A 72089-nucleotide genomic window follows, 5' to 3' on the forward strand; every position below is an offset into this window, starting at 1 on the left:
GGAGTGGACAGCGAACCCAGCGGAGAGACGGGAGCTGCGGCAGAATGAAAAGAAGAGAGATGGGCTCCTCAGCCCAGCAGAGAGGTGGTCTCAGCTCCAGAAAGGCACCCGCCACAGAGAGAGAATGGAGTGAGTATGTCCAGTTATAAAGACTTCATGGACAGAGATCAGAATCAAAAAGATAAGCTCAGCTTCAGCAGCCTGGAACATCAGATTGAAAATGGACAGAGAAAAGGTTACCATGAATTAGAAATCATAGAAGCAGTAATCAGAGCTGTGAGCCCAGGGCTTAAGATGAGGAGTTATCTGGAGAGAAAAACAGACATGACACTCTACACACTAAGGCATATCTTGAGGACACATTATGCAGAGAAGGATGCTACTGAACTGTATCACAAGTTGACTAAAGCAACACAAGAGCCGGGAGAGTCTGCCTTGGACTTCCTAGTCCGAGTCGTTGACCTGAGACAGAAAGTGTTATCAGCCTCAGCTCGTGCCCAATCAGGACTGAAATATGGAACAGAGTTAGTCAAGAGCCAATGCCTGCAGGCCATTGTTACAGGATTAACAAATTATAATGTCAGGGCAGAGATGAGAGTGCATCTCCAGAATATTAACACCAGTGATGAACTGTTGCTTGAGAAAATGCAAATTGCCCAGGGCAATGAAAGCGAACGCATGCAAAAGGCCAGGATTTCCCATAAGTTCACACCCACACGAGTGAACGCAGTACAGAGTGAGGATAATGGGGATAGCGGATAGGAATGTGCAGAGGCAGAGCCCTCACAGACCACAGTCCGAAAACAAAATAAATATAATCCTCTCCTGAGTAAAATTGATGCGAGCAATGAAGCAATCAAAGAACTGACCTGTCAGGTTGCCTCATTAGTACAGTCAGTGCAGGGCCAGGGTGACAGTTCAGTTAGGAATCGCTCCAACAGAAAACCAAGTCCAACCAACAGGGAGAAAAGAAAATGCAAAAGTTGTTATGAGACTGGTCAACAGACTTGTCATCATTGCTACAAATGTGGCAGTGATAGCCATTGGGCAGTAGGATGTAGGATCAGGGGCAACGCACATCCATCGGGAAAAGCCTGGGGGGTCACAACCATGGAACGGGGATTGACCTCAGATACATCTAGTTCCATCCAGTGTTGCAGTGCAAATGTAGAGAGAATCTCAGAGTTGAAGTTATGTTCATTGTGTCATAAATCTGCCTATTGTTCCAAAGTGTGCCAACAGGATCATTGGAAAAAGCACCAACCTACATGTAAGACTGCCCTCAAGACTGACCACAACTCCCCTTGTCCCATGACACAGAGATAGTGGGGGCCAACTACCCCAGCTACCACAGGACATTGTAATATAGCACAGCTCATTGGTAAAAAATGTCAAGTGTGGTGTTATATGGAGGGTGTAAAGACTCTAGCACTATGGGACACAGGGGCTCAGGTATCCATCATAAGTGAGGATTCGAGGAAACGTAATTTGCCACGCACACAAATTAGACCACTGGCAGAAATCATGGGCAACACAGAGAAACTGGATCTGAGGGCAGCCAATGGCACTGAAATTCCCTTTCTGGGTTGGATGGACATTTGCTTTAGTTGGCTTGATTTCAAAGCTGAGGTCATTGCAGGAAAACACTTGAGGGTTCCGATATTAATCACAAATGAAAGACTGGAGAAACCAATCATTGGGTTTATGGTAATTGAAGAAATAGTTCAAACAAAAAGTAACAAGGAGCCCTGATGTATACAGTAAAGATGCTTAGAAGTGCACTTAAGCTAGGACAGGGAAAGGCAAAGACTACTCAATCTGCTTCAGCACTCAGAGTACATGGAGGGATGCTTGCTTACAGCAGGCAGACGTGACGTTGTCATTCCAGGTGGACAAACAAAATTGATTCATCCCTGTATCCCAAGAGGGGCTCCCTTCAATTATGGAATTGTGTTATTTGAACCGGACGTGAGACTGATCTGGTGCCTGGACCTACAAAGTCAGGTCGTGAAAACATCAAAACGGCCATCTCGAAAAGTTGACATTGCAGTAGTGAATACTACCGAACATGACATTACCTTACCAAGACAAACAGTTGATAGGGACATTACAAAGAGTGTCACCCGGTTCCTGTGCCCAGTGGAGAAAAGGTTACTGTACCACAGACTCATGACAGATCCCCACCGGAGCCTGGCCCTGACAACGGTCAAATAGAGTGGTGGGACACACCTGTAGAGGTCAGCACTTGAGCCAAGAGCAACAATAATTAGTCAAACGGATGCTCAGAGAGGAACCAGCTGTTTTCACCAAAGATGACATGGACATAGGGTGTATTGAAAATCTCAGAATGGAGATAAAATTGACGGATAACATACCAGTGGCAAAGAGATACAACGGTGTGCCACGCCCCTTGTATGCTGAGGTGAAAAGCCACCTTCAGGGGCTCCTGAACAAAAACTTCATCAGGAAGTCAACTTCATCATACGCATCACCTTTGGTCTGCGTATGGAAAAAGGATTGGAGTTTAAGACTTTGTGTTGATTACAGGGTATTGAACAAGAAGACTGTTCTGGACAGGCATCCCACACCCCGTATACAGGAAATACTTGATGGTTTGGGAGGAAACTCATGGTTTACAGTTTTAGATCAAGGAAAGGCATACCACCAAGGCTTTGTGGGAGAGGAGTCCAGAAAATACACTGCCTTCAGCACCCCTTGGGCCTTATATGAATGGAGTAGAATTCCCTTTGGCTTATCAAACAGTCCCTCTGCCTTCCAACGAAGCATGGAGGAAAGTTTAGAGGGGATAAGAGATGGAATCTGTATACCATATTTGGATGACGTTCTTATTTTTAGTCAGTCATTTGAAGAACATGTGGAAGATGTCCATCAGGTACTCAGGCAGCAAAAGAAATGGGGTGTTAAACTCAGGGCTGATAAGTGTCACCTATTCAAGAATGAGGTCCGTTATTTTCGGAAAAATTATTTCTGCTGAGGGTTACAGAATGGATGTTAAAGAAATTGTAGCAGTGCAAGAACTGGTAAACAGGCCACCAACAAACGTGAGAGAGCTGAGGAAACTACTGGGGTTTCTAGGGTACTATAGGGGTTATGTACAGAACTTCTCACAACATGCTAAATGTCTCTATGACTTCAGTGAAGTCGGAGACCCCAGCATCCGGGAAGCGAAGGACCATGGTAGCTATGCAGTCAGGACAGGCTCTGCCCCACCATAAAGTTATATGGGAGGATGCTCACCAGAGAGCATTAGAACACTTGGTGAGTGTGTTGACTAATCCACCTGTGCTTGCTTACCCAGATTTCAAGGACCCTTTGCATGTTGATGTCTCCGAAGAGGGATTGGGAGGGGTGTTATACCAACGACAAAGTTGCAAACTGAGAGTCATTGGATATGGCTCCCGCACCCTGACTCAAGCAGAGAGAAACTATCACCTTCACTCAGGGAAACTGGAATTCTTGGCCCTCAAACGGGTAGTGTCTGAGCGGTTACGAGATGACCTATTTTATGCTCCCTCTGTGACAGTGTACAGTGATAATAACCCCTTGACATATGTACTAACTACAGCTAGACTGAATGCCACCGGTCATCGCTGGGTGGCAGAGCTGTCTGACTTTAATCTCACACTGAAGCATCATCCTGGAAAGGTAAACCCTGACGCAGACTTTCTGTCACGCTCTCCTTTGCATGCTGAACATTACATGGAAGAATGCACAGAGAAACACTCACTTGAAATGGTAAAAGCAACACTCAATAATGTTCAGACACAACAGAATGACTGTGTAATGTGGATATCCACGGTCACACTAAGGCCATCAGTGCAAGATGAGCTGTCATGGTGGGGGGGAACAGTTACAGACCGACTGTCTCCACACGATATCATGCAGGCTCAGTTAAAGGATGCAGCTGTATGGAGAATCTTGGAACTGAAAAGTCAAAGGACTAAGCCTAAACCAACAGAATGTCAACAAGAGTCATACAAAGTCAAACAGTTACTGCAAGAGTGGAACAGGTTCCATGTCTCACCAGATGGATTATTACAAAGGACAACAGCAAAAAGGACACAAGTTGTGGTTCCAAGTCAGTATAGAACACTGATTTACAAGTACTTACACACTGAAATGGCCCATCTAGGAACATAAAAAGTGTTGAACTTAGCACGAGAACGCTTTTATTGGCCGCGCATGCAATATGACATTGAACACTTTATCACCAAAGTGTGTAAGTGTAACGGATGTGAAATGGCTAGCTAGTTAGCGGCGGTGGTGCGCGCTAGCAGCCTTTCAGTCGGTTACGTCACTTGCTCTGAAACATAGAAGTAGTGGTTCCCCTTGCTCTGCAAGGGCCGCGGCCTTTGTGGAGCGATGGGTAACGACGCCTCGTGGGTGACTGTTGTTGATGTGTGCAGAGGGTCCCTGGTTCGAGCCCGGGTATGGGTGAGGGGACGGACTAAAGTTATACTGTTACATTGATGCTGTTGGGAGTGGGGTATAGGCAGGTTATTTTGGGGAGACAATAGGAGGGGTGTATGTGTATGGGGTATGGCGTATTCGTTTCCTCACTCTGTCCGACTCATTTGTGGAATCTGAACGTGGAAGAAACAGCCCAGTTATTTTGATCGTTTCTATGGTAATAACGTCACTACTTTAAGATGGTTTATGCATCCAAACAAGACCTAGGGTCCATTTGATCTCAGCTGTCCTATTGCTAATGTTAGTGAATAGTGTAAGTGGCTGTGGCCATAGAGGTACCTGCATCTTTCTTCTATAAGTGTGGATCTCAGTCTCTTCTGGCCCATGGACTGCTGCCAACATAAGGACAAATCTGAGTGTTTAGCTAATTTGAATGATCTCTTTATGTGAAGTGTCTGTACCTTTAATTTCCGAGAGGACTTCTTCCTCTTCTTGATCATTTCCTCCTTTTCATTTCTCATCCTTAAAGCTTCACTCCAACTCCTCTCCTCCATATCCTTTCTCATCCGATCCACCTATTTGTCTCTCTCCTTCATCCTCTCCCTCCCTGCCTCACTCCTTCTAACTCACTCTCTCGAGGTCCTCTCTCTTCTTTCCAAACTCTGTACCCACACTCTAAATCTCTGTATTCCACCTCTTCTTATACTCCTCCCTTGACCTCTTCACATCTTCCTCTTTTTTGCTGAGCCGACCCCTTCTTTAACTCTTTCCACCTCACCCATCATCTTTTGAATCATGTCATCTCTCTCTGTTATCCTCTCCTTCAGTCATTTAATCTCAAATGTAACTCTAGCGATGTCGTCCTTGCTCTCCTCCACCTATCGCATCAACTCCAACTCCCTTCTAACTTTCTTCTTCCACTGGGCCCTCTCTTCCTGCACCTCTTCCTGTCTTTCCACATAACCTCTACCACCGTCATCTTTCATTCCCTCCAACACCTCCCTCACTCTCTCTCCAAACTCCTTTTTGTTCTCATCCAATTTGATATTCTATCTCCTCTTGTGATTCTGGTTCATTTCATTATTTTCCCTACCTCATGCCTTTCATACTCCTCCAGATCCAATTTGACTTTCTTCACCACCTCTTTTAGCACCGCCCTTCATTCTCATCAATTTCTCCTTCATCTCCATCTCGTTTTTTTAAATTTTCCATTCTTGTTTCTGCACAATGTCCACATCTTTGTTTTCTGCAACTCCTCCCGTTTCAGTACCTCAATCTCCATCTTGATCTTTACCATTTCGCCCAAGTGTCTTTGCTCCATTTTCCGCAGCTCCTTTCTTCCCTTCTCCTCCATCTCATTCTCACACTTCTCGATGAAAGTTCCTACTCTGTTCATCTCCTTCCTCATCTCATCCATATATTATTTTAACTTCTCTGCGCTACGGATACCGGTAGCGGGTTTAAATTCGACAACATACGGTGATCGCCACATAAATAGTCATATTAAACATTCCTGAAAATACAAGTGTCTCACATGCTTCAAAAGCCTAGAATCTTGCTAATCCAACTGCGTTGTCAGATTTAAAAAAGGATTTACTGCGAAATAATACGATGCGATTATCTAAGAGCCCCATACCAAAATACTATTTCAACCAGCACAGGCGTAACAAAATCACAGATTGCAATGAAATAAATCGTTTACCTTTGAAGATCTTGCTCTGTTTGCAATCCCAAGGCTCATTGTTACACAATGAATGGTCTTTTGTTCGGTTAAATCCATTTTTATAGCCTAACACGAAACATTTTGTGAACGCTTATCTCGTTGAATTTCGTGTCATTCAATTTTCAACGAAACATTCGACGTAAATACACAGACTAAACCTGACTTTATCCAGTCATGTTTGGTTTCATTGCAATCAACTGTTTGTTTGTAACACAACCAAACTTGATGGGTCATTTTGTGGGACGTATTGACCCAAAGAAACCGATTGGAAGACAACAAGTAACGACCTCATTGTGCACCAATTATATGACCGCTGTTTCGTTGATTGACTGTATTTTAACCCAATGACCACTGATCGTCTTGAAATCTAGCTGGGTAGATAGCCAATGAGCAGAGGTAAACGGCAATATGTAATGTTTCTGTGTTGGAAGACCAACCCATGTAGTAAACTCCGGAGTAAAGACGGTCATTCGCCATTGAAGATTCATACTGGAAGGAGCCAAGCTCGTTACGCACAGCACTATTTCGGTAACACGCATCTTCAGCTGTTTATATATCGAGGAGATGCCAATTATGCCCCCAAAAGAAGGACTGTAAAACAAATCTCACATGTGCTGCACATGTGAGAAATACATCTGTAAAGTCCATGGACACACACTTTCATACTGTCCTACATGTGCTAATTAGAGTTGATTTGATTTATGTTGTTTATACACATTGTGGGTGGGGGCAATGGTAAAAAAAATGGGAGAATACTAAGAATTTATCACTATGTTGCCAAAAAAGTTCAAGACTGTTAATGTTTCCCTTCAATAAAATGCATTCAAAACTACTTTCTGCACATTTCTGCTACTTTCTTAGCACTTGTATAGCCTATCTCTTGCTAAAAAATGTATGTTTACACCTATGCAGTACCTTTAGCAATAATAATAATAATACCTCCACTTTAGTAAAGAAAACGAGTGGCGTCCACTGATTAAATGCAGTATTTCTGCATTGTGAAGAGGGAAAACCAAGATATTCACAACATTTGTGATGAATGACAGGTTGTTTCTTCATGCAAAATAGATTTGGGGTTTAAAATTCAATTAAGCTGCTTTATTTTAGGGGTTTAGTGAAGGCGGGTTATTTTTGACCCTTAGGACAAAGGGAGTATACAGAATGTTAAGACTACACAAGGGTTAACTTCACACTAGCCTATCGCCCGGGATCCAAGAATCAGAAAGCAGATACCCTGTCCCGCCAACACGATGTCTCTAACAAGTAAAGGGACTCCGAGTCCATCATCTCCAGATCCCGCATTATGGCCCCCATGATATGGAGTATTGAGACCACGGTTCGACAAGCCCAGACCCAAGAACCTGACCCCGGCGTGGGTCCCACTAACAGACTTGATGTTCCGCGATCAGCCCGTACTTCAATGTGGACACTCCTCTAAATGAATTGCGCATCCAGCGGTTAATCGGACACTGGAGTTCCTGAGGCAGAGATTCTGGTGGTCCAACATGATTGAGGATGTGAGATCCTTCATTATGGCCTGCTCCACCTGTGCCCAAGGCAAGTTCTCACGACAGCGACCAGCTGGGTTGCTCCAACCTCTGCCCACCTGTCCGTAGACTTTATCACAGGGTTACCTAAATCAAATCAAATCAAGTTTTATATAGCCCGTACATCAGCTAATATCTCACAGTGCTGTACAGAAACCCAGCCTAAAACCCCAAACAGCAAGCAATGCAGGTGTAGAAGCACGGTGGCTAGGAAAAACTCCCTAGAAAGGCCAAAACCTAGGAAGAAACCTAGAGAGGAACCAGGCTATGAGGGGTGGCCAGTCCTCTTCTGGCTGTGCCGGGTGGAGATTATAACAGAACATGGCCAAGATGTTCAAATGTTCATAAATGACCAGCATGGTCAAATAATAATAATCACAGTAGTTATCGAGGGTGTAGCAAGTCAGCACCTCAGGAGTAAATGTCAGTTGGCTTTTCATAGCCGATCATTAAGAGTATCTCTACCGCTCCTGCGGTCTCTAGAGAGTTGAAAACAGCAGGTCTGGGACAGGTAGCACGTCCGGTGGACAGGTCAGGGTTCCATAGCCGCAGGCAGAACAGTTGAAACTGGAACAGCAGCAAGGCCAGGTGGACTGGGGACAGCAAGGAGTCATCATGCCCGGTAGTCCTGACGCATGGTCCTAAGGCTCAGGTCCTCCGAGAGAGAGAAAGAAAGAGAGAAGGAGAGAATTAGAGAGAGCATACTTAAATTCACACAGGATACCGGATAAGACAGGAGAAGTACTCCAGATATAACCAACTGACCCTAGCCCCCCGACACATAAACTACTGCAGCATAAATACTGGAGGCTGAGACAGGAGGGGTCAGGAGACACTGTGGCCCCATCCGATGATACCTCCGGACAGGGCCAAACAGGAAGGGGGGGGGGGGGGGGGGGGGGGGGGGCAACCCAGACAGAAAGATCACGCCAGTAACTCAACCCACTCAAGTGACGCACCCCTCCTAAGGACGGCATGATAGAGCACCAATAAGCCAGTGACTCAGCTCCTGTAATAGGGTTAGAGGCAGAGAATCCCAGTGGAGAGAGGGAAACTGGCCAGGCAGAGACAGCAACCCCCATCCCAAGGGCTTACCACTATCCTGGTGGTTGTCGATCGGTTCTCCAAGGCAGCCCATTTCATTGCCTTACCCAAGTTGCCCTCTGCGAAGGAGACCGCTGATCTCATGATTACCCATGTCTTTCGAACTACACGGACTTCCCCAGGACATTGTCTCGGCTCGTGGGCCCCAGTTCATCGCGCAGTATTGGAAAGCCTTCTGCTCCTTGTTGGGGGCGTTGGTGAGTCGCTCCTTGGGCTTCCACCCACAGTCTAATGGGCAGATTGAGCAGGTCAATCAGGAGCTGGAGATGTTCCTCCACTGTTTTGTCGCCACTCAGGCCATCAACTGGAGCAAGTTCCTCATCTGGGCCGGAATATGCTCATAACTCACTGACAGACAGACAGACAGACAGACAGACAGACAGACAGACAGACAGACAGACAGACAGACAGACAGACAGACAGACAGACAGACAGACAGACAGACAGACAGACAGACAGACAGACAGACAGACAGACAGACAGACAGACAGATTGATTATTGAGCTGGCTAAACTCAGCTTGTTAGAACAGACTGACCGGAAATGTTTAAATAACATGATCTTTCAAATATTCTGAATGGTCAAAAATAGTAAGATTAGATTTTCAAATGAAGAAAAAACATGATTATATAATCGGAAGCAAATAAGGTTACTGTATGAAGCCTGAAGCTTTAAAAATGTCAAGTGTGTCATATCAGTGAATTGTTTCTTCCCCATGAGGTTAGTTTTAAGCTACAGTGAACAAAAATATAAACGCAACATGTAAATTGTTTGTCCCATGTTTCATGAAATGAAATAGACGATCCGAGAAATTCTCTCAGATGTCGTGCTCTAATTTGTTTACATATCTGTTAGTGAGCATTTCTCATTTGCCAAGATAATACTGTACATCCACCTGACAAGTGTGGCATATCAAGAAGCTGGTTAAACATGATAATTGCACAGGTGCACCTTATGCTGGGGATAATAAAATGCAACAGATGTTTTGAGGGAGCATGCAATTGGCAGGAATGTCCACTTGAGCTGTTGCCAGAGAATTGAATGTTAATTGCTCTACCATAAGCTGCCTCCAACATTCTTTTAGAGAAATTGGCCATACGTCCAAACGGCCTCACAACCGCAGACCAAGTGTATGGTATTGTGTGGGTGAGCTGTTTGCAAATGTCAACGTTGTGAACAGAGTGCCCCATTGTGGCAGGCATAAGCTAAGGACAATGAACACAATTGCATTTTATCGATGGCAAGTTGAATGCACAGAGATACCGTAACGTGATCCTGAGGCCCATTGTCGTGCCATTCATCCGCCTCCATCACCTCATGCTTCAGCATGACAATACACCCATGTCACAAGGATCTGTACACAATTCCTGGAGGCTGAAAATGTCCCAGATCTTCCATGGCCTGCATACTCACCAGATGTCACCCACTGAGCATGTTTGGGATGCTCTGTATCAACATGTACGACAGCATGTTCCAGTTCCCGCCAATATCCAGCAACTTTGTACAGCCATTGAAGAGGAGTGGGAAAACATTCCAACGGCCACAATCAACAGCCTGATCAACTCAATGTGAAGGAGATGTGTCGTGCTGCATGAGGCAAATGGTGGTCACACCAGATACTTACTGGTTTTCTGATCCACGCCCCTACCTCTTTTTTTAAGGTATCTGTGACCAACAGATGCATATCTGTATTCCCAGTCATGTGAAATCCATAGATTAGAATTTATTTTAATTGACCGATTTCCTTATATGAATTGTAACTCGGTAAAATATTTGAAATTGTTGCGTTTTATATTTTTGTTCAGTGTACATTCCATTCTCAGCATCAACAAAACTCTATCTTGTTGAGTGTGTTCAGGTGTGTTGCCTGCGCCCACTAGGCCAAACCTGATCTCAATGAGTGCTTGTTTCCTTTGAAATGGGGTCTGTTATAGACTAAATAATTATACATTTAATTTGTAACACGCTTTTCTCACACAAGTGTCTGGAAGTGCGTTCCATAGCCGCTTAAAATGAATAGCTTTGTATACCTAAAAAAACATACTCCCGGTGGCTCATTGGACTAATTCCATGGATAGAAAACAGAAGGTTTGAATCTCACTAATGCCGTGTCATAATAAAAAGAAATGTGTTTGTATGATTAATGCCGAAGGAAATTCATTTTCATGTGTCCCATTGGTGCTTGTAGTTCCAAAAGGTTAACCCAAAATAAGCTAGCAGTGTTATTAAAAGTCTTATTGAAACATTCAGTGAAAGTTAAGGAAGTTATTAAAAAACCTCCAAATAACCTATAATTGACATTATCAGAACGTTACAGTTTCGATTGCTTGAGCACGTATCCAAACAGAATTCACTTTTTCAAAACAATTAACATGCAGCCCCAAACTGAAACACATTGGCCAAAGGGAGATTCCATTTGCAAAATGCATTAAGACTCAAAACATTAAATACATGACACAAAATCAACTACCTCCATCAAAGCATACAGCTTGTTATTTAATGAAAAGTTAATTCAATCAATCGTTACACAATGACCCAATAAATATTAACTACAACTATCCATATACACTAACGTGGTTAACCCTCTTTTATGTCTGTGCCATTTGTTGATACTATAATTATGGTATGACCATAAAAGGAAAGAAAACATATCACAGCACATATGAATTATGAATTTTTTCCTAAAATGATTTATTTTGTTTCCGCCTGACTGACAAGCCCAAAGTAAACTGCCTGTTACTCAGGCCCAGAAGCCAGGATATGTATATAATTGGTACCATTGGATAGAAAACACTGAGTTAGTAGAAATGTTCAAATAATGTATGAGATTTAAGATCCCATGCTCTTACAATGGAAAGCTATGGGTCATATGCAATTCCCGCTCACAGATTGCAATTCCTATGGCTTCCACTAGATGTCAACAGTCTTTGTTCAAGGTTTCTGGCTTGTTTCTTCCCAACCGAGGAAGAAATTTGAGTTTTGGCACTGAGAGTCAGAGTTGGAAATCAGTCTGTGGGCGTGCGACGAAGAGGACACGCACCTGCTAATTTTACTTTCCTATTGAAGATACTTCTTTCCGTATGAAATATTATATTTTAATTGCATTTTAGGGTACCTGAGGATTAAATAGAAACTTATTTTGACTTGTTGAAACAAAGTTTAGTGGTAGCTTTTTGGATTCCTTTCTCTGCATGTTGAACGAGTGGATTACTCAAATCGATGGCGCCAACTAAACAGACTTTTTGGGATATAAAGAAGGATTTTATTTAACAAAACGACCATACATGTTGTAGTTGTGACCCTTTGGATTGCAAATCAGAGGAAGATTTTCAAAAATAAGTGAATATTTAATCGCTATTTGTGATTTTACGAAGCCTGTGCTGGTTGAAAAATATTTTGATGTGGGGCACCATCCTCAAACAATCGCATGGCATGTTTTTGCTGTAAAGCCTATTGTAAATCGGACAATTCAGTTAGATTAACAAGAATTTAAGCTTTTAACCGATATAAGATACTTGTGTGTACCTAAATGTTTAATATTCATAATTTTTATGATTATTTATTTGAATTGCGCGCCCTCCAATTTCACCGGAAGTTGTCGACAGGTGTCCCGCTGACGGGACTCCTAGCCCTAAGAAACTGAGAGCTGAATTATCTTCCTCTATGGGCCCCTCTACCCCTCCTTTGTCCTTGACCTCGGCCTCTTATTTGGGCCATTCTTGCAATGATGTTTCGCAGACATGCAGACGAGGCTCACATTTTTTTGAGTAATTTGTGTCAGCTGTGAGCAAATGTTTTAATTTTGTTTTACTTGATTTATTCAACTGACTTTTGCATCTTTTGAGAGTTGTGTTTACTGTTTTGCAAAACTGTGCTTAGCATTTGCATTGTGTGAAAGCAATGAGTAATGACTTACAGTTTATGCAAAATAATAATACTGTTGTGCTCATTAGGTTATGGTGGAAACCAAGTCGACCCCAGTTTCATTAAAAGTGTCTTAATAACCTCTAACGAGTCACAAACCCGGATCCGGGATCCCCCCCATCAAAAAAGCTGACTAGCATAGCCTAGCCTAAAGCCACAGGGATATCATATAATAAAATGTTCATGAAATCACAAGTCCAAGACACCAAATGAAAGATACACATCTTGTGAATCCAGCCATCATTTCTGATTTTTAAAATGTTTTACAGGGAAGACACAATATGTATTTCTATTAGCTAACCACCATAGCAAAAGACACAACTTTTTTTTCCCACCATTTTTTTCCTGCATAGGTAGCTATCACAAATTCGACCAAATAAAGATATAAATAGTCACTAACCAAGAAACAACTTCATCAGATGACAGTCTGATAACAGATTTATTGTATAGCATATGTTTTGTTAGAAAAATGTGCATATTTCAGGTATAAATCACAGTTCTACATTGCAGCTGCAATCTGAAATAGCGCCGAAGCACCCAGAATAATTACAGAGACCGACGTCAAATACCTAAATACTCATCATAAAACATTTCTGAAAAATATATGGTGTACAGCATATGAAAGACAAACATCTTGTGAATCCAGCCAATATTTCCGATTTTTTAAGTGTTTTACAGCGAAAACACAATATAGCATTATATTAGCTTACCACAATAGCCAGAAACACAAGCCATTTACCAGCAGCAAAGGTTAGCGATCGTAACAAACCAGCAAAAGATATATAATTTTTGACTAACCTTCATAAACTTCATCAGATGACAGTCCTGTAACATCATATTACACAATGCATATAGGGTTTGTTCGAAAATGTGCATATGTAGCGGCACAAATCGTGGTTATACAATGTGAATAGTAGCCAAACTTCAAACAATCTGTCCGGCGCCATCTTGGAGAGGCACCTAATCTAATCAATAACTAATCATAAACTTGACTAAAAAATACAGGTTGGACAGCAAATGAAAGATACATTAGTTCTTAATGCAACCGCTGTGTTAGATTTGTAAAATTAACGTTACTACAACATACAGCGTGCGTTACAGCGAGACCGTGCCGAAATTAATGGCGGAATTATTGTTTTACATTTTTCAACATAAATACGAATTAACAGCATAAAGACTTCTTACTATTTGTTGAGCTTCCATCAGAATCTTGGGCAAGTTGTCCTTTGTCCATAATAATCGTTGCTCGGCTGTAGAATGTCGTCTTCAACCGTGTAATTAGCAGCAAACATTAGCTATGTGGCCCAGACATGCCCAACTCTTCAAAACGCAGGACAAAGAAAATTCAGAAAATCGCAATATACTCATATAAACTGATATAACTCGGTTTAAAATAACTACGTTATGATGTTTCTAACACCTATATCGAATAAAATCAGAGCCGGATATATCTAACGCCGATAACGTGAGCTTTTCAGAATGCCATCCTGAGGTCCTCCTTTGCGCCATGACGAACGTTGAAAAGCCCTCGTGCCAAGCCCATTTATACGGCCTCAGATCTGCCTAGCAACGCCATTCCAATTCTCAACGCTTGCTGACATCTAGGGGAAATCGTATGCAGTGCTTGTCGACCAATAGAATAATTGCAAATTATTTAACTGACCCAGGAACAGAGTTCCCAATTTCAGATTTCTCACTTCCTGACAGGAAGATTGCTCCAACTCGAGTTCTGTTTTACTCACAGATATAATTCAAACGGTTTTAGAAACTAGAGAGTGTTTTCTATCCAATAGTAATAATAATATGCATATTGTACGAGCAAGAATTGAGTACGAGGCAGTTTAATTTGGGAACGATTTTTTTACAAAGTCGAAATGGCCCCCCCTATTGACAAGAAGTTCAATCGAGAAACTATAATGAAACCTCCCAGGAAACTTTCAGGAACCCATAGTAAAACGTTCTTAGAACCTCCCTGCAACCAAAAAATGTAAGTTCCCAGAACACTTCAATTCTCAGAACGTTACATTTTTTTCAGTTTTACCGGTCAGAGAACTTATGGCTTCGTTCTGGGAAACCAGAAATGTATGTTCCCACAACCTTCAAGGAACTCAATGCGCTAGCTGGGAAGCTGATGGAATAATGACAGTTACCATGGCAATTCATCAAACATTGCAAAAGGGCCTACACAATATGGCCAAAGGAATAATAAATAAACAAAATGTTTATTATTAGCGGCACCCCTCCCTTACGGCGGTAAATCATTGGAAATGAATCATTTGATTCAATGCAATTCCCCCCTCCTGCAAATCCAAAATGTGTTTATCTGTTCAGCTTTTTGGTCTATGTGTATATATAAACTACCAATATTCTCAACTCCGGAGCATTTCATCTTAAGGATCCGATCCCTATTTTTAAATTTTCGCCTAAAATGACATACCCAAATCTAACTGCCTGTAGCTCAGGACCTGAAGCAAGGATATGCATATTCTTGATACCATTTGAAAGGAAAAACTTTGTAGTTTGTGGAAATGTTAAATTACTGTAGAATAATATAACACATTAGATCTGGTAAAATATAATACAATGAAAAAAAACATGTGTTTAAAAAATAATAATTGTACCATCTTTGAAATGCAAGAGAAAGGCCATAATGTATTATGCCAGCCGAGGCGCAACTTAGATTTTGGCCACTAGTTAGCAGCAGTGTATTGCAAAGTTATAGACTGATCCGATGAACCATTGAATTTCTGTTCAAAATATTGTATCAAGACTGCCCAAGTGTGCCTAATTGGTTTATTAATACATTTTCAAATTCACAACTGTGCACTCTCCTCAAACAATAGCATGATATTCTTTCACTGTAATAGCTAGTGTAAATTGGACAGTGCAGTTAGATTAACAAGAATGTAAGCTTTCTGCAATATGAGATATGTCTATGTCTTGGGAAATGTTGTTATTACGTACAACCTCATGCTAATCATATTAGCCTACGTTAGCTCAACCATCCCGCGGGGAACCCACCGATCCAGTAGAGGTTTAAAAAACTCCCATATTTCCCATGGATGCACTTGCTTTCTCCTTAAAGTCCAATTGTGATAGGCCTACCATGGACCCATGTTATCCATAGAAGAAAAAACTGTATAGGCACACTGAGACACACATATTGTACAATATAGACATTTGTTTTATTTATTTGCAAAGTCGAAAATCAGTGGCCATTGGCACACGACAGTTGAAGTGTTAAGGGCTCTATTCAATAGGTACCGCGATGGATCTGCGCTGTAGCCCGATTTACAATTAAAGGCAACATTACCGCGCTCGCAAGACTGCATTCACAGTAACCGCTGCAAATGTCGGCTCAATTGGAAATGACCTTAAATGTCAAGCGTGCTACAACACAGTTCTTCCACGCTACGGCTAGAATCAAGCCCTTAATCTAAGTACGCTATATACAGTATCTTTGACATATGAATGACTGTTTGAGTAATGTTTGAAAATACATTTATTTATGGAGTGTATCACATTTTTCATAGATGGGTTAGTGCGTGTAACAGTAGCAGTGGTTTTATAATCTCCTCTTAAATCAAAGCACACCTCTATGTTCCCGCTACACTCTTTTTTCCCCTTGATCTTTTTAACCACTAGATTTATGAGTACACTAAATAACCAGGTTATACTTTATTTACACAAACATTACATACAGATATCAAGTGACAGTAACAGAAAAGTGATCATCAGATCTTTACATGTAACACAAACCCATTCTCTGACTGACCACAGACCCAGCAGAGAAGAGGCATTCACAGATCAGGATAAACTGAAAGAGGAAGGATGACAGCTTAGGGTGCAGTTGCACACGTAGTCCCAAGGTGTCATGAATTTGTTTCTGTCAAACCCAGTGTACAGTTTGTGGTTTATCACATTACTTCACTATTGCCCTTGATCTTGTCTGAGAAATACAGTACAGCCTCATCTGTAATTGTTTGCCTCTGACAGTGATAGTGATAGTTCGATTTAACAGATGCTGGATTGATCCTGATGCTCAGTAAAGCCGGCTAACATACAGCAGAGGGCATCTTCAACCATTTCCCATACCAACAATACGAAACCATTGACCGTTCGAGGATCACTTGACTTGAACCACTGACAGTGAATGGAACCATACATCACTCCCCATCATCAGTCAGGGACTAAACATGATTCAAATCCCCATCAAGAATCATTCAACAACAACTCATGAGTCTGTAAGACTAACAGACACCTTATCCTCAGGTATGTCCCCTCCACACTCCCCGTTCTGCCCCTCACAGGGGAACAAGAACACCCCCTGACCAGACTCCCTGTGAGACATCCCCCCATGGCTCCCTCCACTCCCCACACCCCCCCTCAGTGTTCCCAGCTTGCAGCTAGCAGGACTCCCAGGCAGCAAGGAGGGCGACCTGGAGGTGGCGGAGGCCCAGCAGGTGTAGAGGGCCTCCCCATCTGGGCAAGCCAGCAGGTAGCTCGGGCTGGGGCTGGCTGAGGAGGACAGGGTGCGCTGGCTCCCGTTGAGGCAGGCAGGGTTCTTCTGTGAGTGGCCAGACTCAGCCGAGCTCTTTCGTGAGTGGCTGGCGGAATTGAAGTGGGAGGTACGGTAGTTGTAGGCATGCCAGCCTGGGCGTCTCCTATGGTGGCACTGGCATCTGAGGATGGGGAGGTGGGGGAAGGATTAAGTCCAAATTAAAACGCTTTATTGTACATTTAGGGTAAAAGTGGAGATTTGAATTTGGCTTCTACATGGCTCAGGACAACAACCACAATGTACAGAACTTTAGACACACAAAAGGCTACTACGAATAATACTTGGCCACTCTCGGAGTAAATTCTAATATGAAAGATCAATCTGAAGATGCAGAGGAATTAAGGAGTACAGTAATATGATAGGTAGTAAAGTAATAGACCAACCTGAGGATGCGTATGAAGGCCAGTTTGAACTCTCGGCTGTAGCAGGGGTAGATTATGGGGTTGAGACAGGAGTTGAAGTAGCCCAGCCAGAAGATCACCTTGAACAGTGTCTCAGGAGGGCGGAAGTCTGGATTGAAAGACCCTGGGGGGGACAGGAACAGATAAAGGTTATACATTTTTATATTCCTTTTAAAATAATATTTTCTAAATATATATTTTTTTTTTAACTGTAAAAGCAGGTGAGCTGGTTGTAATGTTTTTGGCCATTTTCTGGTGTTCTTCTCAAAATATATTTGAGATTCTTCATAGTAGCCAACCTTTGCCTTGATGACAGCTTTGCACACTCTTGGCATTCTATCAACCATCTTCATGAGGTAGTCACCTGAAATGCATTCCAATTAACAGGTGTGCCTTGTTAAAAGTGCATTTGTGGAATTTCTTTCTGTCTAAATGCGTTTGAGCCAATCAGTTGTGTTGTGACAAGGTAGGGGTGGTATACAGAAGATAGCCCTATTTGGTAAAAGACCAAGTCCATATTATGGCAACAACAGCTCAAATAAACAAAGAGAAACGACAGTCCATCATTACTTTAAGACATGGAGGTCAGTCAATCCGGAACATTTCAAGAACTTTGACAGTTTCTTCAAGTGCAGTCGCAAAAACTATCAAGCGCTATGATGAAACTGGCTCTCATGAGGACCGCCACAGTTACCTCTGCTGCAGAGGATAAGTTCATTAGTTACCAGTCTCAGAAAATGCAGCCTAAATAAATGCTTCACAGAGTTCAAGTAACAGACACATCTCAACATCAACTGTTCAGAGGAGACTGCGTGAATTAGGCCTTCATGGTCGAATTGCTGCAAAGAAACTACTAAAGGACACCAATAAGAAGAAAAGACTTGCTTGGGTCAAGAAACACGAGAGATGGACATTTGACTGGTGGAAATCTGTTCTATGGTCTGATGAGTCCAAATGTGAGATTTTTGGTTGCAACCGCCGTGTCCTTGTGAGACGCAGAACGGATGATATCAGGCCTTGTGTAGTTCACACCGTGAAGCACAGAGGAGGAGATGTGATGGTGTGGGGGTGCTTTGCTAGTGATACTGTCTGTGATTTATTTAGAATTCAAGGCCCACGTAACCAGCATGGCTACCACAGCATTCTGCAGCGATATGCCATCCCATCCTGTTTGCGCTTAGACACCATTATAATTTGTTTTTCAACAGGACAATGACCCAAAACACCTCCAGGCTATATAAAGGAGAGTGAAGGAAGGCTGCATCAGATGACCTGGCCTCCACAATCACCTGACCTCAACCCAATTGAGATGGTTTGGGATGAGTTGGACCGCACAGTGAAGGAAAAGCAGCCAAGTGCTCAGCATATGTGGGAACTCCTTCAGGACTGTTGGAAAATCATTCCAGGTGAAGCTGGTTGAGAGAATGCCAAGACTGTGCAAAGCTGTCAAGGTAAAGGGCTGCTACTTTGAAGAATATAAAATATATTTTGATTTGTTAACACTTTTGTTTACTACATGATTCCATATGTGTTATTTCATAGTTTTGATATCTTCACTATTACTCTACAATGTAGAAAATAGTAAAAATAAAAACCATTAAATGAGTAGGTGTGTCCAAACGTTTGACTGGTACTGTACATGTAAGCAGGGATGAAAAGTGACTGGTAGCAGGGATATAGAGATACTTATGTTAATAAACTAGTAGTAATATATACAGTGCCTTCAGAAGGTATTCATACCCCTTGACTTATTCCACATTTTGTTTTGTTACAGCCTGAATTGGCTTAAATGGATTTTGGGGAAGCATCTTTGGCAGCAATTACAACTGTGAGTCTTTCTGGTAAGTCTCTAAGAGCTTTCAAACACCTGGATTGCGCAACATTTGTCTCTTATTCTTTGCAAAATTCTTCAAGCTCAGTCAAATTGGTTGTTGATCATTGCTAGACAATCATTTTCATGTCTTGCCATAGATTTACAAGTAGGACTAAGTCAAAACTGTAACGTGGCCACTCAGGAACATTCACTGTCTTCTTTGTAAGCAACTCTAGTGTAGATTTGGACTTGTATTTTAGGTTATTGTCCTATTGAAAAGTGAATTAATCTCTCAGTGTCTGGTGAAAGCAGACTGTACCAGGTTTTCCTCTAGGATTTTAACGATAACAAGCATACCCATAACATGATGCAGTCACCACTATGCTTGAAAATATGTAGAGTGGTTCTCAGCAATGTGTTGTATTGGATTTGACCAAAACATAACACTTTGTATTCAGGACAAAAAGATGAATTGCTTTGCCACATTTTTTGCAGTATTAAGTGGCTTGGTGCAAATAGCATGCATGTTTTGGAATATTTGTATTCCTTCTTTTTACTCTTAGGTTAGTATTGTGGAGTAACTACAATGTTGATCCATCCTCAGTTGTCTCCTATAAGAGGTATTAAACTCTGTTTTAAAGTCATCATTGGCCTTATGGTGAAATCCTTGAGCGGTTTCCTTCCTCTCCAGCAATTGAGTTAGGAAGGACGCCTGCATCTTTGTAGTGACTGGGTGTATTGATACACCATCCAAAGTGTAATTAATAACTTCACCATGCTCAAGGGGATATTCAATGTCTACTTTTAATTTTACCCATCTAACGAAAGTACCCCTTCTTTGCGAGGCATTGGAAAACCTCCCTGATCTTTGTGGTTGAATCTGTGTTTTAAATTCACTGCTCAACTGAGGGAGCTTAAAGGTAATTGTATGTGTGGGCTACAGAAATGAGGTAGTCATTCAAAAATCATGTTAAACGCTATTATTGCACATCAGTGGTGGCTCCTCAGAGGAGGACCATAATCCTCAGTGAATTTCTGAAACATTTAAATAGTGAAACATTAGTTATCCTTTTTAGATCAAACTATACTAAATATATTCACATGAGTTTGGTTCTGACAAACAGAGTAAATAACTCACGGACAACTAGTAAAAGCTCAAACCAAGTTTATTCACCCACTGGGTCAAACAGCTGCAAAAGACAAACACATATTTACACAAGCACATATATTTATACCCTCCTCCTAGGAGGAGTCACCTCCTTGCACATCTAGATAGCTAACACATCTCTGTTGCTAGTCAGGAACTTAATTGGTTCCTCTCACTGGCGTAGTCATGGCCCACCTCCTGTTACAACCTTCATGGGCATGTAAGTATGTGTGTAACAGGACTGTTCCTTCTCACTTCAACTGACCTGACCTCGGGCCAAATTCCTCCCTAATCTACGGCTGTCCTACTTTATCAGTGACTGAAACCAGGCTGTTGCCCTTTGCCTCCCTCCATAGGATCCATGCGATTTAACAATAACATGTTCAACAGAATGTAAACTTCCTGCCTCCCCCCATTGTCTCACTCAGTAACTTTCCATACACCTAGTTCTTATCCACCCTCCATTGACCCCAACATACATGTAAAGTAATCAATAAGTTCTAGTATGGTAACATGAACACATTTCAAGCTAGAATCCAACACGTCACCAAATAATTGATTAAAACACACTGTTTTGCAATGAAGGTCTACAGTAGCCTCAACAGCACTCTGTAGGGTAGCACCATGGTGTAGCCAGAGGACAGTTAGTTTCCGTCCTCTTCTGGGTACATTGACTTCAATTCAGACTAACATAGTAATTATGACAACTTCCAGAGCATGTACTCCAACCTATCAGAGCTCTTGTGGCATGAACTGACATGTTGTACACCCAATCAAAGGATCAGAGAATTAATCTAGTACTGAAATAATAGTCTACAGCTAGCTAGCACTGCAGTGCATAAAATGTCATGAGTAGTCGACTCAAAGAGTGAGAGACAATCGTTGAACAGTTTTGAACAAATCAATTTCTTGAAAAGAAGAAGCATGCGCGAGAGAGAGCTAGCTATATGTATTTTTTCACTTTTACTTACTTAGCTAGCGAATGCAGCTAGGTAGTTTAGCCTGCTCAAACAGATAGGGATGCTATGTTAGCTAGCTGGCTATGGCTATCCAACACTGGAACTCTTCCAAGTCAAGGTCATCTTTAACTGCTAAGTTCCTTGCTGACTGTACACTGTACTGCATCGTTGTAGTGGGTTTACTAACGCATAAATTCTGGTAGCTATTTTGACTATGATGTTATAATATGATGATAATGATGTAGGCTGTATGTAGCGGTTATGATATGAAGGTTTGGCTTGGAAAGTTTTTTTTGCCTAGTCACAGACAGCTGATGTGTTGTGCACTGAACTCCAGTAGCGAAGGGAAAAGGTGAGGGGAGGAGAGTGTTTAGATGTGAGAATAAATTACAGAATAGCACACTCTGAGTTGTCCTTATGTTAGTCCCTGATCTGGCTTTGCCACATGGCTATGGGCTACATTAGTTAATTTAGCAGACAAGATTTGCTTAGAATTCCGTGGCATTATTTTATATTAATTTATAGTATGAAGAATACAATTGAACATAGCTGAATAAAAAAGAAAGTATATCTTCTCCAAACGATTTTAGGGAGTGTGCACATGTGGCTATTCTGTGTTGAGTGGTTAACAAAGAAACAGGTCCACCCATATGCTTAATTTACAGTTATTTATGCAACTTTAGCTGGGATACAAACATTGGGCTATATGTTTTGACTTTTAATACATTCTAAGGCTGCATGATGCAACTCTAATGATGATTTGAAAAAAGTTGCATGAAAGGCATGAGCTAGGCTTTGTTTTCTTTGCGCAGGCTGCACACACTTCATCAGTCTCTCATTCACAATTTGATAAGCATTTGATAATGCCTCAAATTTCTCGGCGGCATCCCATTTGTGTGGCCGTAATACACCCTAAAAGAAATCCATTCCTTTGGCGGGCAGTGGCCGTTGTGCCCTTGGGCTGAATATAATAATTATAATTCCCTTCTCCCGAAGCACGTCTCACTCACATGGCTCTCTCAGATAGCTAAATTCTTAGTAGCCAATGCCTGTCATGTAAATCGGGTCTTTCTCACAGCCTACAAGTGAAGACAGACACATCGGGGACGCAACTGTGCACGTCCTTATCCAATTCCGAGGTGCATATTGAAGATATTGGAAGAACTTTTCATCAGCCAACAAGATGAGTAGGCCTAACGAACAGCAAAAGTACTAGCCTATGTCATTCTACTATCCCCCATAGTGCAAAAGTTTACCTATTCAATAAATAAATATTCCAAATGTAGTCTGGGGCCGTTGTGGGATGCGATAGATCCCAAATTAATACAACCACTAGCATTAAAAAAAATGTAAGCAATGGGGTTGATGTAACAGATCAGAACGTTTAGCTTAACATGTTGATAAACTATTAGGCTATTTCTTCACATTATAAGTTCAGCAATGCGCACAAGGCTATAAGCGCGAATGTTCCAAAATGGGAAAACCCCATTCTCAAAAGTCACCGCAAATGCAATTATGCATGTAATGCTTTTAATATAAATGTGTATTATTATGGTGAAAATTATCTTCCCCTAACTTAAAACTTGTACGCTGCGTATGTATGCCAGTTAGGCGCTACACCCATTGTAAAGCAGATTAATATGCGTACTTTTAAGAAGCTATTTGGCAACTTTAGTTGTGATGCTAACCTTATCAAACATATAGGCCTATGGGCTAGGCTACATGAGGTGTGTGACTATGATTTGAAAAAGTCACAAAAAAAGGCATGCACTGTTTCTTGCCTTACTGCACACAAGATGGGCATCATTCCCAAGTGATAGGCTAATATTGTCATCCATCAGATTATTCTTGACTTCATCTCATCTTTACATATATTATTTAGTATATGTGTGAAATGTATTTTGATTTAGAATGGACCATTATCATGCACCTGTCTCAAAACAGTGTCAGGGAGAAAAAAACACGTAATCTACTGTATGCACTTAAATAGCGAATGGAAGATGTTTTTCCCTTGGTTCATTTTCATGCCATCCAGGTTGGATATACTCCTGTTGTAAAGAGAAGCAATGTGCTTAATATTAGGAAAGTTGAGAAATAAATATAGTAGGCGTAGCCTATAGAAAGCTGATGTTATCCTCCTCTTTTTAATAGAGGTCATCAAAACAGTTCTCACGCAATTGCATAGCCTATAGATTGTTGCGCTTCATGAGCTCATGGGCTCTCATGAAGTATTCGATTCGATTTCAGAATACATTTGCAATGACGTCAGAGTGATTATATGTACAATAGAGTGCTGAGTACCAGGCACTTAGCAGGTTTGGTAGGCTACTAATGACCATCAGCAGCATCAGAGCTTGGACGAGCCTAGTTACCATGAGGAATTTGACTGCGGTCATCTGTAACAACAAAATGTGGAAAAAGTCAAGTGGTGTGAATACTTTCTGAAGGCACTGTACATGTAAACAGGAGTAATAATGACCGGCAGCAGGATAATGAGATAGCTACTAATGGCAATCAATGAACAGCAGCATAGTGGTAGTAATAAATCGAATCAATAATCATTTTAGTAGCAGGTGTGAGGGGGAGCAGTATTTGTTAGCCATTTAACAGTCTTATGGCCAGGGGAAAGAAGCTGTTTAGGAGTTTTGGTCTGAGCCTTGATGCACCAGTACCATCTGCTGGACAGGAGCATGGAGAACAGTCTGAAGTCTTTGGCAATGTTTCGGGCCTTTCTCTGATGTACATGGGAGCTTACTCCCAGTGATCCGCTGGGCCATCTGCACCACCCTCTGTAGGGCCTTCCGGTCGAAGGCGGTGCAGTTGCCATACCATACGGTGATACAACCAGTCAGGATGCTGTCGATGGCGCAGCTGTAAAATTTCCTAAGGATCTGAGAGGCAATTCCAAATTGTTTCAGCCTCCTGAGACAGAAGAGGCACTACCATGCCTTTATGACTGTGCCGGTGTGAGAGGACAATGATAAGTCCTCAGTGATGTGGACACAGAGGAACATGAAGCTGTCTTAACTCTTAAACCATCCCTCAAATCCTTTCAAATAATGTCAATAAAGCAAGGTAGGCATATATAACATGTCAAATAAGCACTAGGCCTAAAGTATAGGCAACAAACGTGAGCTAGAGTTGAGAGTTGGAAATTAGCTGGTCACTTTGCTCAAAACGTTATATTTGTGGGCCAGCTAAAACCATGATTTAGTCAAACAGTAGCATCCTGATCCAGTATGAACGTGTTTGCCCTGCCCCTGTTTGTCCCTGTGTGCTCTGAGTAGCCTAGATGGAGAGAAGGGGAGGTAAAGAAAAATGCATACTTATTGCACAAATTCAATCACACAACAACAAAAACAGTAGCCTGTTTTGGTTTCGAGTTTCCCTTTCCTCAGTTATTAGCCCCAAGTGAATTAGCCTATTGATATTTGAGCACAACGGGTCAGAGTCAGGCAGGTACAGAACAGCAGGCAGGCAGAATGGTCAGAACCAGGGAAACAGAACATGAGAAAGCAGGGAGAGGGGAAACACACTGGTAAGACCTGACAAGACAAACTGGCAACAGGCAAACAGAACACAGGTGTAAATACACTGGGGATAATGAGAAAGATAGGTGACACCTGGAGAGGGGTGGAGACAAGCACAAAGACAGGTGAAACAGATCAGGGTGTGACACAATGGCCTAATTGTCAACCCAAAATGTACTGGTTTAGATGTTGCACATCAAAATATCTTTATCATGCATTCCTGCTTGGAAATGTTAGATGAAACAACTTATTTCTTGAATCATACCATACCAATAGCACTGTGAATGACTTTACACTTACAAAACAAGGTACTATCTAGAACCTAAAAGGGTTCTTTGTCTGTCCCCATAAAATAACCCTTTTTGGTTCCAGGTAAATCCCTTTTTGGTTCCAGTTAGAACCTTTTTGGATTCCATTTAGAAACCTTTCCACAGAGGGTTCTACATGGAACACAAAAGGGTTCTACCTGGAACCAAAAAGGCTTATCTTGTGGGGACAGCCGAAGAACCATTTTGGAACCCTTTTTTTCTAAGAGTGTGTAACATTATTACAAACATTTTCTATTGTGTAACGCTGTGACAAAGTGTTGGTGTAACCGAATCATGGGCTGGTGTCACCATCTGAAAATGTTAATGGCACCAGTGCCACCAGGGGAAAAAGTTAGTCTGGAGCCCACATATACAGTTATTTAATGGATGACATGGGTTCATGTTAGGCCAATCATAACATTGCATTTTTTAAAGAAATGAGTGCCATGATCTCATGAGAAATAGGCCTATGGGAGTTTTTTAAATGCTCTGGAATTGAGAATATTAGTATATCTAAAGGTCAAAAAACTGCACAGATGAACACCTTATTGATTTGCAGGAGAGTAGAATTGTATTGAATGAAATTATTTGTTTCCAATTACTTACCGCCGTAAGGTTGGGGTACGGCTTGATTTTTATTTATCCTGACAATGACCCCACACTAGTCCCAGGTATGTGACTAGCAGCCCTGGCTGGTGGACATCGTCCTAGCCACTTGGAACAGACACAACAGCACTACGAGGGCGTGGGATGACCCAACATTCCGGTGAAAGACAGATGCGTTCCGGACGAGATGCAACTCTTCAAAAATAGTAATTGGTATGTGCCCTAGACTACATAACCTAATAAACGTCTTAGCCTTGCTCCTGGACCCAGTCATGCCTACCAGGGGTGGCTCTCTCTGCCCAAAGACTGCTTTCCACTTGAGATAGCAAATCTGCAAAGTCTCAAGTTGATGTCAGTACCAGTACAATAGAATGGGAGAGGGATTAAGGGATAGGAGAGAGAGAGAGGGTGTGGAAGAAGAAGAAGTGCGAAAGAGAGACCACATGCATTTCCTTACTAAATAGCATGGATTCTCATCAAACACTTTTTTATGTAAGCTAATGAGTGTAGCTGGTCTGTGTTATGTTGTGTCACACTCCCCACTGTGCACTGGCGTGCTACAGACGACTATATTGCTCCACTAATACAGGACTAGTAAAGGCCCAGTGCACAGGCTGCGTAAGAGCTATTTGACCAAGAAGAAGAGTGATGGAGTGCTGCATCAGATGACCTGGCCTCCACAATTCCCCGACCTCAACCCAATTGAGATGGTTTGGGATGAGTTGGACCGCAGAGTTTAGGAAAAGCAGCCAACAAGTGCTCAGCATACGTGGGAACTCCTTCAAGACTGTTGAAAAAGCAATCCAGGTGAAGCTGGTTGAGAGAATGCCAAGAGTTTGCAAAGCTGTCATCAAGGAAAAGAGTGGCTACGTCAAAGAATCGAAAATATATTTTGATTTGTTTAAAAAAAAAAATGGTTACTACGTGATTCCAAATGTGTTATTTCATAGTTTTGATGTCTTCACTATTATTCTACAATGTAGAAAATAGTACAAATAAAGAAAAACCCTTGAATGAATAGGTGTGTCCAAACTTTTGACTGTTACTGTACATATTTGACACGTTTACTTTGTGCATCTTCATTTATACAGTAATTATTGAACATGGTTTTTATCTCACAACCTCTTGGTTTATGGAACATTTAAGGATCGGACAATTTTCGCCTAAAATGATATACCCAAATCTAGCTGCCTCTAGCTCAGGACCTGAAGCAAGGATACGCATATTCTTGATACTATTTGAAAGAAAGTGCAAGTCTTTGAAGTGCAAGAGAATGGACATAATGTATTATTCCAGCCCAAAGCGAAATTTAGATTTTGGACCACTAGATGAAAGCAGTGCAGGAGCAAAGTTTTTGACTGATCCAATGAACCATTGTATTTCTGTTTAAAATTTTGTATCAAGAATGCCCAAATGTGTCTAATTGGTTTATTAATAACTTCAAGTTCAAAACTGTGCACTCTCCTCAAACAATAGCACGGTATTATTTCACTGTAATAGCTACTGTAGGTACCCTCTAGGATCTGGACTCTGAGAAAGTGCACAGTGGTAGGACCCAATTCATATTTTACCCCAGACTGGACCCTGTCAAGGGGATCCAGTCGAACTCTTACCCCAGATCCGACTTTGGGCCCAGACATAATGGCTGTTTCCATAGTACTGTACGCTCCCAGTCCCAGATACATGGCATCCACTAGACAATTAGCTCTGAGTGGTATTAATCTGCCTGTCTGGGAGCAGGGCTCCTGGGAGCAGGAGAGAGATGAGGAGAGAGATATTAAATGCCAACCTATTCTGCATCTCAAGCAGTCCTACTCTGCATCAATTCTAGGTTACGTAATCCCATTTAGGGTTGATGTCTAGGGGTAAAAATAGCATGTGAAATATATACCAACCACTAAGCACTGGGCCATTAATTTACTGTACAGGAGGCCAAGACACATACAGAGAACATTATCCCTCTCTCTCTCCCCCATCTTTCTTTCTCACTCTCAATCTCAGTCTGTCATACCCAAACCCAACTGTAGGGACATTACCTTAATTGCAAATGCATTGTGCCACCTGCGACTCAAGCCTCACTGTAAACACTGCAGCCATGTCTTCCTTGCCACACAGAGAGAATTGCTGGTGGCTGGTCTATCTCTTCCTCTCTTTCTCTCCAGCCCTCTCTCTCTGTGCCACCTTGGCCTGAGCTAAAGATGTTGTGCCAAATGAAAAGAGCAGTGTACTGGGACTGAGAGGGGGACCAGTGTGTACTGGGAAGCTTTGCTTCCTGCACAGAGCCTCAGAGGGGCCGTAAAGCTGGCATTTGCCCGGGCCAACACAGCTGTGTGCCTGTCTGCCTCTCCCTCAGGACTGGGCCCTACACACAGAGAGAGGCCCCTGGGGGCCATGGCCATGGGTCAGTGCCTGGACCAATACACACAGCCACTGTGTAAACCCAACACACACACACACACACACACACACACACACACACACACACACACACACACACACACACACACACACACACACACACACACACACACACACACACACACACACACACATTATACAAACAAGCATGCATGCATGTATGTATGTGAGTGCACACACACACACACACACAAATACACAGCCCACTAATTCCATACTTCCTGTCTGTGATTTGCAACTCAGTGTTTTCATTCCTAAGGCGTAGCTCCTAGCGTCCACTCTCACCTCATTAGCCTATGAGATTCCCTCTCACCAGCGATGCTTGACGGTAGCAGGAGGGAGTGCACAGTGGGGCGTGTGACACAACATAACACAAACCAGCTGCACTCATTAGCTTATATAAGAAAAGTGTTTGAGAATCCATGCTAATCTTGCTGTCCAGCTAGGTGTTGGAATGCATGGAACATTAAATGTTTGTAATCCATGTTTCAGTAATTTGTGATCTTTAGCTTTAAAGGGAAATTCACCCTGGCTCTGCCACTGCACATAGTCATTACTATATTAACAACATTGCATTTTTGTCATACGTTAAAATGACCCAAACCACAAGCTGGAAAGAGTGCATTTTAATTTAACTGGTAGAATCGGGAAGTTTCGACTTTCTGTGTATTCATCTGCTCATAGTGAACCACAAAGTCTGGCATTCATAGCGAATGCAGATACCGCTCCACTAGGTAGATGGGGTGTACCCACAAACTTGGATTTAGAAGGCATTGTTTACTTCGAACGAACAACACACAGAAATCTCAGAACTTCTCTAGGCAATATATATTTATTTTTTTACATTTATTTTTCATTAACGTTTGTCATCGTGCCCGTGTGACGTTCTGTGCCTGGCTGTGCTAATTACAAACAAGTGCAAAGGGAGTTATCATTCACCATTCTACCGATCTGATATTTTCCATGATGCTGCCCGTGGCCTTGCTGCTAGCAGGTTGATGTTTATTGCCATGAGTCTTGTCCTGGAGGCAGAACTGAATGATTCTCCCTTAATAAGGCAGCAGCTAATTCAAAATTGGCTATATTGTAAAAATTCATGAAAAAAAATAGCTTTTTGGTCTTAATTTAAGGTTAGGGTTAGGCATTATGGTTAGTGTGGTTAAGGTTAGGGTTGTGTTTAAAATCTGACGGTTTGTCTTTGTGGCTGTGCAAACTAGTGACCACTCTGCAGAGCGGCGTCCAGAACAAGATTCATGACGAAAAAAGCTAACCTGCTTGCTGCTATCAAGAATTATGCTTACAGTGACTAAAGATGATCAAAGGGATTTTTAGGCTGAACTGATGAGGAATCCATTTCGACGCCAGCTGAGAAGTGATGCGAAACCATTTTTTTTTTCACAACAAAATGCAAGATTCTCTATTAGATGTAACCTAACGTTAGCTAGCCTAGCTGGACCAGCTAGATACAGTCCTGTATTGAACTCTGAAAGCCATTAACAAAATCATATAGCGGTCTTTTGGATACACACTGTCAATCAATTTCGCCAATGCTAACTTCAGCAGAGTAAACATTGTTTGTTTGTTTGTTTGTTTGTTCGTTCTAACGTTAGCTCACATAAGCTAGCTAATGTTAGCAAATAAGATCTATTCCACTCTTACCTTGAAAACACTGCTACTAAAAATAGAATGGCCGAGAAAGCTAACTCACTCTCTGTTTGTGTGTTGGCAATGAGGAATTTGTTTAAATCGTCTATGATTGGTTAGTTGGTTCTCATTTGGCTAGCAATCTTGCTAACAGCAAGCTGACAATATTGAAATGTCCATCTTAGGTTTGCTAAGCTAGCCAGTCTAATAGAGATCAATTGGTTAAATTGTATATTGTTGTGTCTTTGGTTGTAGGTGATACATAATCTTATTCCATCAGAATGTGCTTCCAACCCCTAGCTCTGCACAAGGTGAAGGTAAGTTGGCAAAAATATTTATGACCTGACAGCTAAGATAGCTCAATTTACATGAATTGGGTAGTGTTTGTATGGGTTTGTGATATGGGGTTACAGGTGGTTAGAGGTAGCCTGTGAACCATAGAGTACCTTCCAGACCATGTAATCAATTTAGTCTACCCCTTTTCTCTTTGTAAAACTTGGTTTATCTGGAGTCCTTCCACAGTGCCCTGCTGAAATATACCCTAAAGCGGTTGTATTTTAGGTACACACGCATGAGGGAGTGGACACAACTTGCCGTTATGGAGCACAACAACATTGTGGGACAAAAACCGGCGAGGGATACTGAAAGGTATGGCATCAAGACTACAACAGTAACGACACAACCACCTCATTCTTCTCTCTGCAGATTCTCAAAACACAATACAAAGACATGTCTACGAAAGTCCCACTGCTAAGGGCTACTGATCTGTCAATGGGCTAAGGGAGGTTTACAGACAGGTATTTGAGATGAGGAAGGGAGGTTTAGGTTGTGCAGGATTGTGTTTAAAGACATGTATTGTTGTGCATTAGAGCGATTTGAGAGGTGGCATTTTTTACATACTGTGCTCGATTTTAACAAACCTAACGCAAAGGTAAATCATAGTGCTGGTGGTAGCGTTATATTTTTGCTATTTTCACAACCAAAATTATGGGTGCAGTAGCTGGCAGTGACTGGGTTTTGATGAATAAACAAGTTGTGGGTGTGTCGTGGCTTGGCTCCTCACTGACCAATCAGAACATGCTGCATGGCTAAAAGTGTGGTTCCTTCAAGTTGAGTATTTACTGTCTTTTATGTATTGCATTGTCATCAACTCTAATTTGAATGTTAGTCCATTATAGCCTAGTTGGTTAAATAACCTGCCCAATATTTTGAACATTTTTGCAGTCCACAATGTTACAATTGCATTGCTTCAATATGGAAATACATTGTTAAACATAAGCTACAGCATTCCTACTAATATAGGGGCTAGGCCTACTGTGAATTGCAGTCTAGACATGGACATGCCAAACGTAGTCTATAAGCAAGATTAAATTCACTTGGCTATTGATAAGGTCTAAAAAAGACTGCTGGAGTATTTGAGGTAGATACTGTGTGTACCTGTAGGTGGGGATTAGGAGAAAGTGACTGGTAGCAGGATTAATAATAATAGTGGGCAGTACGGCGGCAGCATAAGTGGTGGGTGGATTTGTCGTGGTGCTGTGTGTGGGTGGGTGAGTGCCATAGTGACAGTGTAGGCATGATAGGCAAATATACAGTACATGTAAACAGGGATGAAAAGTGACTGGTAGCAGGGATATATAAATACTTACGGTAATAAACTAGTGGTAATACATACAGTGCCTTCAGAAAGTATTCATACTCCATGACTTATTCCACATTTTGTTGTGTTACAGCCTGAATTCAAAATGGCTTAAATAAATTACAAAAATTCACTCATCTACAGGCAATACTCCATGATGCCAAAGTGAAAACATGTTTTTAAACATTTAAAATATATACATAGATATATTAAAAACAGAAATATCTAATTTACATAAGTATCACAGCCCTTTCCCATCACAATCGAAATTGAGCTCCGGTGCATCCAATTTCCTTTGATAATCCTTCAGATGTCGCTACACTTAATTGGAGTCCACCTATGGCCAATTCAATTGTTTGGACATGATTTAGAAAGAAACAAACCTGTCTTTATAAGGTCCCGCTGTTGACAGTGCATGGCAGAGCAGAAACTATATGATTTTTGAATGACTGTATCCCACACATACATACAATTATCTGTAAGGTACCTCAATCGAGCAGCGAATTTCAAACAAAGATTAAACCACAAATACGAGGGAGGTTTTCCAATGCTTCGCAAAGAAGGGCACCTTTCGGTAGATGGGTAAAATAAATATACCCTTGAGCATGGTGAAGATATTAATTACACTTTGGATGGTGTATCAATACACCCAGTCACTACAAAGATACAGGCGTCCTTCTTAACTCAGTTGTCGGAGAGGAAGGAAACTGCTCAGGGATTTCACCATGAGATTTTAAAACAGAGTTTAATGGCTGTGATAGGAGAAAAATTAGAGTACATCAACAACATTGTAGTTACTCCACAATACTAACCTAAATGAGTGAAAAAAGGAAGCCTGTATAGAATAAAAAATATTCCAAAACATTCATCCTTTTTTCAATAAGGCACTAAAGTAAAACTGCAAAACATGTTGCAACGAAATTAACTTTATGTCCAGAACACAGAGCGTTATGTTTGGGGCAAATCCAACACAACACATCACTGAGTACCACTCTTCATATTTTCAAGCATGTTGGTGGCTGCATCATTTTATGGATATGCTTGTCATCGTCAAGGACTAGGGATTTTTTTGTATAGAAATAAATGGAGTAGAGCTAAGCACAAGCAAAATCCTAGAGGAAAACTTGGTTCAGTCTTCTTTCAAAACAGACACTGGAAGACAATTTCACCTTTCAGCAGGACAATGACTTAAAACACAAGGCCAAATATACACTGGAGTTGCTTACCAAGACAACATTGAATGTTCATGAGTGGCCTTGTTACAGTACAGTTCTGACTTAAATTGGCTTGAATCTATGGCAAGACTTGAAAATGACTGTCTAGCAATGATCAACAACCAACTTGACAGAGCTTGAAGATTTTTTAAAAGATAGTGTGAAAATACTGTACAGAGCTAAAGAGTTCATTGGCTGAGGTGGAAGAACCTGCCAGAAGGGCAGCAGTCTCTACAGCACTTCACCAATCTGGGCTTTATGGGAGACTGGTCAGACGAAAGCCACTCTTGAGAAAAAGGCACATGACAACACGACTGGTGTTTATAAAAAGCCATGTAAAAGTCTGAGAGCATAAATCAAAATAATCTGTGGTCTGCTGAGACAAAAATGTAACTCTTTGGCCGGACTCATCACCCATCTAAAACCATCCCTATATCAAGGGGATATCATATCAAGATGTCCAGGGCTTCAAGGCAAGCTTCCTCCATCCTCTCTCCTCACCCGCAAAATTTCAGTTGCATCTCTCTCACTACACTGTGACTATATATTATATCCACATAATGTCTATACAAGCCGTCATATATATATATACTGAACAAAAATATAAACGCAACATGTAAAGTGTTGGTCCCATGTTTCATGAGCTGAAACAAAATATTCTGAAATTCTCCATATGCACAAGAAGCTTATTTCTCTCAAATGATGTGCACAAATTACTTTACATGTCCTTTGCCAAGATAATCCATCCACCTGACAGATGTGGAATATCAAGCATCTGATTAAACAGCATAATAATTACACAGGTGCACCTTGTGTTGGGGACAATAAAAAACCGCTCTATAATGTGCAGTTTTGTCACACAACACAATGTCACAGATGTCTCAAGTTTTGAGGGAGCGTGCAATTGGCCAGAGCTTTGAGGGAGCGTGCAATCCAGTAGAGCTTTTGCCAGATATTTTAATGTTTATTTCTCTAACATAACCTCCAATGTCTTTTTTGAGAATTTGGCAGTATGTTCAACCTGCCTCACAACCGCAGACCACGTGTATGGCGTCGAGTGGGCAAGCGGTGTGCTGATGTCAATGTTGCCCCATGGTGCCGGTGGGGTTATGGTAAGGGCATGCATAAACTACAGACAACATACACAAATGTATTTTATCGATGGCAATTTGAATGCGCAAACATAACGTGAAAATATCCTGAGGCCCATGTTTTTAAGGTATCTGTGACCAACAGATGTATACCTGTATTCCCAGTCATGTGTAATCCATAGATAAAGTCCCAATTAATTTATTTCAATTGACTGATTTCTTCATATGAACTGTAACTCAGTAAAATCAATGAAATTGCTGCATGTTGCGTTTATATTTTTGTTCGTATATATATAAATATATTTATTTTACTCCGGACTCCGACATTGCCTGTCCTAGAATTCCATTATTTTACTTTTAGATTTGTCTTTATTGTTGCGCATTGTTAGATATTACTGCACTGTTGGAGCTAGGAACACAATCATTTCGCTACACCCACAATAACATCTGTTAAACATGTGAATGCGACCAATACAATTTGATTTGTTTTGACTGGCAGCACAGTGTGTTTCTTTCATAATGGTTAAACCATGCTGTTACGGTAAAATACAATGTGCTCTTAATGACTTTCCTATACAGATGAAATCGCTCACCCACTCCATAGCAAGCTTCTCTATCCACACTGATACCGGTGAAGTCATTTAATGTCAAGCTATGTGTTACAAACAACTTTATTTTCAGAGGTTTAAATATGAACGGAAAGGAACGATATAAACCATTCGTTTTTGGGGGGTTCGAAACGGTTCAGAGAATTATTTTGCTGGTTGGAACAGTGGAATGGAAAGAAAAAAATGATGGTTCCGTTCAGAAAGAAACGATTGGAAAATGATTTCTGTTCCAACCCATGCTTGTGCCATTCGTTTTTCCCTGTTAACGTAACGACCGCTGAAACGTTTGTAATAGCCTGGCAAACACAGTGGAATACATTGGCTTTCCATTGCATCTATAAAAACACCAATGCTGCGTCAGGGATGTAACGCACCGTATCGACAGTTACGTCACAAGAAAGAGTTCAAATAACTTTCTTTTGACGGGTGTTGATTTTTTTGTGTACAATTGAAAAAAATGTCTGATTTAATACAGTTGATAAATTTACAAATTAGATGCGCTGAAATGAAAGCAATTTCCGAAAATGAACACTTGGATTGCGGTGATATTATGTCTAATCTCACAAACGATATGTACAAATAGGTGTAATCTAGAGCCAAGGATTTTGATATGAAATCACATGATTATACTTCGCTTGACACTCTTGTTGAATTATGCAAGAAAACATGACAACAGTAATGAATAATTAATGATGCAGTTGAGCGCAGATAGGCCTAGAGACAGCGCATTTGTAGCCCTGTTCTACCCTTATTAGATTAATGTATGCAAATACACCCATTGTGTATTATGCAAATGAGGCACATATTATTTTCTTTATTTCATTAATGTATACAAAAAATACCTGATATATTAAGAACATTTTTATATAAGAAAAAAAGTAAAAATGTACAATAAATTGAATACCTGAATTTCCACAAATGCCTGAACTCCATTCATTATTTGTACTTGCCAGTACAATCATATGTGCTACAATTCAGTCAATATCTGAATTAAAAAAATAATAATAAACACTTGGAGTGTCTTCATTTTTATTTATTTTTATTTTTTTCACCTTTATTTAACCAGGTAGGCTAGTTGAGAACAAGTTCTCATTTGCAACTGCGACCTGGCCAAGATAAAGCATAGCAGTGTGAACAGACAACACAGAGTTACACATGGAGTAAACAATAAACAAGTCAATAACATGGTAGAAAAAAAGAGAATCTATATACAATGTGTGCAAAAGGCATGAGGTAGGCAATAAATCGAATAATTACAATTTAGCAGATTAACACTGGAGTGATAAATCATCAGATGATCATGTGCAAGAAGAGATACTGGTGTGCAAAAGAGCAGAAAAGTAAATAAATAAAAGCAGTATGGGGGGTGAGGTAGGTAAATTGGGTGGGTAGTTTACAGATGGACTATGTACAGCTGCAGCGATCGGTTAGCTGCTCGGATAGCAGATTTTTAAAGTTGTTGAGGGAGATAAAAGTCTCCAACTTCAGAGATTTTTGCAATTCGTTCCAGTCGCAGGCAGCAGAGAACTGGAAGGAAAGGCGTCCAAATTAGGTTTTAGCTTTAGGGATGATCAGTGAGATACACCTGCTGGAGCGCGTGCTGCGGGTGGGTGTAGCCATCGTGACCAGTGAACTGAGATAAGGCGGCACTTTACCTAGCATAGCCTTGTAGATGACCTGGAGCCAGTGGGTCTGACGACGAACATGTAGCGAGGGCCAGCCGACTAGGGCATACAGGTCGCAGTGGTGGGTCGTATAAGGTGCTTTAGTAACAAAACGAATGGCACTGTGATAAACTGCATCCAGTTTGCTGAGTAGAGTGTTGGAAGCTATTTTGTAGATGACATCGCCGAAGTCGAGGATCGGTAGGATAGTCAGTTTTACTAGGGTAAGTTTGGCGGCGTGAGTGAAGGAGGCTTTGTTGCGGAATAGAAAGCCGATTCTTGATTTGATTTTGGATTGGAGATGTTTGATATGAGTCTGGAAGGAGAGTTTGCAGTCTAGCCAGACACCTAGGTACTTATAGATGTCCACATATTCTAGGTCGGAACCGTCCAGGGTGGTGATGCTAGTCGGGCGTGCGGGTGCAGGCAGCGAACGGTTGAAAAGCATGCATTTGGTTTTACTAGCGTTTAAGAGCAGTTGGAGGCCACGGAAGGAGTGTTGTATGGCATTGAAGCTCGTTTGGAGGTTAGATAGCACAGTGTCCAAGGAAGGGCCGGAAGTATATAGAATGGTGTCGTCTGCGTAGAGGTGGATCAGGGAATCGCCCGCAGCAAGAGCAACATCATTGATGTATACAGAGAAAAGAGTCAGCCCGAGAATTGAACCCTGTGGTACCCCCATAGAGACTGCCAGAGGACCGGACAACATGCCCTCCGATTTGACACACTGAACTCTGTCTGCAAAGTAGTTGGTGAACCAGGCAAGGCAGTCATTAGAAAAACCGAGGCTACTGAGTCTGCCGATAAGAATATGGTGATTGACAGAGTCGAAAGCCTTGGCCAGGTCGATGAAGACGGCTGCACAGTAATGTCTTTTATCGATGGCGGTTATGATATCGTTTAGTACCTTGAGCGTGGCTGAGGTGCACCCGTGACCGGCTCGGAAACCGGATTGCACAGCGGAGAAGGTACGGTGGGATTCGAGATGGTCAGTGATCTGTTTGTTGACTTGGCTTTCGAAGACCTTAGATAGGCAGGGCAGGATGGATATAGGTCTGTAACAGTTTGGGTCCAGGGTGTCTCCCCCTTTGAAGAGGGGGATGACCGCGGCAGCTTTCCAATCCTTGGGGATCTCAGATGATACGAAGGAGAGGTTGAACAGGCTGGTAATAGGGGGTGCGACAATGGCGGCGGACAGTTTCAGAAATAGGGGGTCCAGATTGTCAAGCCCAGCTGATTTGTATGGGTCCAGGTTTTCCAGCTCTTTCAGAACATCTGCTATCTGGATTTGGGTAAAGGAGAAGCTGGGGAGGCTTGGGCGAGTAGCAGCGGGGGGGTGGGGCTGTTGGCCAAGGTTGGAGTCGCCAGGAGGAAGGCATGGCCAGCCATTGAGAAATGCTTGTTGAAGTCTTCGATTATCACGGATTTATCGGTGGTGACCGTGTTACCTAGCCTCAGTGCAGTGGGCAGCTGGGAGGAGGTGCTCTTGTTCTCCATGGACTTTACAGTATCCCAGAACTTTTTGGAGTTAGAGCTACAGGATGCGAATTTCTGCTTGAAAAAGCTGGCCTTTGCTTTCCTGACTGACTGCGTGTATTGGTTCCTGACTTCCCTGAACAGTTGCATATCGCGGGGGCTCTTCGATGCTATTGCAGTTCGCCACAGGATGTTTTTGTGCTGGTCGAGGGCAGTCAGGTCTGGAGTGAACCAAGGGCTATATCTGTTCTTGGTTCTGCATTTTTTGAACGGAGCATGCTTGTCTAATATGGTGAGGAAGTAACATTTAAAGAATGACCAGGCATCCTCAACTGACGGGATGAGGTCAATATCCTTCCAGGGTACCCGGGCCAGGTCGATTAGAAAGGCCTGCTCGCAGAAGTGTTTTAGGGAGCGTTTGACAGTGATGAGGGGTGGTCGTTTGACCGCGGACCCGTGGCGGATACAGGCAATGAGGCAGTGATCGCTGAGATCTTGATTGAAGACAGCAGAGGTGTATTTGGAGGGCAGGTTGGTCAGGATAATGTCTATTAGGGTGCCCATGTTTACGGATTTAGGGTTGTACCTGGTGGGTTCCTTGATGATTTGTGTGAGATTGAGGGCTTCAAGCTTGGATTGTAGGACTGCCGGGGTGTTAAGCATATCCCAGTTTAGGTCACCTAACAGAACAAACTCTGAAGCTAGATGGGGAGCGATCAATTCACAGATGGTGTCCAGGGCACAGCTGGGAGCTGAGGGGGGTCGGTAGCAGGCGGCAACAGTGAGAGACTTATTTCTGGAGAGATTAATTTTTAAAATTAGAAGTTCGAACTGTTTGGGCATAGACCTGGAAAGTATGACAGAACTTTGCAGGCTATCTCTGCAGTAGATTGCAACTCCTCCCCCTTTGGCAGTTCTATCTTGACGGAAAGTGTTATAGTTGGGTATGGAAATCTCAGAATTTTTGGTGGCCTTCCTAAGCCAGGATTCGGACACGGCAAGGACATCAGGATTGGCAGAGTGTGCTAAAGCGGTGAGTAAGGCAAACTTAGGGAGGAGGCTTCTGATGTTGACATGCATGAGGCCAAGGCTTTTTCGATCACAGAAGTCAACAAATGAGGGTGACTGGGGACATGCAGGGCCTGGGTTTACCTCCACATCACCCGAGGAACAGAGGAGTAGTAGGATGAGGGTGCGGCTAAAGGCTATCAAAACTGGTCGCCTAGAGCGTTGGGGACAAAGAATAAAAGGAGCAGATTTATGGGCGTGGTAGAATAGATTCTGGGCATAATGTGCAGACAAGGGTATGGTGGGGCGCGGGTACAGCGGAGGCAAGCCCAGGCACTGGGTGATGATAAGAGAGGTTGTATCTCTGGACATGCTGGTCTCAATGGGTGAGGTCACCGCATGTGTGGGGGGTGGGACAAAGGAGGTATCAGAGGTACGGAGAGTGGAACTACAGGGTCCATTGCAAACCAAAACAATGATAATGATAACTAGCCTGAACAACAGTATGCAAGGCATATTGATATTTGAGAGAGACATACAATAAGGCATAAAGTGATTGCAGGTCTTGATTGGGAGAGCTAGCTAAAACAACAGGTAAGATAACAGCAGCAATAACAGGGTGCTAGTCTAACACAGCAACAACAGGTAAAAATGGCGACGACTAGGCAGAGAGGGTCGGATTAACTACACACAGATCCTGAGTTAAAGCACAGAGCCGACAGATAAAACACAAATAAACAGAATGGAGTACCGTGAATTAATGGACAGTCAAGCATGCATCAGCTATGTAGCCAAGTGATCATAGTGTCCAGGGGGCAGCCGTAGATGGAGCAGGGAGGCCTCCACTAAGCTAGCACGCGGCGTTTAAAGTTAGTAGCCCGGGGGGTGGTCTGCTCAGACGGAGGGGGTCTGCTCAGACGTGGTCGTGTCGACAGAGAATCCAAGCGAAAGAGAAAGAGAGGTTGTGAATCGTAGAATTGTGTTTGCTAACTGGTGCTAGCTTCGTGGCAGTGGCGCTAGCTGCGCTAGCTGCAAGCTAGCTGTGAGGATCAGAAGTAGTGGCTCAGGGATTACGGCAGGAATCCGGCGTTGTTGTCGAGAGACAGTCCGATGCTGGTAAATTGGTGAGTAATATCCAGGCTAATAACAGGGCTGGTGTCTGTGCAGAAGGTAAAAGCTACTAGCAGCGGCAAAAAAATTGCTAAATTAGCTTGTAGCTGATTTAGACCAGTTGTGATGGATTGGCAGGGCTCTGTGTCGGCAAAAAAAAGGTCCAGTCCAATTGGCAAAAGAGGTATTGTAGCCCAAGAATTCGCTGGTAGACCTCTTCGGCTAGCCGGCAGATGGGCCTAGCTCGAGGCTAGCTCAAGGCTAACTGGTCATCCATTGTTGACTGTTGAATTTATTAGGGGTTCACAGCGAAGCCGAATAACTGAAGCATAGATTGGTCACTTTTTTTCTAATTTGGCACACAGAAACTAGAGGCCATGAGTAACTTGGTCAAAAAGAATGGCAGAGATTGGCCTATAGGTGGCGCTGTTAAAGCAGTCTCACTTAAACCCTCATATCTACCGCCAAATTTGACCTAGACTTTGTAAATAGGTGTCTTTCTTTCTTTATGCTGAACACATATGCCTCAATGAACCATATGGTCTGCCAGGATAGATTTTCCTTTTGGAAAACATATTATCATGAAACATAACTACAGATAACGCAACATTTGGTATGTAGGCCCATGGTACAGCTCTTAATTTACCGTTTTAGAAAATCAAAGGGATTAGTTAAGAGATGGTCGAGCTATAATGGCCTATCAACTTGAAACTTTTTAGGGTCATCAAAGACATTACCATGATGAGACCCTGCCACTGCATATGGTCATGACAATATTAACAATGTTACCTTTTTGTCATAAACATAACAATTATCCACACTACAAGCTAGAACGAGCGCAGAGTGAGAACAGACTGCCTGTGTATTTGTATGCTCTTAATAAACCACAAAGTTCGGCATTGATAGCAAATGCAGATACCGCCCACATACTTGGATTTAGATGGCATTGTTTACTTCGGCTGAACAACACACAGTAATCGCAGAGCTTCTCTAGGGATTTTTTTTTTTTTACATTTCTTTTCATGTTTATCATCATGCCTGTGTGGTGTTCTTTGCCTGGCTGTGTTAATTACAAACAAGTGCAAAAAGGAGTTATCTTTCACTGTTCTACATACCAGAGATTTACCCCGATGTGACCAAAGATTACTAGAGGGATTTTCAGGCTGAACTGATGGGGAATCCATTTTGACGCCAGCTGGGAAGAGATACCATAATAAATAAAATAATAAAACACAATAAAACAGAAGATTTGCTATTAGAGGTAACCTAACGTTAGCTAGCTTGCTAGCCTAGCTGGACTAAGTTAGCTAGCTACAGTCCTGAGTGGAACTCTGAAAGTCTTTGGGATACAAACTGTCAATCAATTTCGCCTATGCCATGGTCACTTATAGTCTGGTAGCTACCTTCAGTATAGCAAACATATTTGTTTCTTCTATCTTTGACAAACGTTAGCTAACGTAAGCTAGCTAACATTAGCAAATAAGAGTAGCTCAATGTGGTAGCCATCTATTCGACTCTAGTCTGAAAATCACACTATTACTGAAACATATATTTGCCGATACAGCTAACTCAGTCTGTGTGTTGGTAGCAATAATGAATGTTTATAAATCATCTATGGTTGGTTAGTTATCAGCTGGCTAGCAATCTTACTGACAATTTAGTGACGCTAGCTAGCTAAAAGCAAGGTGACAACATTGACATTTCCATGTTAGGTATGCTAAGATAGCCAGTCAAATAGAGATCAATTGGTTAAATTGTGTATTTTGTTGTAGGTGGTACAGAATCTGATTCCACCAGCATGTGCTTCCAACCCCTAGCTCTGCACAAGGTGAAGGTAAGTTGGCAAAAATATTTTCAAGCTGACAGCTAAGATGGCTCAATTTACAGTAAGCATAGTATTAACATGAATTGGCTAGTGTTTGTACGGGTTTGTGTCTGTGTTATGAGGTTACAAGTGGTTAGAGGTAGCCTGTGGACCACAATGTGCTTTCCAGACCATGTAATCAATTTAGTCTACCCCTTTTTCTCTTTTTACATTTTCTCCTTGTAAAAATACACAAGCATGCATGAGGGAGCGGACACACCTTGTAGTTGTGGGGCAGAAACCAGCAAGGGACACTGAAAGGTATAAAATCAAGAGTACAACAGTTTTGACACAACCACCTAATTCTTCTCTCTGCAATCTCAAAACATACACTACCCTTCAAAAGTTTGGAGTCACTTAGAAATGTCCTAGTTTTTGAAAGAAAAGCCAATTTTTTTGTCCATTAAAATAACATCAAATTTATCAGAAATACAGTGTAGACATTGTTCATGTTGTAAATGACTATTGTAGCTGGAAACGGCTGATTTATTTAATGGAATATATACATAGGCGTACAGAGGCCCATTGTCAGCAACCATCACTCCTGTGTTCCAATGGCACGTTGTGTTGGCTAATCCAAGGTTATTATTTTAAAAGGCTAATTGATCATTAGAAAACCTGTTTGCAATGATGTTAGCACAGCTGAAAACTGTTGTGCTGTTTAAAGAAGCAATAAAACTGGCCTTCTTTAGACTAGTTAAGTATCTGGAGCATCAGCATTTGTGGGTTCGATTACAGGCTCAAGATGGCCAGAAACAAATAACTTTCTGAAACTCGTCAGTCTATTCTTGTTCAGAGAAATGAAGGCTATTCCATACGAAAAATTGCCAAGGTACTGAAGATCTCGTTCAACGCTGTGTACAACTCCTTTCACAGAACAGCTCAAAGTGGCTCTAACCAGAATAGAAAGAGGACTGGGAGGCCCAGGTGCACAACTGAGCGAGAGGACAAGTACATTAGAGTGTCTAGTTTGAGAAACAGACGCCTCACAAGTCCTCAACTTGCAAAACACCAGTCTCAATGTCAACAGTGAAGAGGCGACTCTGGGATGCTGGCCTTCTAGGTAGAAGAACCTCAGGCTCCACATGGTATTGTCTCTAAGACAAAACATATACTAAATAAATAAAGCACAAACCTCAATGTTTTTACAGTGACCAGACTGTACAAATTTACCTAGGTAGGCAGACAGTACCTAGCTACAGCCATGTCTAACAGGCATGCTTTAGGCAAATATTTGTCTAGTAAAACCAACTAATCAGTTTAAGAGATTTACAATACAACATTTTTATATTATTGTTTCCCCTCACTGTTAGTAAACTTAGCTAGCTTGCTGGATTGCCAATAATTGTTATTTGCATCTTTTTGAAATCCTACCTTGTGTCATGCCTGTAATGTTGTCAGATTGGTTATGATTATGATAGTGGATGCATTTAAATGTCAACTTTTGTAAAATTTTGTTACATAGCTAGCTAGAGAGTAAAATGGTTTACAGTTGCTGATTTTACTCATTTGCTAACAAGTTTAGAGGTTTTACAATCGAGGAACAATAGATCTTCGATTGTAAAACATCTTATATTTTTAGTCATATAGATGTCTACCAGTAGCTGTTTAGCTAACTTAGCTAGCTAGCTACCTAGCTAACTAGCTACATAAGTTAGCAAAGAGAAAAACGTACCCCCACTTTAACACAGTAGGATGTTAGCCAGCAATACACAATATGGGTTTCAATAAATAAACTAAAGTTAACTAACTACCGTATCTGTCATCTGCCCTCTTGGTGCTGGCATCAGCTGTAGCTGAGTTCTAGCTAAATTCAAAGCTTTGTTTCGAATACTCTTAGCTATATTCCGATTGAAACATACATGGTTGAATGTCCCCATTTTGCTAGCTAATAAAACATTTTTTTAAATGCTTCAAACTCAAATTCGTGTTGATGAGAGGATTCACTTGAAGCCATTGAGGTCTGGTCAGTTCTTTCAGTTTTGCCCAGAGGATTTTGTTATGTCTCCGCCACTCTTTCAAAAAAGCCTGCTTTGGGCAGAGACTAGGTCAGAGCAGGAAGCACCACCCCACACGAGTTGTAGTATTTCAGAGATTGGAAAGAATGTGTCACCTTGTATACTTAGCAATGACTCTGCCGATAGGAACATCGCTGAAAGACGTCCAATGGCTCGATCAAATGTAACAGTATAACTTTAGTCCGTCCCCTCGCCCCGACCCGGGCGCGAACCAGGGACCCTCTGCAGAGCAAGGGGAACCACTACTTCAAGGTCTCAAAGCGAGTGACGTCACCGTTTGAAAGGCTATTAGCGCGCACCACCGCTAACTAGCTAGCCATTTCACATCGGTTACACAAACAAGGACAACCATATCTACACAAACTGCATAGTGCAATCGGTATAACATAAAAGCTTAGCGAAATGCCACAAAGCAGGACTACATTTATTTTCAGATCTCGCAACCCCCTCTCAATACACCGGAAGTCATCATAGGATGTATCGTTCGGCACGTGAAGCCCTATTCACGGCCAATTATGTGTGAAACACATCTCACTGACCTAGAAATCCCTCAGACATGATCAAAACAAACCTAGGGTTCCCCAGGGTGAAGTTCCCCTTTAAGTTTGGCATTGATACCTTAAAAAAATAAGGAAACTATTAACAATTCACTTAAAAATCTAAAAGTACCCGGAAGCAAAGTCATTAATATCTGTCGGGTGATTTGTTGATGATTCTTCGGTGAGTGTCGTCACTCTTAGCCCTTACCAAAACACAAATAATGGTGGACAGTTTCTCTCGCTTTTAATCTGAAAGCCATAGTAATGACAGTTAAAATTAAATTAAAAATCTAACATACCCGTGCATCAATAATATTGAGGGCGTTAGCTAGACTGCTTGTAGACTCGGGAGATCATGTAGGCTTCAGGAGCCAGCGGGTTAGATGATTCCACTATGGGTAACAACAACTAGCAACTAGAGCTGAACCGATGGACATGGGGCCATGACATTTTTTATCTGTGTGCATATAAAGTCACTGCAACCATAGATGGCTGCACCAGACCAGTTGATGCCACTATAGATGTCATTGGCACCAGTGGCACCATAGAAAACTAGGGCAATAATGCTGCAGTCATAACCAAGTGGGAGGTGTGTATTTAGCAGTTGGGAAGTCGTAAATACCAATTGGACGCCTTCATGCTATTTGAACCTGTTGAGAAACGCTGATTGGCTAATGGCCAACAAGCTGCGTAAACCATCAATTAAAAGTACATGTTTGTAAACAATACATATTCATGGATGCTTTTTTTAAATGATGTTTTGTTGTTGCATTTAACTGCCAAAAATGCTGTTATCAAGGTCATTTCCTTAGTAGGTGACATCAGCGGTCATCATGTGGGAGAAGTGGGAGCTCAGGATGATAGATGAGTCAGAGACGGAAGAGGAAGCCAGACATTCCACTCGCTGTTTTTTTCTGGTTCAATGAAAGTCAATTAACTAAGTAGACCAGACTCAGCTGCTATTGCATTGGTGTCTATGGGAGGCCCACCCCATTAAGTAGACTGGAACTGACAATTTTTTTCAATGGTAAACAGCCTGAGTGAACCATCTTCATTTACCCACAATCTTTGGACGATGTTCCCACTAGTAATTACCAGTTGGAGAGAAGTTCAAGTAAATTTGTCCCAGTCGTATGTTGTAAATTCCCACTTGGTTAAAGAGATACTCCGGGATTCTGAAAATGAGGCCATTTAACTACTTCCCCAGAGTCAGATGAAGTAATGGATACCATTTTTGTGTCTCTGTGTCCAGTATGAAGGAAGTTAGATGTAGTTTCGCGAGCCAATGCTAACTAGCTTTAGCGCAATGACTGGAAGTCATAGCACTAACGCTAGTTAGCAATTGCGCTAGCAGTAGTTAGCAACTTCCTTCAAACTGTGTCATAAAAATGCTGAGGAAGTAGATAGAGGGCATCGTTGCTAAAATCCCGAAGTATCCCTTTAAGAGCGCAACCTAACTATTGATCAAGTGGACTTTGTCTTATGCTAAATTAATGTTAGATTTCAATTATGCAGACGAACAATTGGAAATATTGTGATTAGTATATCTGTATAATCACATATTGTTGCCCTATTATGTGGTCTGAACGTAGTGAAAAGTCAATATTTTATTCTGTAAAATGATAAAGCAGTCAGTGCAGTCAGCGTATAACAGCTGCTAGAGTGTATTGACGTGTTCTGGAATGCTAACACAGAGTGTATCAACTAATTTAAACCAACATGGTAAGGCTTTCACTGATTGCAAATAAAGGAAAATAGTTCCTACATGATAGAGTGCTTGCTTTGTTATGTGTTATCCACCTGAATGTACTCAGACATAACATTGGGCGGATATTGTATGCGTTGGGGGGACGGTTGGGTGAAATGAGCGGCTCACAGGAAATCCCCCACAGTGGGTTGACGGAGGCTGAAGAAGGCTGTGGGAGCAGGGCTGGGAGGGAGAGGATGTGTGCGTGAGTGTGGTGTGTGCGTGCGTGCGTGCGTGCGTGTCTGTCTGTCTGCTCCTATCAGGCTCCTATTACTGGGGCTTAGACATTGAGCCAATGAGCAAGACATTTAAGAAGGGCTCAGAAAAGAAGCAGGAGCTTATTAGGATCAGGAGCTTATTTTATTTTTTAAACGACAACCCATCCTTAACCCTCAATTTTCAGACTATGGGATAGGAAGAATAGAGGAAGCATGGGTGAAGAAAAGCCTATGGGATTGTCATAATATACTGGATATTAAAAAAATGGAGTATGTAATCAATATGGATGCATGTGGTCCACTGTTCGTACTGTATGTGTGACCACCACTATTTGGTCTTATGTTGCAACATTCGTTTTTTTACATTGGATAAAAGTAGAGACTTAAAGCTACAAAATGGCATATCATACAATGCAGTTGAGGAACAATGGGAAAGTAATTCTGCTTTGGAAGTTGATAAACTTTTGAGAAAATTGCCTTTGAATGTTTTGGTACACCTAGTGGAGAGCTCCTCTTCGTCTAGACCTATTCAGCATCGTTCACACCCTCTTAAGCCTTAGCCCCACCCATCTCTTTAAGGATTCACATGAGGCCATGTGCTAAACAGAGTGAATAAGGTAGTGTAGTAAACAAGAGTTCAAGACTAAAAGTGGTGAAAGTAGTAGCCTACAAAAGAAAAACTCCAGGTAAAAATACACTATCTAGTCCTTCGCCTATACCCTAATCTGAATTTGGTGCAGGTCATGTTGTTCTTCACATTGCCTTCTCTGGTAAACAAACACTATATCAAATAAAATCTAAATGTATTTGTCACATGCACAGGATACAGAACGTGTAAACGGTACAGTGAAATGGTTACTTGCATATTTGCATAGTAGCAATATCAAAAATAGAAAGTGTCCAGACAAAAATATTTTATTAGATGACGCTTACCCAGACACACGTCTAAATTGATGAGTCATGTGAAAGAAATGCTATAACCACCCCCCAGACACATCTAGCTAAGTGGATGGGTCACTATTGTCTAGACATGTAAACATGTTCATGAAATACAATAGATGGCCGTAATCACTCCGAGACACACCTGGCTAACTTGATGGGTCATGTAATCATCTGGTGAAGTGGAGTCTTTTGTTAGACATGTAGCTAGCTAGCTAGCTAAACAATTAACCATAATCCCTACCCATACAGCACTAGCTAACCAACATACATTAATTTCTGACAAAATTATAAACTTATAATATCTGAAAATATAGCTAGACTCTTACCCATATAGATGGATGAACGCTTCACGGCAGACTGGAACCAGTTTAACTAAGACGTCCTGTGTCGTTTCTGTTTTGTTTGTACAGCTTGTTTGTTTTCACACTGACCGTGTGCAGAAAGTAGTCCATCACAACTTTTTCCCACTGGTCTTTGTCGATAGCACCTGCTAAATTCAGGGCAGCAATGTTGTTGAGAGCAGTAGCAAAACTTTTGCAGTCCTCCATGGCTAAAGTTATCTTTAAAAAAAAGCCATGGTTGTAAGGATTATCTACACATACTGAGCAGCTCATGTTATAGACAGATGCATGTCACATGACAGATCAATACGAACTCATCTCTCAGCATGTCCAGCCCAGCCATTATCTCAGCCAATCATGGTGGGAGGGTTCCTTTCTTTTTCCGTGGCTAAACCAACTAGACTTTTAATTTAACAATTGTATTAGTATTTACAGATGGCATACACGTTTGCTATTAAGGCACATGAAAGTTCATATGTTCCAGAAGGCATTTCTGCCTCAAAACACATTTTGATCAAATAATAAAAAGCGTTCAAATGCCTCTCCTGTGAAGTAGTGACATGCGACATACACCTAGCTTCCTGAAACGCGCCACATTTATGCTTGGATTCACACCTCTTGCAGCTCAGCTTAAAGTAAGTGGTAAGGTGGGATAAGGTTGTACTGTTAGGTAGCATGATGTGCTGTATTGTATTTTCCCTTAATAAACAGTGTATTACACTTTTTTGTCATATGTGCGACAACGTGCCTTTTGAATATTGTGTAATGTTAGTAGTAGCGTAGTCAACAACAAAAAAATTATACTTTGAATTTGGAGGTTTTAACATATCCCTCTGGTGACCAAGTTAACTTTTTTTATGACATTTGTTCGTGGATATATAGTCTAAGATTGACTGATGTGGAATTTGTTATAGGAAATAATCATGGCCAGCTGGTCTTGTTAGCATAGGGCTAAGTGTGTTAGGTTATCTCATGGGAAAAGCTTACTTGTAGCGTTATATCACTTGCAACTACGTAGATGATTTTAATTGGCTGATGAAGATTTTGAGACATAAAACATTTTTCAAGAGTTCGCAAGTATGAACTCTTGGTTTTCTGTTGATTGGTCTTAAATAAACAGAGTCCAGAGTCATCCAAATTCTCACATCCCCCTCCTCCCACTCCAAAGAGCCCTGACGATCAACGGAATACAACCCCAGAATGTTCCCAGAGTTCCATGCTTCTGCTCTCTAATTTAACGTTCCATGGAGCGATTGGAGGAATCTCCTGCTGTCCGACCTTGCTCAATGACCAGCGACCTCATCCCAGATAGGAATACATGCTATGCAAATTCATAATAATATCCTGGACTTATAGAGAAATAGAATGTGTGTGTGAGGTTGCGCCTGCCTGCGTACGGTATGTTCCTGTGTGTGTGTTTGTGTGTGGTGCACGCATGTGTGTGTAGTGGCGAGGGGTGGCCTAAGAACTTGGCCTGTCACCAAGCACGTTCCCACATGGCCGCTGTAAACAACTTAAAGGTCCCACACAGTCATCCTATTTCCCAAGTAAAAATAGCCTTTGAATGGCCAAAACATCACCCATAATATTTTTACGCTATTAATATGGTCCAAATTGAATACATTTGACTTTTTCTCTCATCTCTAACTATCAGGAAGCCTGAAATAACAGGCTGAGTTGGCGGGGAGCTTATATTTATGAGCTCACCTTAACTGAGCTCTTTGAAATGCCCCTGTGGTCATTGCCAGGTAAGAAGGTAAACAATGGGCCACATGTCATTCTGAGCCTAAATAGCATGCCTCAACCCATTTTATCTGCAAAATGCTCTCATGGTCAACAGAGCTGTTCATGGACTGTTGGATATCAGACAAACATTTTGATTATTTTGTAACTAATTACAGAATACAGTTAACTGATACACTTCTTCACAATATGTTGTAAAGCCTGAATCATCTTAGAAGCTTAGATATAAGGGAATGTACACGAAAACAGCATACAATAAGTGTACCGGACAATTAGCATTAGAAATGACAATATGTTCGTAATTGTGTATATTGATCAGACATTTATTAAATATTTTACGATAGACCAGCATAGCCAAAATATTGAGCAACATGAACAAACGAGAAATAAAGGTGAGAAATAATTTGACATAAAAAATTAAAACTTCAGCCATAAGCCTAATATAGTCACCCGGCCGCAATACAGTGTCCCGGGACCTATTTATTTGTACAATTTGTAACACTCATCACCTGTCCGAATGCTTGAATAAAAAAACTAGACAAAGTAACTCCCGAGATGCGCAGTGGTCTAAGGCACTGCAGTGCTAGAGGCGTCACTACAGACCCTGGTTCGATCCCGGGCTGTATCACAACCGGCCGTGATCGAGAGTCCCGTAGGCTGGTGCACAATTGGCCCAGCGTCGTCTGGGTTAGGGGAGGGTTTGGCCGTGGTAGACTGTACTTGTAAATGAGAATTTGTTCTTAATAACTGACTTGCCTAGTTAAAAAAAGGTATAAAAAAAACTATGTGATATCATACAGTAAAAGTGAATTTAGGAAATGCAACAACTACAGAGACTGATGGGGAGGGGAGAGGAGGAGGACCCATCAGGTTTCAGTCACCCCCAAGAATGAAGTGGGAGACAAATCCATTTCCTCCTTCTAGTCAGGCCTCGCACAGCTTCCCCACATACTTCGCTGGAGCATTTTACTGTTAGTCTACACCTGATGTTTATGAAGCATGGGACAAATAAAATGTGTTGTGATTTTATCAAGGGTGATCTCGTTGAAGAGGAGATCCAGGAGCCTGTCAACATAGCCTGTAATGTTTTTGAAAAGGGAAATGTTAGTTAAGTGGGAAGTGAATTTAACTTCCTTTTATTTAAAGATGAGATGATGCTTCAATTCGTTGATGTAGTGATCTACTCATTCTACAATGTGTTTCCTTGAGTTTTTGATGTATTCAATTTTAAATATGCAATATTTGGTTCTGTACTTTTTTGTGAAACTTTTCAATGTTTCTAATTAGACTTTTTTTGTGCCTGAAATGCTCAATTAATGCAGATTTGAAATGAATAACTATGACTTACAGTATGATGGGTCTGTCTTCACAGGCTTCACAGCATTTCCCACCTTCTTTGCCTTGGGAAAGATGATTTTGTATCACATCATTCCTGCTGCAGTTGCCTGGGTAGCTGTGCAGACAGAGAGATGTTGATTTTTCTAAAATGTCTATCATTACAGCTTGATGAAATTGGAAAGACAAAAGATGGAAAGTGAAATAATATTCCCCCTCATCATCATGATTAGTCCCAATGACACAAGCTACATCAACTGTTTTTTTTTTAACACACAATGGAATGGCAAAATATGATTTTCAGGGGTAAATTACAAATACTACACACACACACACACAACCCCTTTTGTGGACAACATTCTTTTGTGTCAGCTGTGTGCTGGCAGCTCTAAGACTCAATGTTGGAGTCTTAGGGATGAAGGAACAAAAACCATATAGTGACTATCAGGTGTGTTACAGAAAATATACATTTCACAAGTCAAAGCAGTCACAGCCACAGTTGCATTATCTAACATGATCCCCCCCCAAAATGTTGGCTACTGTGTCACACTCATCAAACTCTGATACTTACATTATGGTCAGTGCTTGCAAGATCCACTGTCAATGATGCATCCGTCTTCAGGATTAGCTTCCTGGCAAGACCCATCGAATGTTCTCCTGGCAAGACCCATCGAATGTTCTCCCCAAATTGATAAAGCAACTTCACTCGAAATGTGCACTGCACACGCGTGCCATGATCGTAATTTTCAGTCATCCTGTCCACCGTAAGCTAGCTAAGAAATGAAAAGCAACCACTGCTGTTGGATGTCTTCCTTCTTTGGGAAATAGTTTAAGGTTAATGTTACACTATGTAAGGTTCATTTTACACAAATTTTACACTAGTTACGACACAGTGTGCTTTTGCCGGCATGCTGGTAAGTAGCTTGCTACTGTAGCTAACAGTCATACCACAGATGAAAGGTTAGCAGTAACTTTGGTCGTACCTTCCGCTCAAGCTAGCTACTAGTAGCTAGCTTAAGGTTTGTAAACAAAGCCAAAGCAAAGCGTAGGGGCACATGAGATGACGGTTTTAAGGTGGTACATATTTAAATTAGTTCAGATAAGATGCTACCATTGCCGTATTAAATTTCCGGCTTTATGTGATGTTGCATAAAGCCGGAAGAAAATCCTTGACAATGCCTGCCTCCTAAATCCAAGTCTTTGACACGAGGGGAGGGGACCAGTAACTTTATGATCAAACGTTCTCAATGTACAGTACCAGCTACAGTCATTTTTCATCCTTAGGTCACTCTACTTTGAACTGGTTTCCACCAAATATCATCCAATTTGATTTAAAAAAACACTATGGATAAGTACAAACTCATTCACAATTCAGGTGCTCTACATACTTTCTAATGAAGATCTGCGTGATCTGGTTTAGTGCATGCGTTCACAACTGTCCCAAGTCAATGCATGTATACGGAATTTAAGTGATTTTTGGTTTGTTGTGGGTTATAAGAGGTAACTAATACAGTACCATACTGGACCAGACCTCTTAGAGAGAGGCCCAAGAGAACGGGATTGACAGCGAGCTCTACTCTGAAAACAACAGCAGTAAATAAAGATGCTTGTTTTCTTAGCCTCCCTCATCGGTCTGCACTGCTCTGTCCCTCACCGCAACGTGCCCAGCAGCACGAGTCCCCTCTCCACAACATGTTTTGTTTAATTTCCTCTGAGATGTTTTCTCTACAGCCGTGACGGTGGTAGTGGGCTCTTTACTGCTGTCAGTCAGTGAAGTCTGGTTTGGGCCCCTACCGGCCCCCGTAGACCCTACCAGACTCCACCAGCCCCAACAAGCCCCTATACAGGCCTCCACCAGCCCCTACTGGGCCCCACTGGACCCCACCTAAGGTACCATTTGGGACACAGCATCATGCTGATAAATCAGGGCAGTAATTCAATGGGTGAATATTATCATATATATGCCACTGTCTGGAGATGGAATTTATGGAACTGAAGGACCACTTAGATTTACTTCCAGATATTCATGAAAAAGCTTCTCAGACACTTTTCAACAGTTGGTAAATAAAATACATTTGCATCTGACTGAAAGTGCACTGAGACTTTCTCCAGTTTTGCATTTTGCCTCCAGCACCCCCTGCACCACTATTCTGTTTTGGGTGTGGGTAGATTATGATTTGTGCCTATTATGGCTTGTTAAATTGAATATGGCACCAACATGTATATTAATTGACCACAATATTTTATAATGTGTATTATCACATATTGAGCGTTGTTTTAATTGTTGGCTATATTAGCATATTATTAGCCTTATTGTAGTATTTCATTAAAACTGCTGGCCTGCTGTGTCTTGGATATTCGTTTGGAAAGGTGTCAATAAAATATGTTTAAAAATATATATATATACCTACCAATGGGTAACGCAAGGAAGAACGGCAGCCAACAAAGCGTAAACATGCCAACCACGACTCCCAACGTTTTCGCTGCTTTCTTCTCCCGGGAGAATTTCAGAAGTTTCACCGTCAGGGAGCTCCTTGCCTGGTTTGCACGGCCCTTCCCAGTGCTGCTGCTGTCATCCTGCACCTGAGATCCCTTGTGGATCCTGAGCGTGAGCTCACTCGTGTTCATCCTCTCCCTCATCACCCCGGCCTCCAAGTTCTTGGTGGTGCGTTTGGCGACTACATAAACCCTAAAATACATGGACAAGATAACCACCAGTGGTATATAGAAGGAACCGAGGGAGGAAAATAATGCGTAAAACGGTTCCTCGGTGATGAGGCACACAGTGTTGTCCGGCGACGGCGGCTGCTTCCACCCGAGGAGGGGTCCAATGGAGATGACCACCGAGAGCACCCACACCCCAAGCATGGCCAGCAGTGCCCGCTTCTCGGTTACTATGCTCGGATACTGCAGCGGGTGGCTCACCCCGATGTAACGGTCGATAGAAATTACGCACAGGCTCATGATGGACGCTGTGCAGCACAAAACATCCACTGCCGCCCAGATGTCACAGAAGATCCGGCCGAACACCCAGTAGTTAAGGATCTCCAGGGTGGCAGACACCGGCAGCACTGTGGTGCCCAGCAGCAGGTCAGCGATGGCCAGGTTTATAATGAAGTAGTTGGTCGGGGTCCGCAGGTGCCTATTGGTCATCACCGCCAGAATGACGAGGATGTTGCCCACAATGGCGAACACGATGAAAGCCCCCAGGACGAAGCCGAGCGGGATGGCACGGGTAAGGTCCACTTCACCAGGCGACTCTGACAACCACGGCGTCCCCACTGTTGTGTCGTATTGTTCCAATAAGGAATAATTTCCCCATAAATGTGCCGCATCATCAGTGGTCAGATTCATTTTGACTAAAGAGGTCCTCCATAGCAGGTTTCTAATCACATGGAGCTGTAGCACACGAAAACGAGCAACACCATGCCAAAATACATTTACTCAATTCGGCCAAATGTTGTTAGGCTATATGACTAGTGGAGAAGTTATCAAGGATTAAAATTCCATTTGCAAACCGGTGCGTTTTCAATTATGAAACCAATTGGATGAAATTGTATGATAATGGTTTTGTCACATCCGTCCACTTGCAGTACAGTCTCGCTTTCTTTGTTTCTCTGTTTTCCCCTTAACCGTCTGCTTGAAAAGTACGGAGGGGGCGGGTAGTCGTCCCTCTGTTTGCTCCCCGTCAAACCTCACTGATCTGCGCGCAATGCTGAATAGGCTACAGAGGCTCTCTCCTAAACACAGTTTGACTGTATGATTTGGCAGATATACTGGCAAACAAAAATGTATAGCTCAAGAATAACGCACTAGGAAAAGGACTCTGGCACCGCAGAAAACGCATGGATTTCTTTGTTGGTTTTGTGGCGAGGTTTATGCATGAAACTTTTCAGGGTTGACCCCCACCACTTCGGATAATGACCAAATTACCTGGTAAAAAAAATATATAGAGATGCTATATAGACAACAACCTCCTTATGTGACTGTGTACTTACTGCCTCTGCCAAGAGGTCTGAAGTTTAATGGCAGGTGGTAGTGCATTTGCAACTTAATTACAGGGTTGCTGGTTCAAGCTCTGCTCTGGCTGTTCCCTCTCAGTATTAACACATACTTTTTAATTTCCTTTTGGGTGGGTAGGCTTAAATTCATTCACACATTTGGCCCAATATGAGTAGAGGATATAAAACACGAGTAAGCTTTCATTCAAGGGTCAACCTAAAAACAAACAATTATACCTTTATGTCCATAATAAGAGCAGATACTGTTATGCAACAAATCCCTATTTTTGTCAAATAGTTTTTTTTCGAACAAATCACTCAGGACATTATCATGTCCATGCGTCTTATGTGTTGTCGACAGACCATTTTGTTGGGAATAGCTGTCTGATCTAAAAATGGTTTAGTTCAAATTTGTCTTGGGATCTATGTTTTCAGTAGGGATTATTCCCGCAATATCTCTATCTGCCAAGAAACTCCACAATATTCAGGTAATATGAACAATGTTCAGAAATAAATGATCTAAAAGTCTATCACTACATATCCTAAACTGGATTGTAGTGGTTGGTAGACTTTCCACTTGGCATCATGCTAGATTTAATATTTTGGACATAAAAAAAAGTGAAGTTTTGCCTGCTTTAGAACCCTGAGTGTTGCCAAGTGGAAAGTGCCTCAGGTGAGAACATGGGAGGAAAATGTCACATATTTTCGCCAAAGATTAACTTTTTAATAAGGGTTTAATAGAGCACTGCATGTGCCTCTTGATCTGTCACTTAGTTAAATGGAGCGGAAACGTTGTCGAGAGTTGAAGAGGATCAATGGCGGAGTTTGGCCTGTGTTTGAAACCATAGAAGACATGTATGCAATGCATAGATGTCAAAATGTATCCCATCAAGACTGATTGGTATCCTGATTGGTAACAGAAGCTGAATATATTTTTCAAACTGGTGAAGCATTAGCCTCTAGGGTGGCATAATGCAAGGATATGCATATTCTTGGTACCATTTGATAGGAAACACTTTGAGGTTTGTGGAAATGTGAAAGGAATGTAGTATAATATAACACAATAGATTTGGTAAAAGATAATACAAAGAAAAAACCAACCGTTCTTTTGTATTTTTTTTGTACCATCATCTTTGAAATGCAAGAGAAAGGCCATAATGTATTATTCCAGCCCAGGTGCAATTTAGATTTTGGCCACTAAACAGCAGCAGTGTATGTGCGAAGCTTTAGACTGATCCAATGAACCATTTCATTTCTGTTCAAAATTTTAGATCAAGACTGCCCAAATGTGCCTAATTTGTTTATTAATAACTTTTCATGTTAAAATTGTGCACAATTTTGTGCAAGATTTTTGTATTCTTTCACTGTAATAGCTACTGTAAATTGGACAGTGCAGTTAGATGAACAAGAATTTAAGCTTTCTGCCAATATAAGATACAGTTGAAGTTGGATGTTTACATACACCTTAGCTAAATACATTTAAACTCTGTTTTTCCACAATTCCTGACATTTAATCCGATTACAAATTCCCTGTTTTAGGTCAGTTAGGATCCCCACTTTATTTTAAGAACGTGAAATGTCAGAATAAAAGCAGAGAAAATGATTTATTTCAGCTTTTATTTCTTTCATCACATTCCCAGTGGGTCAGAAGTTTACATACACTCAATTAGTATTTGGTAGCATTGCCTTTCAATTGTTTAACTTGGGTCAAACGTTTTGGTAGCCTTCCATAAGCTTCCCACAGTAAGTTGGGTGAATTTTGGCCCATTCCTCCTGACAGAGCTGGTGTAACTGAGTCAGGTTTGTAGGCCTCCTTGCTCGCACATGCTTTTTCAGTTCTGCCCACAAATGTTATTTTCCTCCAAACATAACGATGGTCATTATGGCCAAACTTTTCTATTTTTGTTTCATCAGACCAGAGGACATTTCTCCAAAAAGTACGATCCTTGTCCCTATGTGCAGTTCCAAACCGTAGTCTGGCTTTTTTATGGCAGTTTTGGAGCAGTGGCTTCTTCCTTGCTGAACAGCCTTTCAGGTTATGTCGATATAGGACTCGTTTTACTGTGGATATAGATACTTTTGTACCTGTTTCCTCCAGCATCTTCACAAGGTCCTTTGCTGTTGTTCTGGGATTGATTTGCACTTTTCGCATCTCTAGGAGACAGAACGTGTCTCATTCCTGAGCGGTATGATGGCTGCGTGGTCCCATGGTGTTTATACTTGCGTACTATTGTTTGTACAGATGAACATGGTACCTTCAGGTGTTTGGAAATTGCTCCCAAGGATGAACCAGACTTGTGGAGGTCTACAATTGTCTTGGCTGATTTCTTTTGATTTTCCCATGATGTCAAGCAAAGAGGCAGAGTTTGGAGGTTGGCCTTGAAATACACCCACAAGTACACCTCCAATTGACTCAAATGATGTAAATTAGCCTATCAGAAGCTTCTAAAGCCATGACATCATTTTGTGGAATTTTCCAAGCTGTTTAAAGACACAGTCAACTTAGTGTATGTAAAGGTCTGACCCACTGGAATTGTGATACAGTGAATTAAAAGTTAAATAATCTGTCTGTAAACAATTGTTGGAAAAATGACTTGTGTCATGCACAAAGTAGATGTCCTAACCGACTTGCCAAAACTATAGTTTGTTAACAGGAAATTTGTGGAGTGGTTGAAAAACGAGTTTTAAGGACTCCAACATAAGTGTATGTAAACTTCCAACTTCAACTATATGTCTATGTTCTGGGAAATGTTCTTGTTACTTACAACCTCGCCTGGGCTACGCTGGTGTGGGAGCAACAGCCTGCCGTCTGCCTCAGTCTGGAGGAGCTTGTGGCGGAAGTTGTTTGATTCTCCATTGTCCGGGAGAGAGGCTGCTCGTAACCTGCTCCAGCTTCGTCAAGACTCCCGTAGTGTGGCAGACTACGCAATGGATTTTCGCACATTCGCGGATTATCGGAGGTGATCAAAGTTGAGCTCGCAGCCCGGGAGCTGGCCATGTACCTTGACTCCCTCATAGCCTTGACCATCCGGATCGATGGGCGGCTTCGAGAATGTAGGAGGGAGAGGGAATCTGTGCCCTGTCGCCTTCGTTTTCCCTCAATTCACACCTCGCCTCCAAAGAATCCCGAGTGAACCCGACGTCACCCGAGTTCTCTCGAGAATCACAGAGGGCTGCCGACTTGCCTCCTTCAGAGTCCATGCACCTTGTCAGGGCTAGATTGACTCCATCTGAGCGCTTACGCCAACTCCACACTCAGAGCTGACTATATTGTGGAGCTACGGGACATTTCGTAGCTACCTGCTCAATTTTAACCCAGGCTCATCAAGAACGGGCCATACGGTGAACTTTACCTCTCCCCTTACTCGCACCCCTTTCTATCTCATCCTGCTGTGGAGGAACCAGTCGAAATCCCTGCGGGTACTCATCGACTCTGGGGCCGATGACAGTTTTTTGGAAGCTAACCTGGCGCCCGAGCTGGGCATCCCCACTAAGCCCCTCTCCATTCTTATGACCGTTAGAGTGCTGGAGGGGCACTCTATAGCCCAGGTCACTCACAATACCACTCCCATCAATTTACGAGTGTCAGGGATTTATGCTGATTAAGTCTCCTCAGGTTCCCGTGTTATTGGGATTCTCTTGGCTCCAGCAACAATTCCCTCATAGATTGGACTGCTAGTGCCATTCTGTCATGCCCATTGTCTGAAGTCAGTGCAGCCTGCCCCGGGACGTCTTCCTGTGGGCTCAGAAGTTGCCCCGGACATATCCGCCATTCCCGTGGAGTACCAGGACCTTCGGGAGGTTTTCAGTAAGGCCCGGGCCACTTCACTTCCTTCGCACCGACCCTATGACTGCGTGATCGACCTTCTCCCAGGCACCACACCGCCCCGGGGACGACGGTACGCTCTGTCGGGTCCAGAGACCAAGGCTATGGAGACCTACATCGAGGACTCTCTAGCTGCAGGGTGTGTCCGTTCTTCTGCCTCCCCCGCATGGCGCAGGGTTCTTCTTTGTGGAGAAGAAGGACAAAACTCTGCACCTGTTCATCGACTACCAGGGCATTAATGACATCACTGTGAATAACCGCTACCTGCTACCACTCATCGCCTCAGCCTTCGAGCCACTCCAGGGGGACACCGTTTTCTCCAAGTTGGACCTGCAGAACGCCTACCATCTGGTGCGGATATGGGAAGGGGACGAGTGGAAGACTGCCTTCAACACGGCCTGCGGCCACTACGAAAACCTGGTCATGCCATTTGGACTTACCAACGCCCCTGCTGTGTTCCAGGCACGGGTTAATGACGTTCTCTGCGACATGTTGAACCGGTTCATTTTTGTCTACCTCGATGACATCCTCGTTTTCTCCCACTCAGCCCAAGAACACGTGCTCCACTTCCGACAGGTCCTCCAGCGCCTCCTGGAGAACCAGCTTTTTGTGAAAGCAGAGAAATGCGAATTCCATTGCTCCACTATCCCCTTCCTTGGTTACATCATCGCTGCAGGGAATGTACAGATGCATCCCGGGAAGGTGAGAGCGGTGGTGGATTGGCCCCAGCCTACACCCAGAGTGCAGCTGCAACGTTTCCTGGGATTTGCCAACTTCTATCTCCGCTTTATCTGGGGTTACAGCACCCTGGCTTCCTCCTTGTCAGCACTCACCTCGCCCAAGGTTCCGTTCACATGGTCCCCGGCTCCTGACCAGGCATTACGGGACCTCAAGCCCCGCTTCACCACTGCTCCCATATTGGTTCATCCTGACCCGGCCCGTCAGTTCGTGGTGGAGGCCGATGCTTCGGATGTCGGAGTGGGGGCTGTTCTGTCCTAGCGTTCTGCCCTGGACCTCAAGTTACATCCCTGCGCCGCCTTCTCCCATCGCCTCAACGCCACGGAGAGGAACTATGATGAGGGAATCGTGAGCTTCTCTAGGTGAAAATAGTGTTGGAGGAGTGGAGACACTGGTTGGAGGGGGCGGAACATCCATTCATTGAACCGACAACAAGAACCTGGAATATCTCCGCACCGCCAAGCGTCTCAATTCCAGGCAAGCTAGGTGGGCCCTGCTTTTCACCCGGTTTAACTTCTTCGTCTCCTACTGACCAGGATCCAAGAACATCAAGCCAGATGCACTGTCATGCCACTATGGCCCCGCGGCTACACCCTCCGACCCTGAGACCATCCTTCCCACCTTGTCTCTGGCGACGGCACTCAGCTGGGGAATAGGGAACCAGGTCCGTGAGGCACAGCATTCCCAGCCGAACCACGGGGGAGGGGTAAGATAACCGAATGTTTGTGCCTGACGCTATCCGCTCCTCTGTCCTGGAGTGGGCCCACTCCTCCAGGCTTGCCTGCCATCCGGGCTGCCGTCGGACCTTGGCCTTTGTGCAGCAACGCTTTTGGTGGCCTACCATGGTCCTGGACGTCCCTGGTCTCACATATCCCTGGACTTCGTCATGGGTCTTCCCCCGTCTGATAACAACACCGCCATCCTGACAGTAGTGGACTGGTTTTCCAAAGCCGCCCACTTCATTCCTCTCCCCAAGCTACCCTCTGCCAAAGAGATGGCACAGCTCATGGTGCAGCACGTCTTCCGGATCCATGGACTCCCGGTGGACATGGTCTCTCTGACCCGGGTCCTCAGTTCTCGTCCCAGTTCTGGAAGGTATTCCTTACGCACATTGGGTCATCGGCCAGCCTGTCCTCCGGGTTCCAACCGCAGTCCAACGGCCAGTCGGAGCCGTTGGACTGCGGTTGGACTGCGGTTTATCGTTGGACTGCGGTTTATCGAATAAACCACATTTATTCGATAAACACTGTTTCCATCAGGGGCGACATGCACCCCAAAAATCTGAAAGGGCATACAATTCTTGAGGATGGCCGGGGGGTGGTCCAGAGGGGGGTTAGGGGGCTTATGATTTATTCTATGTCCAAAATATGTCTATTGTTCTGTAATGCTAGGCATACCTCTTGAGCAGTGTGCATCCTAAATATGCTTCTCTGCGTTGCTGCTAAAATCTGTGTCTTATTCGGTACATTTAGTTATTGCTTGCTTTTCTGAAGTCTACCAACCTTGCCAGCAGGCATGCCAACTAAGATAGTTAGACAAGCTAGCTAATCTAACTTGACTGATAGCCTGCAATGGCTTCTTGGTATCTAGTTATGAGGTTGGGAACCTATCTGGGCTAGCTAAAGCCAACTTCCTAAAATTGCTAGGTGGCTAGAAATAATACATAGAAACAACAAACACAATATATATTTTTTTAAAGGTACAAAATAATAGGACAGATCTGAGGGGGCACTTGCCCCTGTGCCCCCTATGGGAAAGTAAAAAAAAGGTTAAATAAAATAATAATGACGACTCTGGTCTCACATCATCATTTTTAACAATAAGGAAAGTTTGACTAAAGAAAAATACACCCCTGTCGTATGGATACACATTTTGTCAATCAATGTAAAAGTACACTGTAAAAGTCAATAAAACAACCTTTAGAAAATATGCACATTTTCTCTAACACTAAACATACAAATATACATTTTACAGTTATGAGGAAGGTGAAATCTAATAGTTAGTCATTTTATACACCGAACAAAAATATAAACGCAACATTTATGTATCATGAGCAGAAATAAAAGATCCCTGAAATTTTTCCATACGCACAAAAAGCTTATTTTTCTCAAATGTTGTGCACAAGTTTGATTACATCCCTGCTAATGAGCATTTCTCCTTGGCCAAGATAATCCATCCACCTAACAGGTGTGGCATATCAAGAAGCTGATTAAACAGCATGGTCATTACACAGGTGCACCTTATGCTGGGGACAATAAAAGGTCACTCTAAAATGCGCAGTTTTGTCACACAACACAATGTCACAGATGTCTCAAGTTTTTAGGGGGCGTGTAATTGGCATGTTGACTGCAGGAATGTCCACCAGAGCTGTTGGCAGAGAATTAATTGTTAATTTCTCTATCATAAGCTGCCGCCAACATCATTTTAGAGAATTTGGCAGTATGTCCAATCGTCCTCACAACCACAGACTATGTTCATGGTGTCGTGTGGGAAAGCCATTTGCTGATGTCAACATTGTGAACAGAGTGCCCCATGGTGGTGGTTGGGTTATGGTATGGGCAGGCATAAGCTACGGACAACGAACACAATTGCATTTTATCGATTGGCAATTTGAATGCACAAAAATACCGTGACAAGTTCCTGAGGCCGATTGTGAGGCCCATTTTTTTAATGGGAATCTGTAATCAACAGATGTTTATCTGTATTCCCAGTCATGTGAAATCCATAGATTAGAGCCTAATACATTTATTTAAATTGACTGATTTCCTCATATGAACTGTAACAGTAAAATCTTTGCATGTCGCGTTCATATTTTTATTCAGTATAATTTGATAATACAATATTTAGAAAACATACAGTATAATTCATTTCAATATTTCTTCATACAATTTTGTTGAATAGGAAATACATCATATAAAATAGTTTCATATTTTTATCATATTTGTACTGTGCGCTGGAGCTTGTGTCCTAAAAAGTGACTACACCTCAGCAATTTATAACTATTTTCACCATGATCTCCGGGACCCCTTCAGAAACATGTAAGGGATATTGACTTGCCCAAAGAGCTTCAGTGCACTTCCATATTTGGAAGAGTTTACGATTCTGAGCGGCCTAACCTCAATCGTATGAATAGTCTTTGTCTTTTTTTTAGGGAAGACACAATCCTTTAAAACAACAAAACAATTTTCTGATTATCTTGCTTGGCCACAGGCCTCTTCACAGTACCACATTTTTGTTATGATTATTTCTCCCCCTCTAATTCTGCTAGTCTTCTGTAGTGAACTGACTGTGTCCCTGGAGATTGTGATTGAGCATCAAGTGATGAGAGCCATATGTGTGAGATGGCATGCAGGGAAGAGAGACAGAGAGAGAAAAAGAGCTCTAAGTTGTCACTCATCACCCAGCTTTGCAAATCAAATCAAAATAAATTGTATTAGTCACATGCGCCGAATACAACACGTGTAGTAGACCTTACAGTGAAATGCAGTTTAAAAAAATACAGATAAGAATAAGAAATAAAAGTAACAAGTAATTAAAGAGCATCAGTAAAATAACAATAGCGAGACTATATACAGGGGGGTACCAGTACAGAGTCAATGTGAGGGGGCACCGGCTAGTTGAGGTAATATGTACATGAAGGTAGTGTTATTAAAGTGATGCATCTATGCATAGTATGCATAGATGATAACAACAGAGAGTAGCAGCAGTGTTAAAGAGAGGGAGAGGGGGGGAGGGGCCAATGCAAATAGTCGGGTAGCCATTTGATTAGGTGTTCAGGAGTCTTATGGCTTGGGGGTAGAAGCTCTTGGACCTAGACTTGGCGCTCCGGTACAGCTTGCCGTGCGGTAGCAGAGAGAACAGTCTATGACTAGGGTGGCTGGAGTCTTTGACAATTTTTAGGGCCTTCCTCTGACACCACCTGGTATAGAGGTCCTGGATGGCAGGAAGCTTGGACCCAAGTTGGCCGTACGCACTACTGTGCCGTACGCACTACCCTCTGTAGTGTCTTGCGGTCGGAGGCCGAGCAGCTGCCATACCAGGCAGTGATGCAACCAGTCGGGATGATCTCGATGGTGCAGCTGTAGAACCTTTTGAGGATCTGATGACCCATGCCAAATTTTTTCAGTCTCCTGAGGGGGAATAGGTTTTGTCGTGCCCTCTTCACGACTGTCTTGGTGTGCTTAGACCATGTTAGTTTGGGTTGGGGGCACATAAAACCTCTGCCTTCTTTTCCGGCGCCATTTTAGCCACCACACATACTGTAGCTCTCTCCATAAACCCTCCTCAACAATCAGAACCCTACACCACTCACCACGCTCATGTTTTGTACATCAGAACACAGCATACATGAGCTCAGCCATAGTGGCATGTAGGGGGTAGGTTAGGGGGGGTACAACCTTTGTTTGTAATGTACATTATATTCCGCAACTCAAGACCACATTAGCTTATCTGAGCCAAATCTCCACTTGCTAACCTCTAAACGTTTCAGAAACCTCTATCACTAGCCTCAGATCGATATGGCAACCACTCTATAACAGCTAAACAATTGAACTATTCCATCCACAATGAGGAAGCCAGACTTGTGGAACATCAGAATTACAAAAGATGACCAAGCCGCTACCTGCCCTCATCCACGTAGACACAAATAATGTAATTATAAGAATGCTGTTCATTGACTACAGCTCAGCATTCAACACCATAGTCCCTCCAAGCTCATCACCAAGCTCAGGACCCTGGGACTGAACACCTCCCTCTGCAACTGGATCGTGGACTTCGTGACGGGCCGCCCCCAGGCGATGAGGTTAGGCAACAACACATCCGCCATGCTGACCATCAACACGGGGGCCCCTCAGGGGTGTGTGCTTAGTCCCTTGCTGTACTCTCTGTTCACCCATGACTGTGTGACCACACAAGACTCCAACACCATCATCAAGTTTGCTGATGATGCAACGGTGGTAGGACTGCTCACTGATGACAATGAGGTAGCCTATAGGGAGGAGTCAGAGACCTGGCAGTGTGGTGTCAAGACAACAACCTCTCCCTCAACGTCAGCAAGACAAAGGAGCTGATCGTGGACTACAGGAAGCAGAGGGGCGAGCACGCCCCTATCCACATCGATGGGGCTGTAGTGAAGCGGATCGAGAGCTTCAAGTTCCTCTGTGTCCGCATCACTAAGGAATTAACATGGTCCACACACACCTACACAGTTGTGAATAGGGCACGTCAGCGCCTCTTCCCCATCAGGAGGCTGAAAAGATTTGGCATAGTGTCACGGATCCCTCCGGAACTTTCATCACGCACACCTGTCTCCTATTCCCACTGATTAGTATTTGTATATATGTGCCCTTTGATTTCCATAGTCTTGTCGATTATTGTTACAATGTCCATTGGTGCGTGTGAGTACCTGTGCCGTGTGTTTTGGGCTTTCATGCCCTTGTAGATTGCGCAGATGATTACGGGTCTCGTCCCGTGTGTTAATCATTGTTGGCGTGTGTTATTTATTTGAGATATTACTCGCTCTTTTTTGGGGGGTTTCAACCCCGTGTTTTTGTTAAGTGTTTGTTTGGTCTTCGTCCCCGTGCCTTTACACGGCGCGCCGTAATTTGGGATGAATAAAAAACCCTATTACGCATTCCTTCGGCTGTCTCCCGAATCCTTCATGCCACCGTGACACATATGCCCTCAGAGCCTCAAAAAGTTCTATAACTGCGCCATTGAGAGCATCTTGACTGGCTGCATCACCGCTTGGTATGGCAGATGCAAGGCACCCGAACGCAAGGCGCTACAGAGGGTAATGCATACAACCCAGTACATCACTGGGGCCGAGCTCCCTGCCATCCAGGACCTCTACACCAGGCGTTGTCAGAGGAAGGCCCAGAAAAATGGTTAGATTCCAGCCATACAAACCATAGACCAAGGGTCTCCAACCTTTTCTAGCTTGATACCATCTTTTAAATGATGAAACTTGTCACAAGCTACTGCGCTTTCAAATAGGCACTCAATATATTTTCCTGATATTTTTTTTCTTGGTTTAATTTTTTCTAGGCTTTTGAGTTTTTCACTCAAAATTACAATTATTCACAGATAAACATGACATCTGATGTTGTGAGTCCATGTCAATGCTTAACTCACATCAGCAGACCATTTTTGAGCGTGGGGGGAAAAAAGGAACATTTTGGATCTTTTGTGTAATGCCTCTTTGCTGGTCTAGCGATGTTTTTGCCGATGCATGTCATGGCAGAGTTTGCGAAACAAAAGCCCGATTGAAACAAATAATCATGATATAATTCTTCCAGGTCAGCCTACTTTGCAGTTAACATTTCATTGAGAAGGTTTTGGGGAAAGTCTTTCTGTCTGTCAACCCAGAAGACGGTTATATTTAACACTAAATGGCTACATGAACTGAATGATAGACAAACATAGACATACAGGGGCAATACTGCTGGAAATTAATTGGCAGATTAATTGAACAGCTTCTACCCCCAAACCATAAGACTGCTAAACAAGAATGCTAAATAGCTAATAAAATAGCTAGCCGAACTATCTGCATTGACCCTTTCTTTGCACTAACTCTCTTGCACTGGCTCTGTGCACACACACTGCACCCGCACACTCTCACATACTTATACATTGACATCCCAACACACACACACACGCTACATACGCCACACACACATAGCACACACACACGCATGCTGACCCACACACACAGAGACAACGTACACTGCTGCAACTGTTTATTATCTATCCTGCTGGCTAGTCACTTTACCCCTACCTATATGTACATACAGTGGCGAGAAAAAGTATGTGAACCCTTTGGAAATACCTGGATTTCTGCATAAATTAGTCATAAAATTTGATCTGATCTTCGTCTAGGTCACAACAATAGACAAACAGTTTGCTTAAACTAATAACACACAAACAATTATATGTTTTCATGTCTTTATTGAACACACAGTGTAAACATTCACAGTGCAGGGTGGGAAAAGTATGTGAACCCTTGGATTTAATAACTGGTTGACCCTCCTTTGGCAGCCATAACCTCAACCAAATGTTTTCTGTAGTTGCGGATCAGACCTGTACAACGGTCAGGAGGAATTTTGGACCGTTCCTCTTCACAAAACTGTTTCAGTTCAGCAACATTCTTGTGATGTCGGGTGTGAACTGCTCTCTTGAGGTCATGCCACAACATCTCAATCGGGTTGAGGTCAGGACTCTGACTGGGCCACTCCAGAAGGTGTACTTTCTTCTGTTGAAGCCATTCTGTTGTTGATTTACTTCTGTGTTTTGGGTCGTTGTCCTGTTGCATCACCCAACTTCTGTTGAGCTTCAATTGGAAGACAGATAGCCTAACATTCTCCTGCAAATGTCTTGATAGACTTGGGAATTTATTTTTCCGTCAATGATAGCAAGCTGTCCAGGCCCTGAGGCAGCCCTGAACCATGATGCTCCCTCCACCATACTTTACAGTTGGGATGAGGTTTTGATGTTGGTGTGCTGTGCATTTTTTTTCTCCACACATAGTGTTGTGTGTTCCTTCCAAACAACTCAACTGTAGTTTCATCTGTCCCCAGAATATTTTGCCAGAATCGCTGTGGAACATCCAGGTGCACTTTTGCAAACCTTCTTTTGGACAGCAGTGGCTTCTTCCGTGGTGTCCTCCCATGAACACCATTCTTGTTTAGTGTTTTACGTATCGTATTCTCGTCAACAGAGATGTTAGCATGTTCCAGAGATTTCTGTAAGTCTTTAGCTGACACTCTATGATTCTTCTTAACCTCATTTAGCATTCTGCACTCAGCTCTTGCAGTCATCCTTGCAGGACGGCCACTCCTAGGGAGAGTAGCAACAGTGCTGAACTTTCTCCATATTTAGACAATTTGTCTTACCGTGGACTGATGAACATCAAGACTTTTAGAGATACTTTTGTCACCCTTTCCAGCTTTATGCAAGTCAACACTTCTTAATCATCTGAGATCTCTTTTGTTCGAGGCATTGCTCACATCAGGCAATGCTTCTTGTGAAAAGCAAACTCAAATTTTGTGAGTGTTTTTTATAGGGCAAGGCAGCTCTAACCAACATCTCCAATCTTGTCTCATTGATTGGACTCCAGGTTTGCTGACTCCTGACTCCAATTAGCTTTTTGAGAAGTCATTAGCCTAGGGGTTCACATACTTTTCCCAATGTTTAAATGATGCATTCAATATAGACAAGAAAAATACAATCATTTGTATTTTATCAGATTAAGCACACTATGTTTGTTTATTGTTTTAAGTTCTTCACTGTGTATTTATTCCCTGTGTCACTATTTCTATTACATTTAACATTTTTAGCTTGACTCTGTATTGTTCGAAAAGGACATATAAGTAAGCATTTCACTGTTAGTCTACACCTGTTGTTTACGAAGCATGTGACAAATGCATTTTGACTTGATGGAAGTTGGATACATAGTTTGTGCTCTCCAGGGATAGACATTGTGGGTCCTGTTGAATGTTTCTGTGTTATAGAATGCCTCGAGGTGACAGACTATATTTTGAGAGGGAAATGCGAATTACTAGAAGGCCAGCATCCCGGAGTCGCCTCTTCACTGTTGACGTTGAGACTGGTGTTTTGCGGGTACAATTTAATGAAGCTGCCAGTTGAAGACTTGTGAGAATTCTGTTTCTCAAACTAGACACTCAAATGTCCTTAGCCTCTTGCTCAGTTGTGCACCGGGGCCTCCCACTCCTCTTTCTATTCTGGTTAGAGCCAGTTTGCGCTGTTCTGTGAAGGGAGTAGTTCACAGCGTTGAACGAGATCTTCAGTTTCTTGGCAATTTCTCGCATGGAATAGCCTTCATTTCTCAGAACAAGAATAGATTGACGAGTTTCAGAAGAAATGTATTTGTTTCTGGCCATTTTGAGCCTGTAATCAAACCTACAAATGCTGATGCTCCAGATACTCAACTAGTCTAAAGCAGGCCAGTTTTATTGCTTCTTTAAACAGCACAACAGTTTTCAGCTGTTCTAACATAATTCCAAACAGGTTTTCTAATGATTAATTAGCCTTTTAAAATGATAAACTTGGATTAGCTAACACAACATGCCATTGGAACACAAGAGTGATTGTTGCTGATAATAGGCATCTGTACGCCTACGTATATATTCCATAAAAAATCTGCAGTTTCCAGCTACAATAGTCATTTACAACATTAACAATGTCTACACAGTATTTCTGATCCATTTGTTGTTATTTAATGGACAAAAAATGTGCTTTTCTTTCAAAATCAAGAACATTTCTAAGTGACGCCAAACTTTTGAACAGCAGTGTATGTCAGCAGTATTATATACTGTAGTTCTTTAACCTTGCACTCTTTTGTTTCCTGATTAGAGATCTAAAACGTCTTCAGCGATTATCGGGGCTTTCTCCTTATCCTAACCTATCCCCGACAGGATCGGTGGTCATGTAGGAAAGGAGATAAGGAAAGAAAAATGGTTATGCCATTTGGCACCAAGCCAATGCTCTCTTAACGTATTGATGTTAATCTTCCCTAGTTCGCCAGTTTAATATCGATTCTGGACCTGTCAATCACAGGTGTTTTAGGCATTTAAAAGTCCAGAGAGGCGTCTCAGGTTTCTGTTCCAAAATTAGCAGTTAAGACCTTCTCTAATTAACAGAGGCTACGTTCCAAATGGCACCCTTTATGGTGCATTACTTTTGACCAAAGCCCTATACGCCTCGGTCAAAAGTAGTGCACTATAAAGGGAATACGGTGCCATTTGGGTGCAGACAGGACGTTCTCATCACATTAACAGCTCCATATTAACTTCCTCCCAGAGGCCCTGTTGTTGCCACTTTTCAGAACAGAGGGAATACCATCATCTCTGGCTTCTCTGGCTTCTCTGTCTGCTCAGCATGCACACTTCAGGGAGACAATAATTACTCCCGTCTGTCTGTCTGTCTCGCTCTCTTTGTCCCTTTTTCCAACTCTCTCATTTGCTCATTTTGTCTTTCACAGAGTTTATCTAAGATTATATGGCTATTTAACAATTAGAACTACTTGTATTTTTGGTTTTTTGTTTCTAAGAGTCCACTAGTAATGAACTGTTGATGACCGCTGTGAAGATGTGTTGAAAACAACGGTGGGACCTGCTGTGGAGTGGAGGGTTAGCTGGGACCAGTGCCTTGGATCAAATTAAAGACAGCCTTGTCCTATTGATTTCATCATGGCTTTAGGGAATCTGAGGCTAAGAATAATGAAGGAGGTTGACCAGGAAAATAAGTTAAATCATGTTGTTTTCTTGCCACTGTGCCAGAGAGGGCTGAAAGGACACCGTAGTGTTTTGGCTGCTGAGGAATATGGATGAATAGCTTTGTTATTGGTAATGGGGCTTGATGACCAAAAGGGAAAGAGAGATACTGTGAAACCCTGTCTCCCTGCCTATTCTTCTGCCTGACTGTCCTTCTGTGTCTCTCTGATACACACAAACACACACGCAATGTTCCTCTCTCCTCCTCTCCCGCCTTCTCTCTGTCCATTGGGGATAAGGTATCACGGCAGCCCACGCGGTGACAGTCACAGCCCATACAGTTATGTACCGTACATCATGCCACCGGCTATTTACTACCGAACATCAATATGAAACATTCTGGCCACTGGGTGATTTCTGCCTCTTTCTGCTCCAGAATCAAAATGCAAGGCTGGCACAGTCTGAAGCACAATTTATACTTGAAGAGAGAGGAGGAGGAGGAGGAGGGGGGGGGGGGGGGGGGCAGAAGTGAAAGGGAGGCCCAGCCACTCAAATTTGCTAAAGGCCCAGTTTTCTCCCTGAGAGTAACCCTCTCTGTGTGTTGTAAATGTGATGGACCACAGCCATCAGGGGGTACAGGTTTGCATGCCTATCAGGGTGAATGCCTGCATGTGCCTGGGCTGGCTTATGGCTGGGGAAGAGGGGTTGTTGGACGAAGGGCTACGTCTGGCAGGCACACAATCCGCTCACAGCAGGCTGCTGAGCTGAATGCTTTAGCTCAAAGTCATTAGATTATTGACTTCCTGGCTTTCTGAGAGTTGGGCTTTTATCTATTATCTGTTGGGTCATGGTGATTTAGAGTTCTGACTTCATGGTCCATAACTGTGTGCTATGTGCTCTATAAAATAGGCCAGGTTCAATGACACTGTGTTTACTGAAAACATCCACATACCATACTGCAGCTACATTCCTTCTGGTAGACTGCTCTTAAAGCAGCCCCCCCACCTCTCTGATTCAGAGGGGTTGGGTTAAATGCGCAAGACACATTTCAGTTGAATGCATTCAGTTGTACAATTGACTAGGTATCCCCCGATTTCCCCTTTCTCATAGACACACATCAAGAATGTAGCATATTAACCGCTATAAACCAATATAAAGTTTGTCTAAGATGAAGAGGTAATTTTCCATAGACAGAGAAAAGAGTAATGGTAGGGTGGTAGTACATTTAATATTTTGTTATCGACGATTAACAAGCTCTACCATGAATTTATGATTTTTATTCTGAACCCCATTAGCTGTTGAAGATGCAGCAGCTATTCTTCCTGGTGTCCACACAAAACAAAGAACATGACAAAATACAGAACACTAATGGACAGGAACAGCAACACACATTTAAACTAAGAACAATACAACTACTAAAGCATAATAATAAAGTAGAAATCCGCAGGTCTTGGGCGACCCTATGCCGACCCACTTCTTGTGTCGTGTTTTCACTTAGAACAAAAACAAGGAGGTTGAGCCCTGAACCGCCTTGGGCTGGCCTTCTGGGCCAGGTGAGTCTTTGTGCTAATCCCGCCTACTTGATTGACCCTGCTGCCCCAGAGATGGAGAGGAAGTGAAAGTCACTTGCAACTTGTTACAGCCTCCAGAAACAAAAAGAGCGGATGAAGACAACAAGCATCATTCTCTGTTATTGGATCTGTGTCGCAGGGAACGGATGTTGGAGCAGCCTTAAGGGCAGTAAGTAGCAGGAGGCAGCAGGATCAGGTGTAAAATAGTGTCCAGTTTATTAATAGTGAAAGGTGGTGAATTTCTATTTAACTAGGCAAGTCAGTTAAGAACAAATTCTTATTTACAATGATGGCTTAGGAACAGAGGGTTAACTGCCTTGTTCAGGGGCAGAACGACAGATTTTTTACCTTGCCACCTCAGGGATTCGATCCACCAACCTTTTGGTTACTGGCCTAACGCTCTAACCACCAGGCTACCTGCCACCCACAATGACAAAATCCAATTAATATTTACATAATCTACAAAGGTATTTACAAAATGAACAGACTCTGAAAATACAGGTTTGAATATACAGTGCATTCGGAAAGTATTCAGACCCCTTCGTTCTTCCACATTTTGTTACGTTACAGCCTTATTCTAAAATGGATTAAATAAATTAAAATTCCTCATCAATCTACACACAATACCCCATAATGACAAAGTGAAAACTGTTTTTTTTTTCATTACAAATTAAACCCAGAAATACCTTATTTACATAAGTATTCAGACCCTTTGCTATAAAACTCGAAATTGAGCTCATGTGCATCTTGTTTCCATTGATCCCCCTTGAGATGTTTCTACAACTTGATTCTAGTCCACCTGTGGTAAATTCAATTTATTGGACATGATTTGGAAAGGCACACACCTGTCTATATAAGGTCCCACAATTGACAGTGCATGTCAGAGCAAAAACCAAGCCATGAGGTCGAAGGAATTGTCCATGGAGCTCCGAGACAGGATTGTGTCGAGGCACAGATCTGGGGAAGGGTACCAAAACATGTCTGCAGCATTGAAATACCCAAGAACACAGTGGCCTCCATCATTCTTAAGTGGAAGAAGTTTAGAACCACCA

General features: G+C 42.4%; 1 protein-coding gene and 1 long non-coding RNA gene across 2 annotated transcripts; both read right to left on the bottom strand.

Annotated features, from left to right (window-relative positions):
* Positions 1-15900: 15900 nt before the first annotated feature.
* LOC139574085 (alpha-1A adrenergic receptor-like) lies at positions 15901-54514 on the bottom strand. The gene is made up of 3 exons (XM_071398252.1): positions 53084-54514; positions 17673-17814; positions 15901-17410 (listed from the first exon to the last, which is right to left on the bottom strand). The coding sequence occupies exons 1-3, from the start codon at positions 54024-54026 to the stop codon at positions 16963-16965; spliced, it is 1533 nt and encodes a 510-aa protein (XP_071254353.1). The 5' UTR covers positions 54027-54514; the 3' UTR covers positions 15901-16962.
* LOC139574086 (uncharacterized) lies at positions 49689-52019 on the bottom strand. The gene is made up of 3 exons (XR_011674717.1): positions 51244-52019; positions 50686-50790; positions 49689-50415 (listed from the first exon to the last, which is right to left on the bottom strand). It is a non-coding gene; the product is annotated as an uncharacterized lncRNA (long non-coding RNA).
* Positions 54515-72089: the final 17575 nt, after the last annotated feature.

Source organism: Salvelinus alpinus, chromosome 4 (genome assembly GCF_045679555.1).
Source record: "Salvelinus alpinus chromosome 4, SLU_Salpinus.1, whole genome shotgun sequence".
NCBI classification, from domain to species: Eukaryota; Metazoa; Chordata; class Actinopteri; order Salmoniformes; family Salmonidae; genus Salvelinus; species Salvelinus alpinus.

Excerpts from the sequence above, each read along its gene's own strand:
- LOC139574085 (XM_071398252.1), bottom strand. The coding sequence starts at position 54,026 with ATGAATCTGACCACTGATGATGCGGCACATTTATGGGGAAATTATTCC. Across the intron at positions 17,815-53,083 it reads CTTCCTTGCGTTACCCATTG|GGTCTTTCAATCCAGACTTC; the intron begins GTAGGTATATAT and ends TGTCCCCCCCAG. Across the intron at positions 17,411-17,672 it reads GCCTTCATACGCATCCTCAG|ATGCCAGTGCCACCATAGGA; the intron begins GTTGGTCTATTA and ends CCCCATCCTCAG.